At 46.2% G+C, this 71,148-nt stretch overlaps 2 protein-coding genes across 4 annotated transcripts in view; one reads left to right on the forward strand and one right to left on the reverse strand.

Annotated features, from left to right (window-relative positions):
• Positions 1-609: 609 nt before the first annotated feature.
• Fam3b (FAM3 metabolism regulating signaling molecule B) lies at positions 610-34,968 on the reverse strand. 3 transcript variants are annotated; one of them, XM_051191675.1, is made up of 8 exons: positions 34,881-34,968; positions 23,213-23,356; positions 9,853-9,976; positions 6,492-6,550; positions 4,873-4,920; positions 4,235-4,322; positions 3,241-3,373; positions 610-737 (listed from the first exon to the last, which is right to left on the reverse strand). In XM_051191675.1, exons 1-8 carry the CDS (start codon positions 34,930-34,932, stop codon positions 648-650), a joined length of 738 nt encoding a protein of 245 aa, XP_051047632.1. In that variant the 5' UTR covers positions 34,933-34,968; the 3' UTR covers positions 610-647. The 3 variants fall into 3 exon arrangements, with proteins under 3 accessions (XP_051047632.1, XP_051047631.1, XP_051047633.1); XM_051191674.1 differs by having other exon boundaries at positions 4,870-4,920; XM_051191676.1 differs by lacking the exon at positions 34,881-34,968 and adding an exon at positions 28,145-28,254 and having other exon boundaries at positions 4,870-4,920.
• Positions 34,969-50,771: 15,803 nt separating this feature from the next.
• LOC127227568 (interferon-induced GTP-binding protein Mx2) overlaps positions 50,772-71,148 on the forward strand; it is a 28,747-nt gene continuing 8,370 nt past the window's right edge. Inside the window, exons 1-12 of the mRNA XM_051191962.1 lie at positions 50,772-50,873; positions 52,667-52,792; positions 57,943-58,135; positions 58,656-58,793; positions 59,380-59,534; positions 59,760-59,898; positions 60,382-60,580; positions 65,546-65,624; positions 66,588-66,710; positions 67,091-67,232; positions 70,097-70,255; positions 70,784-70,860. Of these exons, the coding sequence (XP_051047919.1) occupies positions 52,694-52,792; positions 57,943-58,135; positions 58,656-58,793; positions 59,380-59,534; positions 59,760-59,898; positions 60,382-60,580; positions 65,546-65,624; positions 66,588-66,710; positions 67,091-67,232; positions 70,097-70,255; positions 70,784-70,860 (1,503 nt within the window). The 5' untranslated portion in view covers positions 50,772-50,873; positions 52,667-52,693. The remainder of the gene's footprint in view (positions 50,874-52,666; positions 52,793-57,942; positions 58,136-58,655; positions 58,794-59,379; positions 59,535-59,759; positions 59,899-60,381; positions 60,581-65,545; positions 65,625-66,587; positions 66,711-67,090; positions 67,233-70,096; positions 70,256-70,783; positions 70,861-71,148) is intronic.

A 71,148-nucleotide genomic window follows, 5' to 3' on the forward strand; every position in this document is an offset into this window, starting at 1 on the left:
TCATTCTTAACCTGTCCACACCTGTCCGGCTGACTATATCCTAGAAAGGGGTCTCTCAGAGTCTCCGCTATATGGCTGTTGAGCAGATTCACAGCCAAAGCACAGTGACAGCCTCCCTCCTTGCCAACCACTGCCTTGCACAGAGGCAGAGCTGATAGCAAATAAATCCATACCCTATGGGGAAGTTTAAGAGCCAAATTTGAGGTGACCAGGGATGATGGATAAGGCCTCATTCATTCCCAGGAGATAAATGTTGGGAACAAGGGTGTTCAGGGTGACAATGGACAAAAGGCACTCTGAAGAGCTGTGGGGACCAACCACACAGCGGCCCGACTCAGACATGAGTGTAACACTGCTCAGTAGCCAACAAGCAGTTTTGCTTCATTCCCCCCTCCATCCAGTTTTCCCCATAATGATTCCCTTCTGCTGCTTTCCTGGCTTGAGAATACCTCCATTGTACAAGTAGCAAAATGATAGATAGCATCAGCCACTAAGAATCACTAACTAACCATGTCTTCTTGGTTTACAACGAACTTCAAATCCCCACGAACACTTCCCCTCAAATCTGGACTTCAAAAAATCAGACTCCTGGGACATCCCAGCTGCATGTATTTGTACAAAACACATTTATTGAGGCCCAGACACTGCTATCTCAGCCCTTTGGGTATGCATCCTTCAATCTGGATCTCTGCAGGCCAGCCCGAGTATCTGTTCTTGGATTGATCCGAGTGGTTGATCTATGTGAGGGGAAGAAAAGAATGTCATTTATCCACTAAGCTAATCAGAAACTATTATATCTATTTCTGTTGTGAGTACAAGTCTCATAGTGGTATTTTCCCCAACCCAGGTTGAGTTTAGAATTTGTCTGCTCCTTCCTTCTTTCATCCATTCTTTCTGCCATTTCTTCTTCACTTACTTCCTGGCTTCCTTCCTTCCATCCCTTTCTCTCCCCTTCCTTCCTTTCCTTTCTTCAGTTTCTTTGGTTGAATGAGGGTCTTATTCTGTAGTCCAGGCTAGCCTGGAACTCACAGTGATCCTCCTGCCTCAACCTTCCAAGTACTGAGATTACAGGTCTGAACTACCACACCCCAGCCTCAGTGTGTCTTTCAGTAGTGTTTAAGTGCAGCTCTAGAACTTTCCCAAAGGATTAGGCTCTTTCTGCAGCCTACAGCGCGCTTGGTGGAGTGGCTAAGAGCCTGGGAGAAGCAGCTAGTTAAATAGGAACTGGGCTCGGGATTCTATTTAACATCGACCCACTCAAACGTGCATCTGTTGAGTGTTGCTGTGTGGACAGCACATCAGTATAGTTGTCACCTGTGGGAACAGGACCACAGAGTCCAGACCCCACACACACAGTTTTCAGAGTGCGTTAGTGCTCGTTACTCAGCAAGTATGTGTTGGCATTGGAGTGGGCATTATGAGTCCATATTTTCAATTCTGTTACAGCCTACTGCCTTTTCTCACACCACATCATCACTGAGATGTCATTCACATACCATGAAACCCACCCGCTGAAGTTGAGTTTCAGCAACTCAACTGTTTTTTTTAGCAGATTTCCAGTGTGTGCAACCGTCACTACAATCAATCAAGCATTGTCATCTCCAGAATGAGGACTCACACACTTCTGCCTGTTTTGCTGTCCTGCTGAGAGAGCTCGACAGTTTTATCTCTGCAATGTGTAGGTGTTTGGTCAGTTCTGCATTGTTGCATACAGCTGTGGATGGGATCCAAATCCATTTTTTCCCTATGTGCTGTTTGATTCTCCCTGTACATTTTATTGAAGAAACTATTCATCCCTGAGGAAACGGTCTTGGCTCACTAGGTGAAATCATCTGGTCAAGTAAGAGAGAACCCTTGCAATCTCTGGAACCCTAGCTCTACTTACCCAGTCTACATCTGTCCTCACAGAATGCCATGCTGTTCTGATGACTGCAGCTTTGGAGTATGTTTTGAAATTAGGAAACCTAAGCCTTCTTCCTGGAGCCTGCTTTGGTGTGTCTTTATCTCTTTTCTACTGGTGAGGATCTGAGGCACAGAGAGGTGAAGTAGCTTGCCCAAGGCCACACAGCCTGAGGAGATGTCTGTCTGTGCTATAGGTCATTGAGGTGAAGGGAATCCTGAGTTCACTCTCAGAGCGAGCCCCAGAATCCAAGGCAAGCAGGGTGCCTCCACACCATCCAGCTGCTGGTATCAAAGGATGGACCAACAGGAAAACTGCAGCCTGTTCAAAACCACATGTCCCCAACAAACCTAGCCTTGAGACCCTGCCCCACATCCCATACCTGTCTCCCCTCAACCCCAGTGGGTCTAGGGAGCTGACAGGCCGAGCCTTCTCTCTTTGAAGATGACCATGAGGCCTCCATTGCCTACAGGTATTCAGACACAGAAGGTTAAAAAGTGCCTTTTCTGCCGGGCTGGCTTGCTGTGTGCAGGCTAACGGAGTCACAGTGAAAATACACTTTGACTGGCCATGACATGGTCAGAGCAGGAGACATCCCAGAAGGCCCAGGGTCTCTGGAGCTAGTAACAGTGGCTTGGGTGTCATCCCCTCCTTCCAAGAGAGATCATGCCAACAGAGGAGGCCCAACCGCTCCTGGTTTCCACTGTTTTCTTTAAACCATGACTTCAGGCAGTGGGAGCAAAGCCTCAAGCTGAATCAGATATGACCTGGTATGCTCCTGGAGATGAATGGAGCGCTGCCCTCTTAGAATCCTAGCTAAGTGGAAAGAGCCTTACCAGAGCTGTGGGCCTTTGTGGTTCAATCTATCTCCTTCTCTTCAGGGCCCCTTATGTCTATTGAAAAGGATCGGGTCGGCAGAGGCATCGACCTCAAACAGCTACGTAGCACTACTCATCAGCTGGGATGTTTACGGGAGACAAGGTGGCAAGTCAGGACTCCTATCACTTCCCTCCTTTGCTCTTTTCTTTGATAAACGGACGCATCAAGTCACAGGTGACTCCCTCATCCAAAGTCTTTCTGTCCGGTGCATATTTGACGTCTACCCTATTGGAAGTGGTTCATATATAAGCACCTCAGGCCACCATCCGTGGTGTGACTGCCATCCCCACAGGAGGGACTAAAGAAGGCCAGCCTCCTACCCAAACAGAGCAGTCACCACCACCTGGAACCAATGAGGAGTCTGGGATGGAACTAACCCAGTGCTCTGCGTGTGTGACCACCGATGGGATGCCTTCGCACACCACAGCCCTGTCTGAGAAGAAATGGGGGAAGCCACTCACTTTTTCTCTCTCAATTTCTGAAGGGAGCTCAAAGCCCTTTGCTGCAACAAACACCCAGCTTGACCTGAACTTCATGTTCTTGATTTCTTTGCTTCCAAGAGCTTCTATAATATCCTTCGCTTGGGCCTGCAGTCTGGGGCAAAAAAGAAAGCGTGAGAAGGCCTCTTGTGGAAGGGGTGTGTGAGTGTAAGAGTGTGTACAAGTGTTGTGTAAGAGTGTATGCATGTGTGAGTGTGTGTGAATGTGTGTGTGAGAGAGAGGAAGAGAGAGGGGGAGAGGGAGAGAGAGAGAGAAAGCGTGTGTGTATCTGGCTGGCTGGCTGTGTCCCATTGCTTGTCCTGAATGGAACTGAAACTGTCCTGACTCCCTACAGACCAGGTTTTCACCTCTAGGACAGAATGTGCTGGTGGACCACGTGATTCCATTAGTGGACATCTGGCCACATCTGGGAGCCTTTTGCACTTCATGTAGAGCCCAGTGACCTCACAGTTGTGAAAGGTGGCAATGTTTCACTATTCTGTCATACCCTCCCACTCAGCCAGCATCACCCCCATCCCGGTGGTCCTTCTGCTTCTACATAGTAAGACTAGAACAAGTAGCTGAAAGATAGAAACAAGTATCAAAAGTTCCTTTTCCATGCTCCAAAAAGGTCAGGTGAGAGAAGCTCACTTCCAATAAATCAGCTCACTTCCTAAGCAAGGAGCTCTACATCTCCGCGCACTCTTTAAACAATTGGGATGAACCTGGAGAGTCAATGACTTCCATAAGTACTCCTAGTGAACAACTGTGTGTGTGTGTGTGTGTGTGTGTGTGTGTGTGTGTGTGTGTGTGTGTGTATGAATAGAATTATATTCTAGTACAGATGCAGGAGTGGTTTCTAACATTTGTCATGGCCATTTCTTCCCCTATTCCTTGGGTTCTGTAGGGCCCAGAGGACTTTGCCCTTCTCCTGGATGACTGCTCTTATCACATGGGAATAAAGGCATACACTCACCTGGAGCTCCCATCATCATGGGTTACCATGAACAGCAGGGATTTTGAAGGGGTGCTCTGAATGAACTTGGCCATTGGCTCAGAGTTATCTGTAGGGTCAACAACAGACAGCAGTTCAGAGTCTCCTCAGTAAATATGGCCTCATCCTATCTGTGGGCTTCCTTCCCCCTCTGCTATCTACCCACCCTGAATCCCCTGCTCCCTAGACTGGTCTCAGGGGCTCAGCCATGCTTGGCTACTTCCCCAGGAGTGATGTCAGGAGATCCATGGGATGCTGCTGTCTAGGAGAAGCCCCGGGGGACATCAACAACTTGCAGCAAGTACTCAAGACATTGCAAACATCAGTCCAAAGATAGAAACAAGGCTAGCCAGTGGAAAGCCCAGAATAAATTAAACCCTGGAGCTTTAGTTAGCCAAACCTTCCACCAACCCTAGATTCTGCAAGTACCCATCAACCACCTCTGCCATTAGAGACAAGAAGTCAGTCCCCAAAGGTGATGTCTGAGCATGATGCTCAGAATTGCAACAGAACCTATACACAATAAACACAGCCCCCCCCAAAACTCTCTGCTTCTGTTTCCCAATGGGGTTTAGATAGTTTTAGTTTTCATTTTAATCAGTTAATACTTTTCTTACCACCTTCATACATGTCAAAGTACTTTGCTGCTATCAACTTTCCAGTCTCATCTGAAATCAGAAGAAATGGCTTTAAGGGAAAGTTCACATGGGACCCTAGCAGCAAATGAATCTGGAATAGGATTAGAGTGATCTCCCCCAGTCTGCAAAGGGGCTGTGTGGTGGGATTATTCTTCCAAATCCTGAGCAGAGCAGTTCCATCTTGTTGTGCCAACGTGCAAACAGGCTGTCCTTCCTCAAGGGCTGCATGCTGTCTTTCCCATGACCACAGTGTTTGCTGAAACCAGAGCCCCAGATAAGAGCAGGGTTGGAGCACACAGAGCCAGGGAACTTGAGCTTGGCTCGAAGTCACCCATGCCTCTTCAACACTAGGTGGCGCTCTGGCCTGGGTTTGCTAAACTGTGGCCTGGGATTGTTCATATATAAAATAAAACCTAGGTAGGCAGAAGATTATAAAGCAGCTGTGGCAAGGCTGTCTGTGAGTTACCCAGGTTCTGGTAAACAACCCTAATAAATTCATTCATGTCACCATGCTAGACCTGTTGGACTCCTTGTCTGACCCATTGCTCCTTCCTTGTTCGGGGTGAACAGAAGTTTCTTTTACTTCTCCTAGGGAAGGCTTGGAGCACTATGCTTCCTTCAAAGGGAGGAGATGCCTTCCCACTTCTCTAGGGTCGCTCACAGGGTCTTAATGCCCTTCTCCTTCCCCTTCTGAACCAGCAGAGACCACCACCCACCCCCACCCCCTGACCTTCCCACTTCACACTAGGTGTCCTGAGGGTTACCTGACTGAAGCTGGTTTGTCCGGCCCCACAGCCATCACTGGCCCTGTAGCCAGCTGGTTCCTATATGATACTCTGTTCTCTAACCTGCTGCGAGTCTTACTACAAGGGCCCTCTAAAAACACCCAGATCCCAGAGGAGGCTGATGCACCTGCACAGGTTCCCACAGCCCACAGCAGCCAGACAGAACTGGTCAGTGTTGTTACCCTTTACCTAGTCCCCAGAATCTAAGAGCAAAGGACCCATGGCCAGGGTCTGTGTGTATCTGAGCTGCACTGTGTCCTCTCTACCTGCCCTTCCTCTATTACAAAGACTCTTTTAGATTCCGTTTTTGGGTTATTTTGTTGTTGTCGTCTGACCACAAATGGTCTGTAGAGTTAAGACTTTTAAATAATTATATTATTTTAGAATTCATTACAGTGTAGACCTAAATATGAGCAAACATATTGAAAAACTATGGCCTTGGCCTAGGGAGGCAGCTCAGTCGATGCTTTAATGCCTTGCAAGCATGAGGAACTGAGCTCAAATTCCAAGAACTCATGAATAGCTGACACAGAACTGTGTCTGTAATACCAGTGCTCGGGTGGAGATGGGAGGTGGAGAATCATGGGTCAGCTAGTCTCTGCTGTGCACAGTGTCAAACAATGACCCAAAGAAGAGATGCCTAGGAAAGGGTGATGTAAGGACTTACATCTGAGGTTGTTCTCTGACCACTACATACACTGCAACACGTGTGTGCCCACACTCATATGAATGTGTATGCATGCATGTGTGTGGGGACACACACACACACATACATTCAAGCTTTGAGGGAATTTCTGAGAAACATTTGCCACTTACAGTTGACAGTAGCGATGTTTATTCCTCTAGCCACATTCCCCGTCTTCTCTCCTAACAGCCTAAAAAGCGGAGTGAGAGTCAGTCAAAGAGCTCCTACATAAGCTGGGTGAGCAGCCCTCCCTCAACAGCAGCCCTCTCCCAGGCCTTCTGTGCTCAGGGAGGATGGCAGCTCCGCAAATGTCTGCTTCCTTCTGACCCAGTCTCTGCCTCCTTTTCCCTCAGGACCAGTAGGCTTTGCCTGCCTCGCAGTGATTCCCTTCACCCACCCACCAAGCACAACCCAGTTTATCTCCTTTATATTGCACCTCTTAATTTTTGCATTTCTTTTCAAGGTATTTTTATTCAATGGGTGTACAGTTTGTGCACATGAGTGCAGTGCTTCGGGGTGGGGAGTGGCGGGGTCAGAAGATGGTATATATATAGGACACCCTAGGACATGCTGGAGCTGGAGTTAAAGGCAGTTGTGAGCTGCTGGGAACTGAAGTCAGATCCTCTAAAAGAACAGTAAGTGCTTCTAACAACTATTGAGCCATCTTTTCAACCCATTTTTGCTTGTCAATTGATGAAAATGAAATGTCAATACCATATACGATTTTAATTCAATTTTGGTGTTGTAAATCAAGGAAGACTATAGTATTTCCTAGAGATGGTAATTGTCATTGGAGGTCATAGGAATAATGTCTGTGTATGTGTTTGGGTTGTGCGAATTATATGTGCATGTAGGTGGTATATCTATCTGCATGTGCCCATGTGTATACACATGTTCATAAGTGTTGTATGCGTGTGGTACATGTAAAAGTTATGTGCATGCATATTTCTGCATGTATACATGCATGCATTGTGTCTCTGTTTGCACATGTCCAGGTGTGCACATGTGTTGTATGTTTACAACTATGTGCATATTCTGGGCCTTTGCTGAGGTTGGCATCATAAAGAGAATCTGGAGCTTGTCTTCCACGTCAAAGCTATAAGGTGGGCAATAGGCACTTTAATATTCTGCCTCTGACATGTTTAACTGAAGGCCTCCAAGGGGCCACACGGCCTAGTGATTTCTCAGTGTTACAAAATAGTTTGTGAGTGCCCAAAAAAGAGGCAAGGAAGGACTTCCATTCCCAATAGTTACCATAACCTCCACAGGAAACAGGAGATGAGGAGAAACACATTTTAAAAAAGATCTGCTGGGAGGTGGTAGTGCTGCATGCCTTTAATTCCAGCAGAGGCAGGTGGATCTCTGTGTGTTCCAGGGCAGCCTAGTCTACATAGTGAGTTCCAGGACAGCCAGGTCTGTTACACAGAGAAACCCTGTCTTGAAAAGAATACATAAATAAATACATAAACAAACATAAAAACAAAAAGATCTGTTGGGATAGGAGAGCCCTGAAATGTAGCCAAGAACTTCCCAAGCCAGCAGCTGACTGATGACAGACGTTGAAGGGTTGAACACTGAAGGAGACCTTGGCCCTTGCAGCAACATTCACAGCTCAGCAGAAGTAGGCCTGGAGAAGATGGCAGCACTTCCGATAATCATGGAGGCCTTAGGAAAATTGAGGGCCACATGAAATCTCTCAGATCATATTAAGTTAGAGTCACAATAAATTGGATAAATAAGACAAAAAACAAACAAACAAACAAACAGAATTTGTAGCCTCTAGCCCAGATTTTGTTGAACTGGGTAACCCAGAAAACGATGACATTTAAAACATGTTTGTGTCACTCTGATATGCCAACAGCTCCAGGTCCTGAGAACAGCAGATGAAAAAAGAAGACAGAGACCCCCCCCACACACACACACCTTGCTGTGCTTCAGCTGGGACTGGGGAATACCCCCGCCCGTTCCTGTGTTGGGAGCTCGGTCCCAGCGTGGTGATGCTGAGATGCTGTAAGAGACTGAAGAAACCCTGGAGGAGGGCCAACTATCCTCAGAGGGACAAATGCTCTTAAAGTATGTTAATTCTCCAAAGAGCAATTAATTGTAAAAGGGCAAACCAGGCTTCTGGGTGCCTTTGGCTTGTTTCTGGCCATGCAATCTCGTTGTCTATTCTAAATATTGTGAAGCCACTTGCTAAGGGGCAGGACAATGCTCTTGGCCCTCTTGAGTTATGAGACAGAATTCTTTTCTACATAAGCCACCCACATTCTGGTATTCATTATGTGATAGAAGACTGGGTTATCTTGCTGCCGTTTTTAAAGAAGTTCTCAGATTCACTGCCTGGCACACTGACAGAAGAAACTTGACACAAGAAAGAAGTCAACAGAAGCAAAAGTCAAAGCAGCCAGCAGAACACAGCAGGTAACAGTGGCACACTCACAGGCTCCAGCCAGCCGGCAAACTGAACTTCAAGATAACAGCACTTAACACATTCAAAAATAGTAGGAAAGACAGAAATATTCAATTGGAAGTTAAAAAAAAAAAAAAAAAGGCAGGCTCCCTTGGGGGGAAGAAAGAGCTTAGAAACTAAAATGACATCATCTAAACCCAGCCCGTCAATGGCTGGGTTTATGGACAGTAGAGGACACTGGCAGTGACATGAAAAACAGTTCTGTCCACAACAAAGCTCAGAGGGAGAAATGTGACAAATGGGAAGGGGACTGTGGGGTATCGGGAACAGAGTAATAAGATTCAATAAAAAGCAGGAAGTGAGCTGACAGAACGCGACTTGCTTGCTGCTCCAGGACCTGCCCCTATGACTTCCTACCACAATGCTCTGTGCCCTCAAACCGTGGGTCAACATAAACCCTTTCCCATGTAAGTTGCTTTTGTGCAAGTATTTCATCATAGCTAAAGGATTTTGAGGTACACTTATTCAAGGAGCCCCAGAATATCTAAATAAGGCAAAGCAGGACACACCAGTGGACAAATGCTGAGGCCAGAGATAAGGAAAAATATCGGAAAAGCACTGAGCACATCAAGACCTGGATCTTAGGTTCCACCTTGCACCCCACTAAAGGAACTATCTCTCTAGAGATGTACAGGCTTCACCTGTGAAGATGAGAATCAGCCAACTACTGAGCAGAAGTGTTCCCCAAACTTCTAGGACCCTCTCCAGAAGAGTTGACTTGTAGAGCCCTAAGCTTCTACTAAGTAACTGTATTTGTAGTTAAAGTACCTTCACAAAGAAAAGTCCAAGCCTGGCTGGCTTCACTGGTGAATTATATGGAAAGAGATCATAAAAATCCAGCCAAGAACACAAACAGCCCCCAGAGACACTTGCCATCCTTCCCCAGGCACACAGTGAGTGTATTTATTCCACCTCCTGATTTTCAGCCTTGTCAGACAGAGGTTAGGGACATATAAGCCTCGAAGGGAGGAAGAGAGGAGGGTCACAGCCAAGCAGACACACATCTCACACACAGCACTTACAGCTCATCCTCAAAGCAGATCTTGGCATACTTGTCTCTGCCACCACCACTGAGCAGCCGGTAGGCATAGGTGTCAGGAGGACACGGAGCCCAATGGTCACATTTTTGCCTTTTTGGAGCTGGGGCTGCAAAGACAAGAACAGGACAATCACATCCTCTCCTCAGGGATGACTGCTGTGTAGCCACCAGTGCCAACAGCTCTGCTTCAGGACCAACTCCCCCCAGTGTGGTGGGGAAACTCTAGAAGCAAAGTTGGCAGCTGTGTTTGGATCCGAGGATGCTTCTCAAGATGCATGGCTGATATAACCTGGTTTTTTTGTCTTTCGGTAACAGCCTGAGGGAATGAGCGTGGATAGCCACTTCAATGGTGTTACGATTGTTGTCCTCATCCTCGTTACTAACTCACAACATCATGAACACGGGTGGACCTTCAGGTCACAGCAGGCTTGAACTACACTTCAGGCCATGAGACCCTAAAAGATGTACAATGCATGTCCAGCTCACAGTAACAGAAGACACACTTCTCTCTGTAAGAGAGGATGCACTCACTCAGGCAGTTCCCAGGTCAGCCCAGGGTTCCATGGTTGCATAGTCCGCATGCAGGTGCAAAGGACCCCTTGAAAAGAAAGACCTCTGCCCACGTAAGCTCTCTTTCCCAGTCCTCCCGCTGTTCCCCTGGGGAAAACAGGACTTTTCCTGTCTCCCTCTTCTCTTCTGTCCTCTCTCTCTCTGTGTCTCTTTACCTCTTTTCTCTTTCCTTCCCCCTCCCTCCCCTTTCTAATAAAACTTCTCACTAAGCTTTGTCGGCTTAGTATGTTTGTCCCTCCACCTCGGTCGCCCTCAACTACCATGGAATCTGACAAGGTCCCCCATGAGCTTTATCATAACACTCTCCAGCATACAGAGAACATTTGCCATACTTGACCTTTGCCAAAACACTGAGAAGCAACTAGAATATTCTCTCATGAAGACCTTGTGTTAGGGAATAAAACAAGACTCAGAAAACTTACGGTTGGAAGAATGTTTCCTTGGGATTCAAAGCTGGCTCAGTAGTTAAAGGGCACTCACTGGCTGCTCTTGCAGAGAACCAGGGTTCAATTCCCAGGACCCTCAGAGCAGATCACAGCCATTTGTAACTACAGTTCCAATGCCCTTTTCTGGCTCCTCAGGCTACTGTGCCCACACAGTGCAGAGACATTTATAAAGGCAAAATACCAACACACACACAAAAAAATTTTTGTTTTATATAAAAATTTAAAAAAAAATATTATTCTTTGCATGCTGGCCAGGCAATGATTTTTCTGAAATGACCTCAAAAGCACAGAAGCACAGGAAACACAGGAGAAAGTAGACAGCTGGGATTACATCAGACAGAGCAAAGAAGCCAGCCAGGCAGTGGTGGCGCACGCCTTTAATCCCAGGACTCGGGAGGCAGAAGAAGGCGATCCTGGGGGGGGCGGGGTGAGTCTGGAAAGGGGCACCCAGAGAAAATACACACACACACACACACACACACACACACACACACACACACACACGGCAAAGAAAGAGACAACCAAAGGAACAGGAAGTAGTTCTGGGCCAGTCATCCAAAGTACATACGGAACCCCAGCCCCAGCAGTTCATCAACAAGTTTTAAAACTGATTTAAAAAACGGACAAAGGGGTGGCCAAGATAAGACCCGAATCCCATTCCTGCATCTTCCTGGGTGTTTCCAAAGGTGATAGCATCAGTGTGTTAATGAGAACCGAGAGCCTGCACTCCTGTGTTCATTGAAGTTTACTTACAGTGTGAATGAAGTGTGACACGTGCATAAAATAAAATGCTATCCAGCCTTAAAAAGGAAGACAATCCTGTCCTTTGGGAAAGCGGGAGGGCATCCTGCCAAATGAAATAAGCCAAGCATAGGAAGGCAAATACCACAAATCCTTACTCACATGTGGAAATCTAAAGAAGTTAAAACTCAAAAGACATAGAGCTGAATAGTGGTCACCAGGGACTGGGCAGGTTTAACGAGTGTGGAAGGGAGAGTGGACCAGCTTTGTTAAGAATACAAGTGAGTTAGATGAGATCTGAGCTTGTTTGATCAAGAGACTTGCCGTGAGACGTAGTTGATAACACGTTGTGTTATATACTTGGAAGTTGCTACAAGAGCCACCTTCAAGTATCCTTACCATGCAAAACAACTTCCAGCCAAAAGCTTTGCTGCTGAGCTCCAGTCCACCACCATCTGCATAGACCCGAAAGACACACTGTACATACAGATTTAACTCCTGAATTTTAAAATTAACCAATCTATTGGAAAGGGTAGTTCAGGCCAGCGGGAGGACTCAGTAGGAAAAGGTAGTTGGTGCTATGCTTGAGGACTTGAGCTTGACTCCTCAGAACCTGCATGTTAATGTAAGGATGGAAAAATTTAGCCCAATTTTCCCTAGACTCTGCCCCCTAGCAGTGAGTAGGCAAAAGGTCATTCTTGACTGTTTTACGACAGGATGGGTTACTGACAGCACCTGTGAATGAATGAAAACAGGAAATGAGCCCTGCCACACTACCCAGGAGCCCCAGCGAATGCGGACTTCCTGGGCAAAGCACGGGCTGAGCTTGGATAGTTCAAATTGATTGGTCCACACTGGATGCAATGACATGATTGGTTTGTAATGTGCGGGCTTTGTTGTAACACTATAAAGGCTGTCTGAACCCTGTACCCAGGGTTCCCAGTCCTGTACCCCACGTGGAATATGGCTGTGGACCCCAGTGCACTGGAATATAAAAGACCTCATGCTTTTGCATCAAGACCAGTTCTCGTGAGTGATTTGGGGGGGCGCCTTTCCTGAGTCGGGGCGTGAGGGTCCACGCCCTCCGCGGGTCTTACATTATTAGAAAGAGAGAACCAACTCTCGTTGTCCTCTGACCTCCACCTGTGCTACAGCAGGCACATACACATGTGTGCATGAGGGTAATAATTCTTTATGAACGATAGCAACCTCAATGGTATGGACAGCTTTATCCCTGGAAGAACCTGCTGGAACAGGTCAAGGTTCAGAGAGCTGCAGTGGTGTCCAAATGGGCTGTTGTGTCCCTGATGGACATGACCCCAGACATCACTTCTTGGGGACCACAGTCCTCTGTCCCCCCCCCAAAAAAAAAAAAGAACAGAGATGGATTCCTCTCCTTCAGGATGGTCTGGGCTCCTCTTTGCCTGCCCTCTGTCTCCTCAGCCCAGTCCGGCCCCACACCAGTATCCCCTGCAATGTCTTTGTATTGTATTTCGTTAACTCTAGCTTACAGTTTTCCTTTTAAAAACATCTCCAGAGAAGCACAGATTGGGTTGGGATGCAGTCATCACAGCGCCTCCATGGTGGTCAGTGCTGATGGAGGCATGAGCATCTGCTAGGCTCATGTGTACGTGAGCACATGAGTTCAGAGACAAGAGAGTCTGCCTACCCTGGGAAAGCACCAGGGTGGAGGTGAGATGTTGGTTAGCAGTACAGCACGCACACAACAAGCCATCCACTGCAAAGAGAAGAGGAATGACAGAGAAACCCTGGGAGCAAGGACAGCACTCTGATCAGTTTCTACTAAGCCCCCTCCTACAGATTCTGATTATTTAGACCCCCCCAAAAAAATCCATAAATTTCCATTCTTGAGGCGGAATCTTTACTATTCTAGCTTTACAACTATTTCCTTCTTGACTTTTCCATGCACACAAAAGGCATCTGCAAAGTTGCAATATGAATTAAACATATTTAAACACCATGCCCTATTAATCTTAAGTTTCAAGTATAATACTTAATGTGGTTCTCGTCAAGACAGCCAATTTAAGTCAATTATTCAACTCAATAGAAAAAGGTGACGCGTACACTTATCTTTCCCACATTTCCAGATAATCTTTAACACTCCACAGCATGTTTAACAATTTAAAAAGGTGTGTGTGTGTGTGTGCATGCACGTGCACGTGCGTGTATGCTGCATATCTATGGGTGTGTTAGTAAACACACCCACACATGCATAAACAGAGGCCAGTGGAGGGTGTGAGGTGTCTACTGCTCTTTGCCTTATTCCTTTAACACAGGGGTCTCTTACAGTACTAAAAGCTTGCTGTCTTGGCAGAACGAGGTGGCCAGTGAGTTTCTGAGATCCACCTGCCTCTGCAATAGTGGGGCTACAAACACAACCAGTTGTCCTCAGCTTTCAATGTGAACTTAGGTCCTCATGTCTGCATAGCAAACGCCCTTATCACTAAGCCATAGTCCCAGATCCTCGTTAACAATCTTTGAAGTTTAATAATAATATTCTTTGGATATTCACCTGAAAATGCATTGAACAGAATATCTATCTATCTATCTCTTTTTGTTTTTTGAGACAGAATTTCTCTGTGTAACAGCTCTGGCTGTCCTGGAACTCATATAGATCAGGCTGGCCTTGAACTCACAGAGATCCACTTGTCTCTGCCTCCTGAGTGCTGGGATTAAAGGTATGCACCACTACTGCCCAGCTAATATCTTTAAATGCAATAAACACACTGTTTAAAAGTGGGTGCTTCCTGGTTTACAACTTTGCAAACATTTACCTCCATAAACTCATTTTAGAGAGATGGTTTGTCAGATGAGCACATGCTTTCCCTTTAGCACAGTGACGGCTCTCTTTCTCAGCAGGTGCGAGAGCTTCCCGCAGACAACAGTACAGCTTGTACACCTGGCCTGTGGATCCTGACAGCATTGTAGCCAGAGCGCTGGTTACAGAGTCTCCTCTGACTGGCTGTGAAGTGGACATCAGCCCATGCATGAACACTGCGTATGCCCACAAATACTCTGTTGTTACCCTGCAGGGGAACCTCTGACCCTAATGGTTGTTCAAAGAGAAGCCTTGTGGACATCATATACTTGTCAGGTCCCAAAGGACAGACACGACAATAACAGTGTGGTGGCCCATTTCAGGAGGCAGCAAAGGAAAACACAAAAGGTAGTTTAAGATGGTTATAAATCCAGCTGCAAAATATAAGCAAGCAAACTGAATGTGACGGCTCTGTGGAGACCTCCCGGAAATGAGGAAGGTGGCGGCAGCCTGATTGTTCCAGGAGCTTGGCTCTGTAAGCCCCAAAACATTCAGGAAGCAGTGAGACACTAAATTAAACATTATACCTCAGAATAACAGGGAGAGGGCAAGAAGACAAACAGTATTTCTTTCCCCTAAATGTAGGAAAAACTTTATAATATAATCAATATGTTTTGCAAATTAACTACGCCTACATGGCTGTCAGAAAACACACTAAATAACAGTTTTAACATACATAGATACATGTGAGTCAAGATCTCTCTGTGTAGCCTGGTTGGTCTGGAACTTGCTATGTAGACCAGGCTGATCTTGAATTCGTGAAGATCTATGGCTCCTCTGCCCCTCTGCTGGGATTAAAGGCATGAGCCACAACACGTTTAAAATAAACCTTTAAAATGTATTTTGTGTTGTAAGCATAGCAGCAAGTGAAATTGGTTCAGATTTATTAAAAATTGTAAAACACTTTGTAAGAGGTCAGTTGGGTGTGTTTCCCTTCCTGCCTCTATTTCATAATCCCACCTCCCTTAGTCTCTGGAACTGGGTGGGGCTCCAAAGCACCAAAAGCCCAAACGATGGGCCCAAGAGACATTCAGGCACCATCCAATCATGTGACCATTTCCCAGGCAGGGTGGCAGGTTCTGAGCTGGCAAAAGATAGCGATGGGAAGGGACCCAGATGCTCACTGCCAAAGGCACATATACCTGTCAGGGCAGCCATGGGCTGGGTTCTGGCTGGTTCCTTGTTCCTTGTTCTTTCTCTGCCTGTCAGTCAAAGGGGTTGGGGCTCTGTGAGACCAGCAACAGAGAATGGCAAAGTGGTGAGGAACAAACAGGCAGAAATTGGCCTGAAGATAGACCACAGCCCTGGAGGTGCTCACTGGAGGCTGACACTCACCGCAGAGCTTGGAAGCATGTACTCACAGAGATTTAAAATGCCTACTCGGGGTGAGGACGCTATGATTTCTCGCTTTCAGATTCATTAATCACTAAAAGCACATTTTTACTGTTTTATAAACAGCTTTTCCTGAGTTAAGCGTATGTTTTAACCATTTCATACATGTATATAATATATTATGATTATTCTCTTTCTAAATTCTTTGAGTATAGTTTAATATTTAAAATTTCCCTGATGGCGGATGGGTCACAATCTTCAGGGGTCAGGTCCCCTGCCTGGGGTGAGAAACTGGAGCAGGACCTCATGCATGGCTAGGGGCCACTCTCTTGCCTGGCTTGTATCTCATTGGTACTGCTTCATATGGACTTGTGCAGGTGAACTTTCTGGAAGGGAAGCCTTTGGTTTTCTTCAGAGTCCCTACAAGCACACGGCAGAATGAACAAAGAAACATGGAGGTGGTTATTTGTTTTCTTGAAGGGCCTGGGAGTGAGTAGGAAACCAGTATGGGTTTTTTGCTGTTGTTGTTTTGTTTTTCATTGGTAGTGTGCTCACAGTATGAGCATGATCTTCCCCTCATTTCCCAAGAGCACAGAATAATACTGCCTGTTCCTCAGTCCAGAATCCACAGCTCCCTCCCACCTGGCACTGTCCCACAGGGTCACCAAGGACCTCACCTAGCCTCAGTGTTTCCTCTGAATCCTCTTCCTTCCCAGGATAGCTCAAGTCCAAAGGGATAAGCAGAGGCTGAGGTCCCTGGCCCACATGAACACTGCTCATACCAACACTAAGTGGCTCTTATTGGATTCAGAGGCAGGGAGTTGGCATGACTGAGGGCTCCGGCCTGCCTCTCAGAAGGAAATGCTATCTCCAGGACTCCAAACAAACCCAAGAAAATTTCACTTTCATCCCACAAGCCCTCTCCGAGGCCAAGTTAATTACAATAAATATAGGTTCTTAGACTCAGCTCTAGGCCCATGGACTTCTTAATTTCCTGGTATGGGGTCCAAAAATTTGTCTTTCCAGTTTTGTAGCCTGGTCTGTTTGTGGGACTCCTGGGAGTGGGACCAGGACCTATCCCTAGTGCGTGGGCTGGCTTTTTGAAGCCCATTTCATATGGTGGGATGCCATACCTTGCTCAGTCTTGATTCAGGGGAGGGACTTGGCCCTGCCTCAACTGAATCACCAGGCTTTGTTGACTCCCAATGGGAGGCCTTAACCTTCCTTTCTGAGTAGTGGAAAGGGGTAGATTGGGGGTTAGTGGGGAGGAAGGGGGAGAAGGGAAGGGAGGGAAGACTGTGGTTGGTATGCAAAATGAATAAAAATAAATTAATTAATTAAAAAAAATTGTCTTTCAGGAAAACACCCAGATCTGGGTGCTCTGGTTTCCCTGGCCCTGGGAATGTGGGTGATGACCCCGAGGGCTTAGAGAGCATACTCGGAAGTCACAAGGTGGTGAGATTTTTTTTTTCAGTGTGTGGCTACACAACAACATCTTTCCTGCCACAGCCATGGCTTCACAGCTTCCCAGGAGACTGCAGTCAGAACTGGCCACTAAAAGTGTTCTGTTGGATGCTAGCCAGCAGTGACCTGACTGTGCCTCTAAGCACAGTGGAAGCCAGAGAGCAATGTTCTCTGGGGCCCATTGGGAGGAACAAGGAGGATATGGTTGGGTGGCCGTCCATAGGCAGCATCACCATGGCCTTTGTTCAGCTTTTGTCTGGGGTCAGAACATGAGGAGGGAGAGATGGGGTGAGGAACTTTAGTGGCAGCAGCCACAGCCAGGAGTCCTAGACTGGACAGCATGGACGGTCTCCTCTGGTGAGAAAAGAAGGAAAGAAGCTGGGAAGTGGCTCTCTCTAGCGTCTCTGAGGTCCTCCAAGACTCCACATCAGTGGAGTGACCAGACAAAGGAGACAGAAAGTGCAGGAAGACCACTCAGTCTGGAGTTGCCTCCCTCTGCATCTGCTGCCCCAAGTGTAAGGCCTAGATACAGACAATTCCACCAAGACTGTGAATATCAGCCTTGTATATCATGCATATCCATGCATATCAGGAAATGGCAACAGCATGAGGAGTTTGCACTTTCTTGTTTCCAGATTCACAAACGACTAAAAGTACCTTTTTATTAATCTAATTAAAAAAAAATGAAATGTTTTCACATGAGTTTCTTAGCACTAAAACCTCCTGTCTTACTCACTCTTGTATTGCTGCAAAGAGACACCATGGCCAATGCAACTCTTATAAAAAGAAAGCGCTGAATTGGGGGCTCACAGTTTCAGAGGTTTAGTCTATTATCATCACAGCAGGGGCGCAGCAGCATGCATAGGCAAGAGCAGGAGCTGTGAGCTGCATCCTGATTCTTAGACAGAAAGCGAGAAGGGGAAGAGAAGAGAGAGAGAGAGATACTGGACCTGGCAAGCCCACTCACTCCCAGTGACACTTCCTTCAACAAGGCGACACCTTCTAATCCTTCTGATCCTTTTGCTTAGTTCTAACCCCGATGACTAAGCACTCAAATATATGATCTTATGGGGCTGTTCTTATCCAACCACACCTTCCTTGGTTATTTTCTCACAAGGCTCAGATTTTAAAGCTTTGAATGGTCACAGGTTTTATGGCTGCTCAGCCCCCATGGTTAGGGGCTCCTAGAAAGCAGTGTGCTGGGATTATCACATAGCAACACTCACAAAAGTACCCAACCCATTTTAGGAGAAAAAAGAATGGTACTTAGATGCTACTTTTGCAAAAAACGTATTGACTCTCTTTGGGCCCACAAGGTATAAAAACCAAAGAGTAGGAGTCTGGCACCTCTGCCTTCATTCTGTGTTTGCCCTTCACTTTGGTTCACCTGTTTACCTCTGCATATGGATACACTGGTCCTTCAAGGAGTGTGTAACTTTTACATCAGTCCCTCAAGGAGTGTTCCCTTCAGGGATAAAGGCACAGAGATTAGTCACTATCACTAAAGGAAGAAACTGGAGAAGATACTAGATTGAAAGACATCCCCTGCTCCTGCACTGGGATAATTAACTGTGTGGAAATGGCCATTTACCAAAAAGCAATGTACATGTTCAGTGCACTCTCATTCAAAACTCCATAGCCAGTCCTCCTCTTCATAGATGTATAAGAAAATCTGACAATTTAAAAGGCAGCACATGATAAAATAATAGTAATAATAAATAGGATGGTGAAAGCAAGCTGAACAAAAAGAATATGGCAGGAGGTATCACCACAACTGAATAAAACTGAGGACCCGGATATTAGTCCATATGTGCACAGCCACCTTTTTTGTTTGTTTGTTTGTTTGTTTGTTTGTTTTGTTCTGTTTTGTTTTTTTTTAACAAAGATGGCAAAAATACACAGAGAAAGAGCATTTTAAGCAAATGGTGCTAGGAAACGTGTATTTAACATGCAAAAAAAAAAAAAAAGAAGAAGAAAAAGAAAAGAAAAGAAAGAAAGAAAGAAAGAAAAAGGAAACTGGACCCTCACCTTTCACTCTGCACATAACTCAACTACAAGTAATCAAGGACCCCACATCAGACCTGATGCTGTGAAACTGCTACATTGAATAAAATTTCCTCTTTGTGTTTCATTATCACTTTTACTATCTCCTTAACTGGAGTGCTGGGGAGAGGCAACCAAGCCTAGCTCATGTGGCCGCCAGAACACAAGCTTCTAATTATAATAGCCTAGAATCAGAAGAACATCTTATACAATTCACCCTCACCATGATGGCTTCCAGATTGCTAAAGCTAGGGGTGTGAAGCAGGACGCTCACTGCTTCTCAGTGCAAAAATATTACTCATGAGCACCTCTGTCCTTGACTAGCCAAAATCCCTCCTGCATCTAAAGTAGGTGTAAGTAGAAATGCTCCTGGCCATTCTTTGACACCACAAGTAGCTGCAGTATAACATACTCATGGAAGTCTGGTGCTGGCTTCAAGTGAAAAGTTTAAAGGGTAACCCAAAGGCTCAGTAACCAAATGACTAACCATTTAAAACAGTTCTTTCAAATTAAACTAAAAGTAAAACGAATTGTAATGAATATTTTTAAATTTCACAAGAAGGGCTAAATGAAGACAGACAGAACCCCTAGACTGAGTAGGAATTCCCAGTTTTCAAGCTATCTCCTGATGGTGACTGGGGCTCTAAAGAAATCTCAGTGAGGCACATCTCTGGGGCCTCTGGTCAGGTTGAAAGAAGTTGGTCCCAGTCTACCTGAAATGTATCAGAAGCAGGAGGAGCCAACATTTAACAACACCCCCAGTGACCTCAGAAAGTTTTACTTATAGTGAATATGCACTCTCTGTGTCCTATAGATCCCAGCAGGCCTTCTCCAGACTCTGTCCTATGGGTCTTCCTCACATTCATTCATCCAGTTCTTGTCTGAAGTACCTCTCAGCAATCCTGACTGTCTGGCACATGGTCATATAGTCTCAAGCTTGGCTTAAGTGGAGGCTGGTCAATGAACACCACGTTCATCTGCTATCAAGTCCTTCCAGAGATGGTGTTTCTTTCCAGCCAGAGTACAGAACTGTGATTTTGCGGCCTTCTCTTCAGTGGTTTGCGTCTGTAGTATTCAGTTCTGGCCCCACTAGATGAGGTCATTCCGTTTGGGCGCGCCTTACACGGAGGCTCTGAGTCACTTGCCTGATTGATTGGTGAGAACTCACAGAATCCATGAAGATCCCAAGACCCCAACTCCATCCTTGACCCCTTTCCTGCCTGCACAAGAGGAAAATTAAGGGGCCCTCGAGGGGCTCCAAGAGCTACATATGGGGTGAGGCCATTTTCTGAAATCTGCCTACCAGGAATGTCGGGAACACTAGCACTGGACCATATATCAGCTTTGCCTGTGCTAATACCATCATGATTTATCTCCCAAAAATTCGTACCCAGAAGACCCCCATGTAGCCAGGTTTCTCTCTGTAGGGTAGGCTCCACAGCAGGAACAAACCAGCACATAGCTGTGGTGACTACAGCCATAACATTTGGGTTTCCAGTACAACCAATGGGTGGCAGAAGCTGAAAACACTCTGCTAAGGAGCCAGGCCACATCTGCAGGATAGGCTTGAAAGCACACATAAAAGGGGAAGGAAATGAAGGAGACAAGAAGCTTCTGAGGTCCCTCCATGCCCTCTGCCAATAGGTAGTTCTCCATCCACAGGTGTGGCTCATCTACACCATGGGCATGGGAAACAGGTGAGGCACAGGCAAAGGCCATACAAAAATTGTACTGAAAACCAAAACACCCAGTCAGAGACAAATCCAACGAAGGCCCTTTTACCTTCCTGTTGTTGTTTAAAAATACGTAATTAATCTTCCCTCTAAGTACCATCCAAGGCCTGACTCTGCTTAACTTCTGCAACCAGACAAAACCAGATATATTCAGAGCGGTACAGCCCTAGACAAAAACAAATTAATTGAAAAGAAACGGCACCTACAATTATTTTTAATTATCTAATTTTATGCAAGTTAATTTTCAGACTTTATTTCTATGTTTAAAAAAATGCATTGGCTTCCAGATGTAGCAGCACACATCTGTAATTTTATCACCCTAGGAGGGGGCAGGAAGATCTCCAGTTCAAGATCTCTTTGAGACTGGTCACCTTGGAGAGGGCTTGTCTCAAAACAAAACGAAAGCCAAAGAGCATCTACATCCAGTGAAATTTTAAAGGGGGGCACTTGGCTGCCCTGTGTCCCACTGGGTACCCAGAATCATTTTGGACAGCATTCATCCTACTTAAAGCTTCTTTGTTCTTGAATGCTGTGGTGGTTTGAGAGAAAATGGCTCCCAAAGGGAGTGGGACTATTGGGAGGTGTGGCCTTGTTGGAGGAAGTGTGGGTCAACTTCCTGTTGCCTATGAAGGACTCTTAGCTGTTTCATCATCTCCTCTGCATGGATGCCATCATACTTCTAGTCACAATGATAATGGACTGAACCTCTGAAACTATGCATAAGCCACCCCAATTCAATGTTTTCTTTGTAAGTGCTGTCACAGTCATAGTATCTCTTCACAGCGATAAAAACCCTAAGGCAAGTGCTGTGGCTCCACTTTCTTCCCCAGCTGACTATCACAGTCAGAAGCAAAAGAAGAACCTTGAGGATGCACTCAGAGGGGACAGTTTTAATAACTGCCCGCCAAGTTCATGAATGGATTCTAACAACACCCATTTCCTTCCAAGGTAACACACTCCTTTATGGCATGAGTGTTGCAAATAAAACAGACATTGGGGAAACAGAGAGCAAGCACCATGACTCTCTGTCACCAGCAGAATGGAATGCAGTCTGCCAGCAGGTACTGTGTCTGCACTCCCAGGCTCTGGCATTCTGTCCCAGATCATTAATAGACAAATCGTCTATGCTCTGCAGCACAGCTGTCCACAGCCCTCGGTAATGTGCCTGGTTCAGTCTCTTGATGGGAGATGCTACTCTGCTACCCCCTGACCATCTTTTCCCAACCATAATTTGTTCCTTGGCTCCACCTTGTTCCAGCCTCTTTACCCTCAGCTGTGACTTGTGCACAGCCCTGTCTTCCAGTAGAAATTTGTCTTAGAAGTCCACTATTGTGTGTGTGTGTGTGTGTGTGTGTGTGTGTGTGTGTGTGTGTGTGGTATGCACATATGTGAGCCCATATCTGTGTGGGTACATGTGTACATGTGATATGTGTTGGAAACCAGCAGTCTGCTGACCCCGCCCCCTAACGACGGGCAGGACACGAATGGCCATGTCATTGCTACATCACTTATTACAGGGCTGAGTAGGGGACTCAGCATGTGCAAGTTTCCCTTTTAAAGCAAGTGCATTCCCACCCCCTTTTGCTCTCCTGCTTTCAGTTGGCCACCAGCCCTTCTTCTCTCCCCCCTCTCCTCCTCTCTCCTCTTCTGTTCCCAGTGCCTCTATGTCTCTTCCCTTCCCCCTCACCCCTTTTTCTAAATAAATTCCTCATTTAAGCTCTATCTGCCTTGGTAACCATCGCCTGCTATGGAACCTGCTATGCTCTCCCATGTGGTCCCTGCCCTTGGGACCTCACTCACTTGGGACCCTCACTCGGTACCTCCTCCACCCTTCTCCAGCTTTTATTAGCGTAACTGTAACTAAAGAACAACAATATGGAAAGCTGAGGATAATGCCTGATAGCTTCTGCCTTTATCACTCTTCTCCCTTCTTCATTGCGGCAGGCGCCCAGTCGAACTCCGAAGACAGAAATATGGATAGTCTCCATAGCCAGCTTGCTCTTGAGATGCCCTGTCCCTGCCTCCCAAGGCTTGAATTACAGACAGGTGCCACACCCACCCAGCATTTACATGGTTTCTGTGAATCCAAACTCTGGCCCATACTTGTTTGTCAAATACTTTAACTGCTGAGCTGTCTCTCTACCCATGCCCTACCCCTATTTCTTCAGTACTCACCTTTGAGGACAGGTCTCTCTCCAATGCTTCGGATACTGTAGAGGGTGTTGGACAGGGGCACGTCAGGTATGAGCTCCGCAAGCAGGTACCCAGAATACCAGGCGCACAGGGAAGAGAAAATAAACACTAGTACCTTGAAAACACCTGGAGAAAGAAAACAGGAGTTCTTAGAGGTGACAACTTATCCCCATGGACACCTGGGGCATTCCCTTTCCTCCACATATCCGGTGCCAGACTCCTGGGAAGGCAGTTTGAGTGGGTGAAAGTGCTCACATAAGGGCCCCATGGGCTCTACAGTAGAAGACAGGCAATAAAGACCGATGACAAGGAGTGTTTTCTAGAGCAAGCAGCTATACTGATGTTGCCCTGGGTCTGACCCTCATCATAGGTCCATAAAAGTGTGTGGTGACTAGTACAGTGTGGCTCTGAGTAGCTGACACCACTCAGGGCCTTTGCACAACAGGCTCAGTCCGGAGCTTGCTCCTGGGGCTGGAATAGAATCTCCAGAGGGTGTCCTTAGTTTTTGTTTGTTTGTTTGTTTTGTTTTGTTTTTTTAATCATGGCATTTCTCTGTTAAGAGTTGCATCAAGGGACTCCCGAGCATGTGCAACAGATGGCAGCTGACTCTCACACTGAAATTTCCTTACCTGTCTTATAGCCTCAGAGGGATCTACAGAAGTACCCAAGTATCCTGATGGTAGGAGGTCCCCCATGGACCTTTATATGCTGGATTGCTATCAAAATCACCTGGCCATGAGGAGCTACAGATAGATATAGGGTTGTAATATCTTAGGAAGACATGACCCTCCTCCGTACCACAAGCCTGCAGCCATGGAAATGGAAAGAGAAAGGTGGAGATGGAGAGAGGAACAGTGAGGGAAAGACAGAGCTAGGCAGGGAAGGATTGTGGAAGCTGGAAGAGACCACAATCTGTAGCTTGTTGGTCATAAGTACAGAAGTATTCCAGACTTGCCAGACTACTCTCTCCCTGCTCAGAACCCCAAAGAGACGTTCTCTCACTGTGTGTTCTACAGGAGAGGACAGTAGTTACGACAGCTCTGAGGCCCATGAAGAGGAGACATGTTATGATCTGAGTGAGAAATGTCTCACGTGTGTGTTACCTGAAATTACACTGGGTCCCCACTAGTGGGAAGTTTGGGAAGGTTATGCAAACTTCAGAGGGGAACTTTGCTGAAGGAAGCAAGTCACTAGGGGTAGGCTTTGAAATTTTATAGTTTACCTCACTTCCTCTATCTATCTATCTATCATCTATCTATCTATCTATCTATCTATCTATCTATCTATCTATCTATCTATCTATCTCCCTGTCTATCTCTCTTTGTGTCTGTTTGTCTGTCTCTCTTGCTTCCTGACTACCAGCTGGGATGTCTCTGCTGCTAGGCCCTTCCACAAGGTGAACTCTATCTACTCTGTAACTGTTGGCAACATGTTCTAGAAACTTCTCTTGGGTGGATTATGTGCTAGAACAGCTGCAGAACATGCACAAAGGCAGGGACAGTCCTTTGCATACTGGTAATGTCTGGACAATTTCATCCTACTGGCTTGTACGAGGAAAATCTTCAAATGAAATGGTATTTAGAGGGTCTTCCAGATTCTGCACATGAGAGACTTTGAGCAGGAGCTGATGTGTTACTTTTGGAAGAGATAAAGACCAAATTAGCAGGATAAATGTGTGGTTCCAATGAGGAAGAAAATGGAGAATGTACAGAATGCTGGGCACCCTCCCAGGAGAGACTCTATTTCATTTACTTCATTGACAGGACCACCTGTGGGCAAGCAACAAGCTCCAGCTTTGACTCTCATCAGGACTCTGCGCTTTGGGTAGAAGGCACAGCCTCTGGCTTCCAGGATGGAGACAGTCTGGCTTCTTGCAGTGACATGAGACTGACTGGAAGAGGGCAAAATTCAGAGCCAAGACCATTTCTAGGGAAGGCAGAAAGAGCTTGGAGCATTTGGGGGACAATTCTATCCTCAAAGGATGGAAATGAACCCAACTGGGGGGGGGTTAGATACAAAGACCTACACCAGTAGATACTCATATCTTCGGTTGCCATGACAAAATAAAAAGAGTGTTAATGGAAACACTTCCTCATGATAGTGGGAGTTGAGAGCCAAGGTCATGGTATCACAGGGCCAGCTCCTCCTGACCCTCCTCTCCTTAGCTTGTAGATGGTATCTTCCCCCTGTGTCCTCAGTGGTCATCACTCTGAGTGTGTCTGTGTCCCGATCACCTTTTCTTGAAAAGACATAGTCCTGTTAGATTGGGCTCTATCCTATGGGCTCATTTGAACTCATTTGGACACTCTTCAAACCCAGTCCCATTCTTAGGTCGTGATGAATAGAACCTCAGCACAGGAGTTTGGGCACAATCCAGCCCCTACCATAACGCCAGGAAGCCATGGCACAGCCTCTCCATGCATGAGATACCTGCAGCAGTTCCTGGGACACAGGACACAGGTAGTCTGTTAAATCCCAGCACTAAAAGCAGCACACACAGGGAAGACATTTCTGGAAGGTAGGAGCCCACAGACTCTGGGGAAATAGTTCCCAGCACCCTGGGTTGGTGACAGCCCTTATGGGAAGAGATTTAGCAGCTTCCGAAGCAAGAGGAGAAAGAACAGAGTCCAGGAGCTTGTCTGTGGTTCTGTAACCAGGACCCAGCCTTTCCTCAAATAGTGATAAAGCTATCAACTTAGGTAAGCACCTTTGGTTCATTTGCTACACAGAAAGCCTGGTGCCAGCCCTTGGCACCAGGATTGTATAGTTGGTATCAAAGTACTTTGTTCTCAGAGATGTGTGTTCTGTGCAAGTATACGTACCTTTGTGTGTGTGTACATGTATGTGCGTGCACAAATGTGTTCCAGCCTCATCCTTACTATTAGATGGTCAGTGCCTCTGAAGCCTGGCTATTTAACTGAAGAGTCAGCAAGAAAATAATAAGACCAGCACTGGCTGTTCTTAGGGCTCACTTCTCTTTTATTCTCAGGGGCTGTCAATCACTACTACCCCAAGAACTGAACTTCGGTGGGTGTCCCAAGCACAGTGAGGCTGAGAAGCACCCATATTTCCGTGCCGAAGTTCTGTCTGTCAGGACCACAGGTTGTGAAGACAGAGTCTTTAAAGAGACAGGTCAGTTAAAATGAAGTCATCTGGAAGGACCCTGACCCAACATGACTGTGTCTTTTCAAGAATTGGAGATATGACACAGACACACTTGGAGAGGGAGACCATTGGTCTTGCTAATGGGTTTCCTCCAATCTGAGTGAGGACAAGGAAGCTGTTTGTCCCCTGCCAACATGCATTTAAATCCCTGGCCACACCCATGCCCTTTAGACCTGGAAAGCCAACAAGGCTGGAGCTGAAGAATCATCTTTCAGGGTTCAGCTGGCTTTGGTGCCCACTGCCTGACCTGTCCTGTCTATTGAGGCTTTTAGGTAAAAAGTGCTGCCACGACTCATCTTGCCAACACCCCGGCGGAGGGAGAAGACACCCACCAGCAGGCCCCACAGAGACAGTATCATGGCAGCTTCCCAGGCCCAGCGAGAACTCAGAAATCTGAGTCTAGACAGATAAGCCAATGACAAGGACTACCACAACAACACTGCCAAATCCTTAGCTCACCAAGGCAGAAGTAACACAGCCCCTCCTCTCACGATCACACTTGCTGGAGGAGTAAAACCGAGAAATTTTCTGAACTCTTCGGATAAAAGGACCACATAGCTCTTGTGTGAGTCACAAGAGCTGTATTGAAAGTGGCTGTCAGAAAAAGCGATTGGTAACTTCCAGCGATTGGTAACTTCCAGCTTCCCCCTATACGAAGCCTGGAAAATGATATTCTGATCATGCCGTGCGGCGATAATGAAACCATCCTTCCAAAGGAACTAGGATAAAAGCCAATGCCATGCACAGGGATGTGCTCCATTCACATTCACTTGTCAGGGTCAGGGGTGTGTTCTGAGAAACGTCATTGCGTGAAGATCGCAGAGACCAATCACGCACAGTAAGAGGTCCGTGCCGCTGCGACAGCACAGCTACGCGCTGACCTTGTTCATATAGATGCACACATGAACATGTACCTCCACCCACCTGCCCTACAGGGCACCCGAGTCACTGATGCAGAAGCAGAAAAGAAAAGCCTGATAGGCAAATCAAGGGCATTTCCCCTTTCTTAGCCTGCCATGTTTGCACAGCACCTGCTGTGACTGCCCTGGTACTTTCCCTGGGGGAGCTGGCTTCGTCACAGTGTGACTGGGAAGAGAAATGACAGAAAAGGCAGGCTCTCAGAGACTGGAGGACCGAGGATAACAGTGAGCTTTCTCCCCACTTTACCATCTTCCCAAGTCTCTTAACCAGTGTCAAATATTCTTAGAAAAGTAGAAACTGGCTTGTGAGAGGGTGTTCCTGGGTGCGGTCAAGATCGTCTGTAATCAGGGTTCCCACTTCTCGCTCCCCCCAAGTAAAGCCCCAAAAGCTTCACTGTCCCTACACCTTCTGTAGAGATTCCTAAGCCAGTCAGCTTGAAGGGTGGCCTTTCCTAACCCCAGCCAGCAGATAACCCCTTCCCAGCTGTTCAGATCCTAGGGCCTCCTACTCAGGTAGGCTGATCGGCATGGACTAAGCCACTTTGGTCACCCCCTGCTTGTACTCTCTGGATCTACTCTGTAGGTAGAAGGGTACACAGAAGCTCCACCTGCTGGGTAATAAGAAAATGATAGAGGGAGCCCACTCAGAAATCTCAGCTCCCACAAGGTGCCCCTCTGGAATTTTTGTTCCCACCAGGATCCCAGTTCTCACAAGAGGTGGCCCTAGCCAGAGCCTTCACCCTTCTGCCTCAGCTTGGCAGTTAGGAAGGGGTAGGGGTACCACCACTTCCCCCTAGGCAGAAGCAAGTCTAGCTGCACTGGCACTCACCTGCAGCAACTGGACGCATCTTCCAGGAACTGCTCTCTTCCTATCTAGCCCTTGGCTGCAATTCCCAGGGACCTGTGGAGGTTGGCCTACCTGACTGGCCTGCCTGTAGATGGGACCGCCCTTCAGGCAGGCAGACAAGGGTGTGTCAGTCCCAGTAAAGGGGAGGACTCATGGACCAGGCAGGTTCAAGGGGCAGCTGGCAGGCTGGCAGGTGTGGGCGGTGCGGGCACAGTTGTCAAAACCCTGGAGCTCCAGGATCACCTGAGAAGCAAGAGGCTCTCCTTACCCTGCTCACCTGGTGCCACAGATAACCAGAGGCCAGAGCCGATATAATCAGAGAGAGCACAGCAGATTTACAGATAAGGTGTCCCTTAACAATACCACCTTGACCTTAATTTAATATTTCACAACAGGAAATGGCTGCAAAGTATAGATTGGCTCAAGCCTTGTGAACACAGAATCCCAGAGTGAGGCCCCCTGATCTGAATTGCAAGACTCTATACTGTGTCCAAAGCAGTCACGCTGCCCACTTGCTGTTGGTGTGGCCCACCCCTTGCCTTCTTTCCTTTGCTGATGGGATGACTATTTGGGGGAAATGAGGTAAGAGAGAAGGTCCCCTGGGACATGTATATACAAAGACATGGGGCCCAGAAACGGTGTTCAGTGGATGGATGAAGGCTTCCTAGATTTCATCATCCCATGGCCTAGGGCCCTGAACTGAGTAAAACAGGGGAAGTGTGCTGAGCACCAGCGCTCATCTGCCTCTTATTCCCGACTGCAGATGCAACTGACCTCACTCTCCTGCTACTGAGACTCCCCACCGTGATGGACTGAGAGCCAGAACAAACCCCTTCCCTACTTTGTTCTTGTTACAGTGGCATTTCTGATACTTTCTGTGTTGTCTCATCCAAGGAGACAGAACACAGCCTATTTACATCTGCTGCAGTCCTCTCCAATCAGAGGGACCAGAGGACAGGAACCCTCAGCCAGACTTCTTCCTGAGGACTCAAGTGTTGTCTCAGTGCTGGGCTGAGTATAATACCTGCACACTACAGAAAACACATTGCTCCGTAGCACAACGCCAGCCTCCACCTCTGTTCAACCGTGCCTTAAAATTACAAACTTGCAGCTCTATCATTACCTCGATTTTATCTACCAAGATCTCACCTTCATCTTCCCCTCACTTGAATTCAGAGGTGGGGCTTTTATCTGTAGGATGTTTTCATGTATTGCAATTATGGCTAAAAGAACACATAAAGATTGCCTTCTTAGCCTCTTATTTTATTACTATGTGTATGTGTGTGTTCCTGCATGCATCTATGTGCAGCATATATGTGTATGAGCCCTCAGAAGTCAGAAACAGGCATTGAATCCCCTGGAACTGGAGTTATAGATGGCTGTGAGCTGCCATGTGGGTACTGGGAAGTAACCAGCATCATCTGTGAGAGAAACCAGTGCCCTTACCTACTAAGCCATCTCTCTAGAACCCTCGGCCTTTACAACAGCTAAGCTTATATTACTGATCTCCAGAAACTGTCATCTTTCAGAGTTAAAACTATGCTTAAGAAAAACCATCTCTCGTACTCTTGCATTCAGTTGGGTTCCTTCTCTCTTCTCCCTCCTCTCCCTTGCTATCCTCCTCCTCCCCTTATTTTCTCTGCCACCGAGGGGTATGTGATCCAAAACTGAGTCTTTTCTCCATTAAGTTGGTTCACTCAGTGTTTTATCACAGTGATGAATAGCTGACAAGCACAGTACTTAGACCTATTATTACCTGTATAAGATTCCTTTGTCCTCTAAGGCTTTGAGAAAGCCAGAGACCTGGCTGAGTTGGAGGTGATTTCAATCATTCTCATTTAACCAGCCGTGAGAAAGACAAAAGGCTCTCCTTGTCCTTGGATTTGTACTCCAGAAATACACAGAGTGGTAGAAGGGCTGACTCCATGGAACTCTTCCAAAATGGGGGAGAGTCCGTTCATTTCTGGGGTCATGGAGGGGGACACAGACCAAAAAGAGGAGCCCAGTTAGAGGCAGAAATGTTTGTCTAGTTCTAACCAGTGGGTTAAAAAGTTTCTTAGCACCAGACACCGCTTCAACCCCAGAGACAGAGACATGGCATGTGGTGTTTTAAGACAAATGTCTCCTCTTAGTCTCTGGCATTTGCACAGTTGGTTCCTGGTTGATGGTGCTGTTTGCAGAGCCTTAGGAGGCATAGCCCTAATAGAGGAAGTATGTCCTTGGTGGCAGGCTTTGAGAGTACCATTTCCAGTTTGCTTTATCAGCTCTGTGCTTGCAGTTCAAGATGGAAGCTCTCGGCTTCTGCTCCAGCCACCATGCCTGCTGCCTCTGCTCTGCCATCATGGGCTCTAACCCTCTCAAGCCAGCCCAAATAAACCCTTCCTTCTATGACATACTTTGGGCCTAGTATTTTATCATAGCATCAAAGAAGTAACTAAAAAAAACTGTGAGGTAGAAGAGAGGGAGGGAGGGACAGGGAACTGGGATCGACATGTAAAATAATAAATTTAAAAAAAATGCTTTGACTCCAAAATTTAAGTTGAAGGACAAGTTACTGGGGAAAAGGATTTCTATTTTTGTTTCCACAGAAAATGAAAAGATGTGGATTCCTTCCAGACTAATGTGGTTTGATCATGCCAGACTGCCTGAAACAGAGTACGAGGTGATCCCACATTCAAAACAGCTGGACAAAGCAGCCTTACAGACTACAGCCAGGATTTCTGAATCTTCTTCGAATCCCCCATGACAGCGCCCCTTACCAGCAGGAAGTAGTTTGGAAAGAACAACGCCCAAATTCCCAAATATTGTGTATAAATGTTTGTTTTCATTTAATTGGACTTTGTTATATAAAATAAATTTTAAAAAAAAGGAAAAAAAAACTGTGAGGTAGAGTCCAAATGTTTGGGATATTCCAGTTCTTGCATTGCAACTGGGGACATTTATATCCTACAGTTCCAAACAGATATGGGTGTCTATGTCATCACATCCACAGCCAGTGTGATGGGCAAGAAGGCGGCAAATTCAAGCTGAACTGTGTCAGGATTCAAACTGGTCATGGAAGGTGTCTGTGTGTGTGGTAACTAGTCTATGGGAAGGAAGGAACCCCCATACTCAGGAACTTGAAAAACACAAAAGCTAAAGCTGCACTCTAGGAGAAAGCTGAGCAGCAGCACACTAACCTAGAGACTGCAGGAGGCTTTGACCACATGAGCACCATAAACTAACGCTGTAGAGCATAGGGTCTCCTACCCTGGAGCACTAACCCTTGGCTACTTCTTCCTTCTCCATTTAGGCAGCTGAAGTGCACTGAATTTCTTGGTAGACCAAGACTATTTATCAGGAAGCAAGTCTCCAAATTATTGGTCCCTCATAAGAGTGTCCCAGGGCCCTTTAACACATCTCATGTGTTCTCTCTAAAGATAAGTCCAAGTCAGGGTTCAACATTAGGTCCTCAGTAGACAAGGAAAGTTCCATAAGCTTCTATTGACCCTGCTTGAGATGCTGAGTAATTGCCATTATTTCTCTCTCTACTCTTCCTTAACCACTTCCTGTGAGCTGGGAGCCTTCACTGCTGAATGCAGGGTATGTGAAGTACAGAAAACACCCAGCATCTGTCAGCACATGGGTTCATTTCCTCTGCTACTGGCTCTTATTTTAAAAAATTTAAGTGTGTGTGTGTGTGTGTGTGTGTGTGTGTGTGTGTGTGTGTGTGTGTACAGGCATATGTGTGCCATGGTGCATATACAGAGAGAGGTTAGAGGACAATCTTTATTATTTGGTTTCTTGCTTCCCTCCTTGAGACAGGTTTCCTTTACAGTAATGTAAGCCAGGCTAATAAGCCTCAAACTTCTGGAGATTCTCCGGTCTCTGCCTGAGACCCAATATAGGTTTGTGAGGCAAGCACTGTTACCCACTGAGCCAACTCCCCAACCCTAGGTCACTCTCTATAAAGAAACTCATGTGTGCTTCGGTATCTGAAATCAAGAAGGATAAGTGATAAGTCGGATGAACCGGACTTAGATGCCGGCAGTGTTCATCTAGTTGGCCTTAAGATGGCTGCTGGGCACCTAATCCTGGATTCTGGTTACAGAGGACCCCTTGAGAAGGGGCATGTGGTAGAGAGGAAACCTGAAACGAGGCTGAGTGATGAAGAGACGCCCCACAGACAGTCTCTATCTTCAGTTGGTCAGATTGTCCTCCCGCTATCAGAAAACTGAATTTCAGTGTAGATTTATAAAAATATGTCAGAGATGTCATCACCACGACAGACACTTGAGAGGGACAAGACGTGAAAGATTTATCCTGAGCCACAGTGTCAGAGATTTCAGTTCATGCTGCTGATGTTTGTTTGGGGGCCTGTGGTAAGACAGAGAAGGTTCACCATTAAGGATGCTATGCGGGAGCAAAGCTGGTCATCTCCTAGCAGCCACAAACCAGAGAAAGAAACCAGAAGCCAATAACAAAATTTTACCATCTTTAAGGTACACTCCCCAGCGACTCAGTTGCTCAAAACGGGCCACACCTTTTCCAAGTTCCACCACCTCCCAAGGTCCATTCAGATTCTAAACCCATCGGTGGTGCTGATTTAGTTCAGAGCTCTCATGCCCTAGTTGTTTCTGGAAACCTCTGAAGAAAGATGCAGAGGTGTCTGTCTCCCCTCCATTAAAATTGCAAAAGGTCATTCTCACCGCCACAAGGGCCATAGGTGACAACTGCAGGACACCGTGGTGGTTAAAATGAGATGTGCTCCCCACCCCGGTGGGCTCATGTGTTTGGTCACCAGTTGAGGGCACTGTATTAGCTAGGGTTTCCACAACCCCATGACCAAAAGTAACTCGAGGAGGAAAGGGTTTATTACACCTTACTTGTAAGACCATCTCTGAGGGAAGAGAGGACAGGGACTCTGGGCAGGAACCTGGAGGCAGGAGCTGATGCAGAAGCCGTGGATGGAGGAGTGTTGCTTACTGGCTTTCTCCTCATGGCTTGGCCAGCTTGATTTCTATACCGTCCAGAACCACCTGTCCAGGGTTGGCACTGGGCCCTTCCACATCGGTCATTAATTAGGAAAATGCCCCACAGAGTTGCCTAAAGGAATTTTATGGAGGCATTTTCTCAGCTGAGGATCCCTCCTCCCTGATGACCCTAACTGTATCAAATAGACATAAAACAAGCCAGCACAGGTATTATTTGGGGGAGGCTATGGAACCCTGAGTGTTTGTAGCCACACTCTGCCTCTTCTTGCTCTCTGTTTCCTGTGTGTGAATAAAAATGTCACCAGCCAGCTTCCTGGGCCTACTGGCATGCCATCCCTTTCCTGCCATTCTACACTCAGCCCCCTGGAACCATAAAGTAAAATAAATGCTTTCTTCCTCAAGTTGATTTGAGTCATGGCATTTTATCACAGAAGCAGGAAAGTGACCCACACACTCCGCCTGGAGTATTCCAACAAGAAACATATTTCTCAAAGGTAATCCTTATAGACAGAAAAAAAGAGGGGGGGTGGTCTTCAGGAGACAGAAAATGCTTTTTGAAACCTACAGGATTCCTAAGCTGCACAGTGACTGAGTCTGACACACTGGTAGTCTAGTTGGCATAGGGCTGCAGGAACCTCTACATGTAAAAAATACAAATGGAGAGGCACAATCTCAGTGGACCTAGACTGTGTTATTGGATCAAGGAAGGATTCCAATCTTTCCTTGAGATGAAGGTTGAACTCATTTAGAGGGGCTGGGGTGAGCACACACACTCGAGCACGTGCACACACACGCGCGCGCGCGCACACACACACACACACACACAGAGCTGTAACTTCCTGGGAGCTCTGTGGGGGGGGGATGTGCGCACGCTTGCACACGTGCGTGGTTTAGCTGGAAGCAGGGTGGGCTGTTTTTGATACCCTGGGATATTGTTTCTGCAGGTGGAGCTGAAGCATCAGGTTGGAACCAAGCAATTCTTGGCTGTACCTAGTACAGCCTGACACAATTCCTCTGCACCTGAGGCTATTAACTACACACTCCAGAACCTCATCGTCAGGCCAGGCACCTTCAGGTCCATTTCCTAACCTTTCTCCCAATAGACATTGGTGCGCAGCCAACAGAGGCTGCTCTGCCTAGGGTCAGACCCCAGAACACCAAACACATCTCCCTTCTGAGCTATGAGAGAATTGAAACCATTGTAACAGGAGAACAGTGGCTGAGGACTCCCCACAGGCCCTGCGCTCTACCATCTCAGCAATGACACCCCAGTCCCAGACGTCACAGTCCACTTGTGACTATTCCTTTTGCTGTGACCCGCTTCACTCTTAGGTCATGGGGTTGCCCAACTGCTGTCACCACAGTGGCCTCGAATGAGAACCTCATAGGCCACCCAGGGCTTTCTAGGAAAGGCACTTGGATATTGCCTGGAGGTGCTCTGTGGAAGGTTCTGGAATCCTCTCCTGGGAGGTGGCCTTCCCTGGTGTCCCAGATAAGGTCCCTAGTCTGCCCTTGGGTTCCCAACATGAGCACAGACAAGAACCAAGGCCTCAGCACCTACCTAACCTGGGTCTGGGGCGCCCAGGAGTGAAAACGGATACGGAGAACCATGCACTGTGAATAAGCGGGGAGAGTCTGGCTGCATGAGAAAGTCCTAGCTGGGTTCAACAATGCCCCCGGGGGAGGCTGGCACAGTCCTCCCGTGACTCCCACCCGCCTCCTCCACTGGGAGCCTGGGCCCTCACCATGTCGGTGTCTCCAGCCTCTACTGGCCGGGGGCAGGTGCACGCTTGCCATGTGCCCAGGCGAGCAGGTTCCGCTGTGCTGAGCCCAGTGTTCCGGTAGCTCCACAGCGCCCCCTGTCCTTCCCCCATGCTCTGCAAACTTGCACAATCTTCCCCCTTGAGGTCTCCAGGACTGTGGGGAATCCTCCGTGAGGGATCCTTCAACCTGCAAGGACATATCCCGGTGGCTGCCAGGCTTTCAGGTTACTCTGGCCTGTGAGACTTCACCCATTAGGGAACCCCACAGGGAAGCCCCCTAGGATAGGAAACGCCATAATAAAGCCACCTCCTGTGACTTGCATGTGTTAGTCCGCTGGGGCCCGGAAGGAAATCCCTGCCCACTTCCAAGTGTACTGCTCAAGCCAGGCTCCATGACTCTTCTGATGTCCTGGGGCTCCTTATATTTAGTAGTCTAGGCTGAAGCCCTTTTAAATCAATGTCCATATGCTTATATTTCAGGGAAATGCAATCAGCATCTTGTCTTCTCGCCCAAGCAGGACAGTACTTCCATATCCTTGTCGCAAAGCAGGGCTTAAGGGCAGCTTTCTGGCCAGATATGTGGCCTCCTGGAAGCTGGGTTTCTCTGCATGTCACCCGAAGAGCTAGTTCACTTGGAATAAATTCCTCATCCCAGCATGAGATGGAAGTTAGGAGTTCTAGATCATCTGCTACATGAGTTCAGGGCCAGCCTGGACTACTTGTAATGGTTTCTAAAAAAATTTCCTAAAGTTCCTCAAGTGTCACCAGTGACACAGATATGGTAGGAAAGATACAGGTTGGATCTTAGGCCATCTCTATGTCCCACATACTAGGGACAGAGACAGAACCAGGATGTATGCCTCCACCTGAGCAGAACACTGGGTTTTTAGGCGGTTCCACACTAGGATTAGTATTAGCAAAACTATGCACTGCAAGATTGTAGGGAAGATTAAAAGTCCTCTGACACCAGCCCTCAACTCAGATTGGTGTGTATGTGTGTGTGTGTGTGTGTGTGTGTGTGTGTGTGTGTGTGTGCATATGTGTGTGTGCTGCCATCCAATGTCTTCCTCTATTGCTCTTCATCTTACTTTTTAAGACAAGGTCTCTCACTGAACACAGAGCTCACCATTGCTTGCCAGCAAACCTCTGATTGTCTCCCCCCCCACCGCCAGCACTGATTTCACAAAGTGGCTATGAATAGGTTCTGGGGAATCCTAACTCAGGTCCTCATGGTTGCACAACAAAGGCTTTACTGATTCATTTCCCAGACTCCCGGCTCACGACTTCCTGCTACCAGAGTCCATCCATGCCGGTGGGTCTGCACATGGGACCGCAGGATGAAGCCAAAGTTCAGGATCCAGGAGAGTACCGTACTGCTCGTTGTGTGAGAACTCAACTCAGGGTGACTGTAAAGTATGGGAGGAATGAGGGCCCTGCTCAGTCAGCAAGGTGGGTGCTGACACCCTGCATACTAATGGGCCACTCTTTGCTGAGGCTCTTCCCTGTGCGCATGCAACTGCCAAGCAGCAATCTGATCTCTGGGCACTTGATGATCAGTGCGACTGCCTTGTTGTCTCTTAAAAAATTTCTTCCAGGTAGCAAAAAATACCCCAGGTTGAGCCCTCCTGATATTAACCATAGGAGTGGAAATGGAAGGGCCTCCCTCCTTCTACAACAGGCAAGGGAGAGGCCTGAGATCAGCTCTGCCTGGCACTCCTGGAACAGCAGGCCATCCTCCAGCACACCGCCCTAAGAGCCGCTTTAACCAGACCCCTGGGGATTCATGTGCTTTTCTCTTTACTAAGTGTCTGTTCTCTGCTTGCATTTGAATGGAGTGTGTGTTGTGTCAGGGGAAAGGACCCTAGAAAGGCTATGTGCATTGTCTAGACCAGAGGACTCTTTAGGGGCTTGATTCAAGGAAGCTGAGCCTGGTGGTGCAGGCATCAAGGTGGCCAGGTGCGTGGGGGGGGGGGTTATGGAGACCTAAGGTGGGTATAGCTGGAGAGGTTGAGTTAGGACAGGGAAGCCTGTTTGAGGGGACACCTTGGTGATTGTCCTCATAGGGAACTAACTAGGGTAACAAGCTCACCGTGGACCTTGCGATTGATTTTCACGCCAGCTGCGTAGGATAAGTGAAGCAAGGAAATAACTGACTGGCCACAGCTCTCAGGCAAGGTGTCTCCTGACACAGGGCAGGTGAAGACATAGGCCAGGCCTAGTGACTGCCTGTCACCTTGTTTTCTAGAGTTTACATCAGTGGAGTTGCCTCTATGGTAACCATCAAGGAGAAACTGATAGAGCAGGCAGTGAAAATACTGTGGAAATAGGCTACGACAATATTACAACAATGTTACATGGGCATGGTGGGGCTGGAGTATACCTTACATCTCAGAACTCTTCTATTTTCTGCCTCCCATTCCTCCATAGCACAGCATACCGTGACAAATATTCATTGTCCCCCTGACTGGTCTCCAATTCCCCGAGGTTTGGGTCTTTGGCATAGAATCCTCAAGACCCAGTCCAGGCTTGCATCACAGGGCACTCCACAAATATTTGTGGTGTGACTAAATGAGTTAGCAAACAGACTAAGAATCCGGTTTCTTTTAACAATAACCGAATGAACCACCTCTTTTTTTTTCTCCCCCTTCCTCTGACAGTTGGTTCAGTGCCAACTTACCTGCTTTTCAAAGAGCAACTCTGGATTTCCCTAGTAAGAATGGGAGGAGGGCCTTGGTGACCCTGTAGCTAGGGCTCCATTCTATTAGCTGAATTCATTCTCTTTCAAAAAAGAACTGGCTTGTTCCAGTCAGTGACCTCATGGCACCACCCTCTGCTCTTGAAGACGATGCTGAGAACAACCACCACCACCACCACAAAAATCTTGTAAATAAAATAAGCAGATGCTTCACAAATCACCAGGGGTTTTAACTGATAATTTTAATATAACAAATGCTCAACTGTGGATACTCCGCCTATAGAAGCATCCAAGAAGGCACTGAGCTGAGTGCCTCTGAGTCGGGGATGTACACGCTGAGTGTGCTGAAGCCTTATGGGAAAGGACAGTAAAAGAAAGGGTAGAGCTAACTTATCCCCTGAGCAGGTCTCCGATGCTACACAAACAACCTAAACACAGATTGGACATTGCAGTGTTGCTGGGTAGTGTCTGAGGGCTCTGTTCTCCACCACCTGTAACTGATGCAAGTCTTTTCCCAGCATGACTTAGAACTGGTTCTGGCTAGATGGCAGTGGTAGCCTAATGACTTCCCTCTACACCCCCTGCATCTCACCCACGTCAGGCCGGGCGCCTCTTATGGCATGGGTGGGGCAGTTTGGCAGCCCACAACAGCTGGGCCAGGACAATCTCTTTCATCCCAGATGCTCAGACCCTGGCTTGCTGGTGACGACAGAGTAGTCACTCCCAGTCCTGCACACAGCACTAGACTCCGTGGTACCTGAAGACAGAAAGGTGGCAGGTGTACAGTGGCAGATGGAGTCGGCTCAGCCTGAGATGCTTGACTTTGAGTCTTCTCCTGTGGACTGAGGCTGCTAAGGCAAGTGCTTTTGTCAAGGTGAGGGCAAGGGGAAAGCCAATTCAAGAATTCAAAAGACAGGTTATCAAAACGAGCTGTATAAGAGTGGGAGCCTTTGAGTTTCTAGGGAAGCAGAGGAAATTAATAACCAATACAGAGCAGGTATGGAGAGGTCAGAAAGACTCTTGTTCCAACCTGCTGTGTAAGAGCAGAAGGCCATCCATCAAGTCAGACCATGAAGCAGACTCTAGGAGAGATCCTAGAGTCCTGAAGGAAATAAATATTCATCCAAGTACCCAGACCTCAGACCATGTCAACCAGCCTATGCTACACCAAGAAGAAAACCTTGCTATACACACACACTGCTGCTGTGGTCAAAATCGGACTAAGAAGGCATTTCTTCTTGACTGGACCAAAAACCTGTATAAACTCCTTGGCATCAAAGGAATTAAACAGGAAAATTAGGAAATATTTAGAAAATAGTGTGGCATGACATGTCAGAAAATATTAAATCTATGTTCACAGCAATGCAAAATCGTAGAGAGCTCCCTTCCCATTAATAGGAATAAAAATAGGAATTAAATAGGAATAATAGGAATAGGATTAATAATTAATAATAGGAATAAAAAATAAGGACTGGAAAGAAAACACTGCTCTTCCAAAGGACATTGAGTTCTGTTCCCAGCACTCACATCAGGAAGCTTATAACTCTAACTTGAGCTTGGGGGGAATCTTCTGGCTCCCATGGGTAAAGGGTACACACTCCTCTCATCTGGTGAATTGGCTTTTCTGGTAAACCAACTGGCATATACTCAGCCAACTTGGTAGCAGTGATGTCTCCTGTCTGACAGTGTCAGTTATATCAGGTCCAGTTGCTACCCTCGGAGTAGTAAACTGTCATTGTGTAGCAGGCCCAGTGAGCTCAGTGTTTAAGAGGTCAATGGTCCTAACTTTGTGCACAAACAAAATTGGATTATTTGGGGAACTGGGTTCCCCATTATGGGTTTTAGTTTATTGGGCTTCAACGGTTGCCTGGAATAGAAAGGGCTATGATGGGAGATGTCATTCTGTAAATATGTTTCTCTTATTGGTTAATGAATAAAGCACTGTTGGCCAATAGGAAAGCAAGATAGGTGGGACTAGGAGATAAGGAAGATTTGGGGATAGGTAGTAGGAGATTCAAAATGTAGGACTAAGGGAGCAGAACTCCGGACCCTTTCTCTGGTAAGAGAAGACCATGTGAAAATACTTAAATTGATAAAAATGAGTTAATATTTAAGACAGAGCTAGCCAATAAGAAACACTACTACTGGCCAACAGCTTTATATCTAATATAAGTGTCTCTGTCTGTTATGTGGGGCTGGCGCAGCAATGGGACCAGGCTGGCGGGAAAACAACTCATAACAGGGCTGTGTTTCTGTGAACCTGTAGAAGTGGCCAGGAGTTAAATCACAATAGGCTTTTGATACACAGAACATACTTATATCCTCATGTCTGTTCCTAGGGGGGCAGAGTGAGCTGTGTTAGTGGAGAACTAGTCACATCTGGGTATTGATTGGGGCATGGGGACCTCCCAAGTCCATTATTATGTGATTTGTAGGACAGCATCCTGGCGGTGGGGATAATATTTGTCCTAGTTTAGTGTCTATAGATGTAATAGATGCCATTACATTATATAAAGCAACTTGAGAGCATAGGGTTTATTTGGTTTACAGGTCCTGGTCACAGTCATTGAGGGAAGGCAGGGCAGGAAGTCTACACAGGAAGAACACAGAAGCAGGAGCTGAGGCAGTGGCAATGGAGGATCGCTGCTTAATGGCTTGCTTTTTATGGCTTGCTCAGCTTGCCCAAAGGTTCTGATCAAGATCTTTGTGGTCCTACTAATTACTTACCCATCACTGCCACCACTGACCCATTTTGACCCATAGGTTTTCAAAACTCTATGAAATTTATCCCTGCCCCCTGGCTGATATCGGGCTTTGGTTTTTTCCTTCTTCCAGCATGGAATTTCTGGAGAAGAATCCAATTTCTTGGAGTCCATTGTCTCACTGTCTGGTGTCCCGAGGGAAGGGTACCAGTGTCTCTTTAGAGTGCTGTGACAAAAGCTACTTGGAGAGAAAGGGGCTGTTTGGCTCCTATGTTATCAGAGTCTACCACTGAAGAGAGCCAAGACAGGAACACAAGCAGGAAACCAAAGCAGAGAGCAAGCAGGAATTCTGCTCACTGGCTCATGCTCAGCCTGCTCTCTTATTCAGCCCAGGTTCACTTGCCTAGGGACGTGCTACTCAAGGTGGGCTGGGCACTATATCAATCACTAATCAAGAAAATCTCTCACTTGGCAGTGATGGTGCATGGCTTTGATCTCAGCATTCGGGAGGCAGGGGCAGGTAGAACTAAGAGCTGGAGGCTAGCCTGATCTCCAGAGTGAGTTCCAGGGTTACATGGAGAAACCCTGACTCAAAAACCCTAAGAGAAAGGAGGAGGACATCTCTTGCAGACACGGCCACAGACCAATCTGAGCAAGAAAAACATTTTTTTTTTTTTTTTTTTTTTTTTTTTGCTTTTGGATTTTCCCATAGAGGATTTTTCTGTGTGGTTCTGACTATCCTGAACTCACTCTGTAGACCAGGCTGACCTCAAACTCAGAGCTCCACCTGCCTCTGCCTGCCAAGTGCTAGGATTAAAGGTCTGTGTGTTGCTCACAGCAGCAAAACAATTCTTCCTCAGTGACTTCAGGTTATGGCACTTCTCTGGGGTTTACTTTGTCTGCTCTGAAGACTGATCATACAGCCACCTTCAGGATGGTACTCCCACTATATCATGAGACTCATCAGGGTTTGAGCACCCACAGGACATTCAGGTTACAACAGGGATCCCTCTTTCTTCTTCACTGCTTCTCCCTGAAGAAAACTACTGTTTCAGGAGCCATGGGGCTACAGTCAGTGAGGAGGAAGCAGCCTTCGCTGAGTGGAGAAAACACTTGACAACACTCTGACCCCTTGTTCTCAATATCCTCAATATCTCACACTCTGAGAAAGGGTGTGTCAAAATCCCACTCACGGTCTCAGGCCCGTCAGGGATCTGGGGAAGACTCAAGGGTTTGTTCCTGACAAGCTCTATGGTGAGGCTGCTATTCTGGCATAAAGAGCATCTGTGGCTTATGGTCTTTGAAAATGTGACATTCTGATGAGCGGATGCATGGAAGGGTTTTGTCACTGAACACTTGGGTCTAAATTCTTGCATCACACCTCACTGTATAGGACACTTGTCTGGGATTGCAGAGTCACTACAGGAAGCATGATCCCACAAAGAATGCCCTGAAATCAAGTTCAGGGCAAACACTCCCTTGCCAGGATATCTGGGCAGGTCCTGGAGTTGAAGGGTAGCCAATTATCTAGCCTGTGCCTGAGATTCACTTGCTAAAATATATTATTAATCAAGGCTTCAGAATGGTGCCTTGCGCTTAGCATCATATGAGCCTTAGTTATAAGAGATAAGGTATATTAGCCATCTTTGTGGTGCCTGTATGTATTACCCTGTGTTCCTGCCTGGAGGAGGTGTGTGGACACTGAGGATAAAGCTGCTAAGGAAGAGAGAGACACATAGAGAGTGTGGTGGTGGTGGGGTAACCCAGTGAATACTGGACACTCCAAGCGTTCTTAAAGACCACAAACAAAAAGGGGAGCATGACAAAAGCCGTCTTTATCAAGATCCAAGGAATAAACAGACTTTCTTCCTTAATTCTCCAAACATTTGATAACCACACCTTAGACTAAATTTCTCATTATTTAGACTTGAGGTCAAAAGTAACCACACCTCAGAGCAAATCTCTTGTTATTTAGATAAGACATCCACGACCAGGACCACATATCCTACAGTAGTCACGCCTTAAAAGTTTAGCTATTATGACTTTAACCTTGGAAGAGTAAGGATAGTTTTTTAACTCTCTGACCTTAAGTCAAGGAGAAGCAGAGCCATCTCTGTGGGCCCCAACAATAAGGTGCAGACCCAAGCCACATAAAGATTTAAGGAATGTGTCATTCTGGATAGCTGGCTAGTGTTCTTTTGAAATTCTGGACAGAAAAAAACAGATAGATAGGAACAATTTCCATAAGCACTGGCCCCTGGAGTTCCAGAGGTTCACTAGTTGAGCATCTAAACCCAAAGGCCTATAAGACCAGTGGTCTAGGGCTTTCAGTTATGGAAGCCTATTGCTGCAGGTAACAATGGTAGTGGTTCACTATGGGATCTCATGGTGAGTATTTATCATTGTGTGGACAAAACAGATATTATTCTCTGGGCCTAGGGGCACACAGGCAGCTCCTGAGCCCTAGCATGGAAATTTGCAGCTCATTTAGCCTTGGTAGTTCCTAAAATCTTCTAGTGCAGGCACTTGCAGTCCCTTTAGTCTGGGTTAGTCTTGTATCTTAGGCTCTTTAAAGCCTCTTGTCCTCTACAGTCACTGCTGTGTTCAGTGCACAAGAACCAGTTTCCTGGCTAACATAAAAAAAAGTGCCAGGAAAGCTGCTTACATAGCTAGAAAGGAGGTGAGGGATACCCTTAGTGATTTGAAATACCTACTCACCACTGTACTCACCACAGCAAGCATCATTTGCTGGCCTTTCACGAAGACCAAACACGAACCCCCAGTAAGGGCCAATCAGATCCTGCATTTCACCAACTACAAACTTTCTGTTGAGTCCTGGGGAAGCTCTCCTCCTGACTTGAATTAAAATAGCTGCAGGGGAAGTAGTGCCATCTAGAGTTGACCAAAGTTATGTTTTCTGCAGTGGCTATGACTGGAGGAAGGTCTCCTGGGGCAGGAGCTGGGGTCCAGCAGCAGAGGCTACAAAACTCTTTGTAGCTGGAGTGCAGTTTCCTTAAGGCATCTGTGAGGTGTTCAAAGCAACCAGGCTGACACAAGGACATTCTGGACTTTCACCAAAAGGGCGGCTCCCTTCTAAGAAGCAGCTTTCACAGAAAAAAAAAAAAATTTGCTGTCCATCAGAGAGTTATCTTTCCAAGAGTTTATTCCACTTAAAGGAAAAGTAAACACTAATGGGTGCTTACAGTGAGGGCCTGTACTCAGCCCTCACTATATTATAATTCTCATCAATATTAAACCCTAACAATATCCCCCATAGACGAATCAGTTCATGAACATGTCTCAGTTAGATAGTTCAACATGTGTTTCATAGAGGTACTCACAAACGCTAAGATGGCTTTGAAGTCTCCATGGATGATGAGACCATGTGAACCATGGTTCAACCTCAACCAAAACATCACCTGTGGCTATGACTTCACCTCTGAGCCAAGAACTCCTCTGTCTTTCTGTGGATGATATGCCTTGCTCCATAAATTGATGAGATGATAAAGAGTTGGGATAGGTAGTTCCCTACCCACCCTAGTTCAAGGCTGGCTCTGTCAGCCACAGCCACCTCCCTCCTGCTGGCCCTGGCTCTTTGGAGACATGTTCTGATGAGGGAGCTGAGATCACATGCCACATACAAAGCTCAGTCCTGGAGAGATGCTCACCCAACCTGAGGTTGCCCACCCAGTGTCAACTCTGTCTAGGAAATGAGAAGGCCTTGCCACCTAAGAAAGACCAAAAGAACACATCATCTTCAGCCCTGGATCTGACTGCAGGAGCCCACCCACATATCACTCTTGTTATGCAGTTGACTGAGAGTCCTCGCATTTTGCTTCATAGGCCTGAACTCTCCTCAGAGTCCCTGCCATGCTATCATTCTGTGGCATTAATAACTACTCTAATAAATCTCTTAACACAAAAGACTATCTACCTCAGTGTCTCTCCTGAACCCTGAATCTGAAGGGTTTTTTTTTTTTTTACAATAATTTGGAGAAAAAAAAAAGACAGAAAAATTAATACAAGTCTGCCTTGTGTATTGTGATTTGAAATAAGAATATCTCCCCATAGTCTCTGAACTTTGAATACTCAGTCCCCAGTTGGTTGTACTGTTTGTGTAGGCTTAAAAGGTATGACCTTGTTGAAGGAAGCTTGCCACTGAAGACAGGATTTGAGAGTTTAAAGACTCAGACCATTTGAGTTCATTTTCTCCACTTCCTGTTTGTGGTTTAAGATGTGAGCCCTCAGCTCTCATCTCACAGCTGGAATTGCCATGCCTTCCAGCTGTCATGCTTGCCCCAATCATGATGGTGATGGGTTATTGTCCTTCGGGAATTGTAAACACAAATAAACCCTTTCTTCTATGCATTGCACTGGTCATGATATTTTATTACAGTAATAGAAAGGTAACTGATATGTCTGTCAATAAGTAAAGGAACCTGTGAATCTGGGACAATATTCTGGTGTGAACACCTTGCCTCATGGAATCTGTCTACTGTGTTGCTCCACACGCCATGTTTGTGGCTCACAAACAGTTTCTGCCCAGTTAACTATAGCCCCCTTCCCAACACACAGGAACTGTGCCACAGCCCCAATGACAAATCTTTGCTGTGTGTCAAATGTCACTACTTCCTTGCTCAGACGTGACAGTGGCCATCACAATCTCTGAACCTCACTTTAATACCCCCACACACTTTATACTGAAGAATGGGACTAAATGGGACATTGGGTTATTCTCAACTCCTAAGAGGCACCTGTATGGTTTCCCACACTTACATTATCACCCAAAGAACATTCTTCCAGGAGATACCACCTATTCATTTGTCCTCTGCATGCGGAGCACCAAATCACAAGTAATCCAAAGTAGTCAGCAGTCTACTCTCAACCTTCCAACAGCAAAACAGAACTGTGACCCATCCAGCACACCAGCTTCAGTCCTCCCCTACCCATCTGCAGAGCCTTGAAGGGTGTTAGACAAGTTCTTGCCTAAGGAGATCAGCTTAATTACAGAAGTCATGGGTCCCTTGAAGGCTGTACACAGGAGCTTCCTCACCTCTAAAGATCTGATGATCTGTTGGAGATTTTCCTAAACTCCATGGCTTGAGATCATGTTGTTGAGACATCGCTCTACAGTAGAAAGATGAGACATGGCCACTAGAGGGAGGCAAAGGATGCTCCCAGGTGTGGAGGGTGAGCCCTGCCCCGAAGCTGACACCTGTCCCTCCTGATGAGATTTCCCTAGACCTCTGGATAATTCTGTAACAGAAACCTCTCCTTCACTAGGCCTATCTAGATGGTCCTGCCCCTCCTTGGTAACCCTGTTATGTCCTGGAGAGCCCTCTGGTGCCAGGACTGAGTTCTGCATACAGCTCTCCTATCTCTCACCATGGAGCAAAGGTTTAAGTAGGGTCTCTTTGAAGGCCCAAAGCAGCACTGGAACCTACTGTCTAGGCCTTGATTCCTCCCCATGACTATAGCATAGACTGACAAGTGGAACTAATTTCTGAAAAACTAAAGTCTTTATCCAGCACATTGTTGTAGAATAGCTGAAAGTGAATGAACCCCATTGGCATGATATTCTCAGAGCAGAGTATAAGAACCAGGCACAGGTTATGTCATTATCCTTAACAGTTTACAATAAGCCAGCATGTTTTATAAGAATAAGACTTTACATTCCATTTTCCATCCTGTTATAATACAGCAGGAGGTGGGACCATGGTGGATCCCATGGCAGGTGAGGGACAAACACAAGAAGCAGATAGAACTTGAGTGGGAAGTTCCATTGGGGGATAGGGGAAGGGAGGGAGAAGAGAGAAAGAGAGAGGAGAGAAAGAGAGAGAAGAGAGAGACAGAGAGAGAGAGAGAGAGAGGCAGGAAGAGTCCTGTCTGCCCCTTTGGAGGAACAGCAGGAAAGAGAGCAGAAGTGGGTGGCATTTTCCTCTTAAAAGGACCTGTGCACCTCATGCAGACTACTTAGTGGCATAGCAGCCATAGGACCTTGGGCTGGCCTGAGTACATCCTGCCAGGTGACAGGGGACAGGCCTGGATCCTAACACATCCTTGTTAGGTTTAACATCAAAAAGTAACAATTCTTGAAATGAAGCTCTTCTAGTATCAAAATGAAACTTTTAACATAGATACAGTTCGTAGAGAGACTGACAACTTTACTGATCCTTTTATAGTGCACCATCACGAGTTAGACAAATATTACTGTGAACCTGAGTTGACCTTGGGGTTTTATAAACCTTGATTATCAAATACATATTATTTATCAAACATATGTTGTTATTTACCCAAAATTTTTAGCAGCCTGATGTTCAGCAGTTAGCAAAGACATAGGTAGTTAGACGTAACATACTTTATGGATCACAATTCTCCAGCAACCCTTTTTTCTTTCATTTTTAATGATTCTTACAATGTGTTATGGAAAGGCCCAGAAATTGGAATATTAAAATATAGGAACTGACAGTCACCAGCCTTGTGGGCAGTTAGGGATTAACTTTTAATAATAGGGTTCCTTGTTTTATGCCCTGGCAGCTCTGTCTGTGATCAAAGGTTAGCGGTGTGTGTGTGTGTGTGTGTGTGTGTGTGTGTGTGTGTGTGTGTGTGTGTTTTCCCAGTGGCCCCCTGTAGTTAAGGGCTAGCTGTCAGAGACACTCCCCCTTACTCCCCCAAACCCCCCCTGCCACTTACAATGAACACCTGCTGTGAACTAAGTTAACTTTTGGGTTGCATTGTTCCATATTCTGCCCTGCTTTGGGAAAACCAGGCAATTGCCTGGGAAGTTCAGAGTTTCAGTAAACACAATTAGAAGTGCTCTGGGAGAAACAATAAGCTACTACAAACACTAACTTAGCCAAAGACCTTGTTCATGGAAATTGTAAAAGGAAAGAAAGAAAAAACTGCTGGTATTATAATCACAAGTTCAAGATTTTAAACTCCCTTTGGTTGTCCTATAAGTAAAGACTTAAAAGCATTTCATACAGTCTTTGGAACAGAGGGAAGGGACCCAGCTTTCCCAAGCTGTATTTATGCTGAAAATCAAGATCAAGGGAGCTTTTGCCTTTCTGTCCTCTCTGAGCTCACCTGAAGAGTGTTCATGCAGCCAGGCATTGGTGCCACATGCCTTTAGTCCCAGCACTTGGGAGGCAGAGGCAGGTGGATTTCTGTGAGTTCGAGGCCAGCCTGGTCTACAGAGCAAGTTCCAGGACAGGCTCCAAAGCTACACAGAGAAATCCTGTCTTGAAAGATTAAGAAAAAGGGGGGGGGGGTTTCCTGCTTTTAACACAAAGTCATTTCCTAAGCTTCTACTATGACACAAAGGCCATGAGTCTACTGCCTTGTCTACACTGTGGATTTTAGTACAGATTACAAACAGTGATACTATTAATAGTTCTAAAACTTTTATTTTTTGTTTGTTTTTCGAGACAGGGGTTCTGTGTGTAACTCTACCTGTCCTGGAACTTTCTCTATAGATCAGGTTGGCCTGATCACAGAGATCCACCCGCCTTGCCTCCAGAGTGCTGGGATTAAAGGTGTGTGCCACCACTGCCTGGGTAAAACGTTTCTCTTTTTTGGAAATTTAAAAAATAAAATCTTGTAAGCTTCAGAGAACTGGCTTGAATCTACCTCTCACAGGTCAGATGGATTCCAGATAAGTACTCATAAGTCCCCCCTCCCCATTTCTAAGGGTGGAATCTCCCTAATCTTGGGACTCCCTCCTTCAACTGCCAGGACTGTGGGCCTGGAAATTTAAAATGTATACCCTGAATAAAAATTTATCCCTAAACTCCTTAAGTGTACCTTCTGTCCCAGAAGATAACAAATCAACTACAGATTTCCCCAGTAACTTGCCTGCTAGAGGTGTTGCTTCAGAATGTGCACCCTAGAGGCTTCAAGGTGGCCAACCTCAACCGGTTCAGCCTCACAGACTATTCCAGTTGGACCTGCACTTTGCTAGCCTCAGAAGGTCCCACAGAGCCCGGACAGTGAGTGAAACAGCCTGGTCTTCCTGGCCTTAGCCAACATTCCAGTTTTCTTGGGTCCCCAACCATGACACCCCAATGTCAGCATGAAGTAATTATAGAAACGATTACATCATCTCCCTTATCATTTATTTATATCAAAAAAGGCTGGGTGTTAGGTACCAAATCCGGGACAAATGGCTACTTGAAGTGCCCATTAACATATCAAAGTGGATGCTGGCCACTGGGTTCTCCCAGCATCCTCCAATCACTGCCTATTACAGGGCCCTCCTAATTGGCATACCCTGAATTCTCAGCCCAAGTATTGGGCTGAGTTATCCTTCTCCCAGCTCCTTTGACTCCTGTATAACCATTTCGGCTATGCCAGTGTTTTGGTCCAGTCCACCCCTCTTGGTCTTCAGCTCCTCTGCCCTGTTTTCTCCGACCCCTCCTCACTTGGCTCAGGATCATGTCCTCTGGACTCTTCCAGACAGATGTCCCTGTCTCTGAGTAGGCTCTCCGTTTTATCTACAACAAACTCTTTCCCCCTCCACACCTAGGGATGAATGCTCCTACTTTTTACAACTGAATTTAAGTTTCATTTCTCTGAGAAGGACACACAGGGGTCTTTTCCAACAAAGGGCAGTTTATCTAGGAGGCCCTTCCACTCAGGGTCAAGGGGGAAACACAGGAATAGTCTAAGTCGGCCTCACAGAATCTCAAGGACAAACCCAGCAGCCCCTTCTGAGTCGCATCCAAGCTTGTACAGATGTGTTCAAAAATGATAAAACTAAACTTCAGTCTATTAGAAATACACAAGTGCAATGGCTGCTTGTGTTAGCATTTAGGCATCATGCTGGCCGGTCACCAGGCAGGATATGTGAGCTTGCCAGTACTCAGGCAGTACTCTGACCTGCTCAGGGTCCTGACAACACCACCAGCTACGTGGCTACCGATAGGTCTCTCTCTCTCTCTCTCTCTCTCTCTCTCTCTCTCCTCTTCAGTTCCTGGTGCCTCTGTCTCTTCCCTTCCCCCTCACTCCACTTTCTAAATAAACTCCTCATTCAAGCTCTATCTGCCTGGCAGGTTATTCCCTCACCTGCTATGGAACCTGCTATGCTCTCCTACGTGGTCCCTTCCCTTGGGACCCCCCCACTAGGGAACCACACACACACACACACACACACACACACACACACACACACACACACTTCTCCAGCTTTATTCCTATAACTGTAAAAAAAAAAAAACCCACTGGGCACCAGTAAAACGGTGAACAGTGTGCAGGCTCCCCCCCCCCGCACCCCCCCCCCCCGCACAGAGTGAAAGGGGACTAGCAGCCTTAGGCAGGCCCTTGTTCTAAAGCCATCCACAGACCCCAGTCCAGTTCAGTTCTTTCCCCTATGTCCAGGCTCCCTCTCAGTTGCCACATGCCCTTCCTAGGTCACCTCCTCCCAGCACGGCCCTCTGGTTACACAGCTGCCCCTCCTCCAGGCATCTTGCTTCCCCTAAGGCACCTCCCACTGATCCCAGATTCCCTCCAGCTTTCTCCTGTGCCTGAGCTCTGAACCAGTCGGCATCTATTGACTGAATTGATTTTCCGAGAACTAGAGAAACGAAACTGAAACTAGGCCTGAGCTGACTGTGAAATGCAAGGGGGGGGGGAATGGGAGGGGGGAAGCTGTATGAAGGGGGCATTAGAAGGAAGAAAGCAAAACAAAGCAGAGCACAGGATGACTTACATCATCTGAAGTCACTGCTGCCCCCATCACCATGCATTCTACAACCACAGAAACATTGTACACCAGGAACCATGCTTGGACTCGATGCTAGCCACAGACCCTGCCCTCAGCCTGGAAACAGAGGTTAAGACCCTGTGACAGAGCTCTGCCCCTTAGGGAACACAAAGGGAGCCTAGTGTCTATCCTGCCAGTTCCCAGGGCAGGCAATTCAGGGAAAGAGATGCAGCAAGCAAGACCCTGGGTTCTGAGGAGAGGCACTTGCCTCTCTGAGCTGGGGATGTTCTCTGCAGAGCACGAGTCTGCTTTGAAACACAGGAGAAAGGTGCAGCAGGGCCCAGGGCCTATGCCACTTCTCCATGAAGGCCAGCATCTGTCACCCTCAGCGGTCTTGCAGGAGTACTGTGCTCAGCCTTCAGGACTTGTCACAAGTTGCCCAGAAGGACTGGCAGGGATCCTCAATGACTCTTGGGTTGGTTTGTCTCTGCTCCTTATGGTGCTGCTGGAGTGACTCAGTGCAAAGGGAAGGCTTGTCTAGGCTGTGTTCAGCTAAGATGAGGTCAGACTATTGTAGCAGAAAGGGCGGCACAGAGCAGGGCTGGCCCTGAGGGAAGCAGGCATCATCTGAGCTGGTGTTTACATAACAGGTTTTGAGCCCTAAATAAGCAATTTCCAAAACTTAGGAACTAGCCAAAGGACCTTGAGGGTGAGTTTCATTTCTGAGCTCTGTTTGTGTAGAGTTGGGGTGGGCAGCAAGCTCTGGTCATTTCACTAAGTTTCAGTTCTCCCTAGGAAGGGGAGGAGCCAGCCAGCACTGTTTAAAAGGTTGGAGCTTAGCAGCTGTGCACTCTATCACTTCACAGAGAGTCCCAGTGGTGAGTACAGAACAGGATTCTGTGCAGGGCTAGAGGATGCTTCTGGGTTCCCTATAGATCCTGGAAGGAGGGCACTGTGGGACATTTCTCAGGGCTTTTAAAATAAGAGGGTCGGCGATAGCATAGACAGAACTACTGGGCTAGACATTGTGGGTCCCCTCCATTCTTCTGGTTCCAGGGGGTAGTCTGAAACAGCCCCACAAATCCCAGTATCTCTGCTAGGAGGCAGCAGGAGAGGGTGGGGTCCTGGGCTACGGCCTAGATGAGAGATTTCAGATCCCCTACAGCATGGGCCAGGAGCCCATGGGAAAGCAGATGGAAGTCTCCCGTTAAGGGTGGGAGGAAGCCAGGTGACTCAGGGGGAGTCTTTGAAATACAGGCAGGAGAGCCTTCTGGAAGGGCTGACAGAGAATCCATGGAGAGAAATGTACCTGCTCAGGGTCTTCCCAATCCCCAGACAGGAGATGTCCTGGGTGGTCTGAAGCCCTACCTCTGCTCAGAGTACAGGATATCCCACAGACCTTCCATTTCAGTCTCAACCGCAGGGGGACACAGAGGGCAGGGACCTGGGAGACGAAAGGGCTCTGTGTCTCTCCGTAGACACTTTAACATCCAGACAGGCCTGGGGAAGGCTCCCATTCTTTATCATCTCAGGTTTCCTGGACAGGCAGGGTAGGGCATGGTTAGGAGTTCTGACAGTGAAGGGGGCTAGATCTTATTCCCATGCTGCCACTGTTTCCATCAGGACAGAAACCCAGGGGAGCCCTGCCATTGGGATCTTTGCCCATACTAAATGGTATATGGCACACAAGGGCCATTGGCAAATGCCCAGTGCCTACTGTAGAGTAGGAGTGTAGTCAGCCACCCCAAGAATAGCACAAATGGGCATAGATGTGCCCGGGTAGGAACGCTTAGAGCCCACCACACCTGGTTAACTTGTGTGTGACTGACCCTGGCCTTCCTTCACTTGAGGTGGGTGCCTGCATAAAATGTGGTGGGGCTTCCCTGATAGTCTCTGTGCAAATGAATCTGTAGTGTGAAAGAGTTAGGACAGGGGGAGACAGGAGGCAAGGGTGTCCTGTAGCTCCCTGAAAATGAGGGTTGGTCTAGTGCTGGGAACAGCTTGTGCTTAACTGGACCAAGATGTAGATGGGCAGATGCGCTCACCTCAGGTTGACTGTGCAACTGGCTTCCCAGAGCACTGAATGAACAGAGGAGGGTGATCCTTGAGGTTGCTCTGCTCCTGAGATCCACTAAGTCTCAAGGGTCATTCAGAAAAATTTCAGGTGTTTGTGATTTGCAGAGATCCCAGAAAAGAATCAGATTCCCTAAGTACTGTTTTGACTGGTCACTAGGAATCTTTGGTCATGGGACACAAGGTATGGGATCAGTGATATTCCTTGATCATACAGCAAAACTAACAAAGACAACCATGGACTAATAGATGAGGCTCAAACTGAGAGTAAAGGGTCATTCACTCTGTAGCCTGGGACCCCTTGTAATATGAGGCCTTTCCAAAGCAGGAGAAGGAGAGCTGTGTCTGGAAAAAAAAAATGTTCAGATTAACAGACTCTATGAGTGCCTTTAGAATTACTATCCTACATGATCTCCCTTCCACATCAGAAATAAATACCTGCCTTTCTAAGAGAGATGATGGGGTTATGTTGTTGGGAAGCACAGAACCCCGGGGCTGGTAGGAAAGGAACGGAGGTTGTAATACTGTTATCTCTGATGTGAAACTTAGCCAAGGTCTGGAAAATTGGTTTCTAACTTACAATCCTCATTTCCAACAGAGCGCCCAAAAGGAGAAGGAAATAAAGATGGTTCTTAGCACAGAAGAAATCAGAAGCCCTACTTCAGTCACCTCACCCAGTGACCCATTGCCCAATGGAGAGACTGGCCTAGGAGAGAAAAACCAGGTATGACCAGTGTCCACCTGAGGACTGCTGCTTTATGTCACACCCTCTGAAGGTGGTGGCTTCCTTGACCTTCCTGGGGCAGGATGCTGGTGTGTGTCTACTGTTTACTTTGCTTGGGCCAAGGTAAGACAAATGGCCCTCTCTTGTCCTTCACAGGATGTTGCCTTGGTCTGGGAAAGGTGGTATTATTAGGAACCGGTGCTATGCTGTTCCCTGTGCATACCATGAATCTCCAGCTACAATGTTAGGACTTAGTGAGACTGAATCTTGGGAGAAGCCATTTGGTATCTGTTTTCACTGAATTGGGATCCAGCTTTACTGGGAAACAAATGTGTTCTCTGGGCTTCTATCAGCATGGCCCAGCCTGGCCCAATCAGCTGTCTGACCTTGGGAGGGTCTTCCTTTCCCCCCTCCAGCAGTGGTTTTCCCATCTCCATGGTGGGATTGTGAGCATAGGCTATTGAGAAAATCATGTGGCTAGGGTATACAGAACTGTGTCCTCATTCCCTCTTTGAGACATTGGACCAGCTGGTTGCTGGTTTCGGGTTATGTGCACTAAGTAAAGCTCAACACTTTTTAAAGTCAGTATTAACAACACTGCCAAAGGTCACAGACAATGAGAAGGGCCACTGTCTCTCCATCTCCCTAAAGCTCTGTTTGTATTTCCTTCTTGCCAGACTATAACCCTCAGAGTGAGGGGCAGAAGGAATTCGCACCCAGCGCATCAGTCAGTTTTCTGTTTCTGTGACCAAGTTCCCAAAAGAATCAGCTTATAAAGAGGAAAGGTTATTTGCCTCACCGTTTCAGAAATCACATCCCATGCCCACTAGCTGCCATTGTTCTAGGCCTGTGATGCATGGCAGGATGGAACAAAGCTAATGTTTAATGACTGGGGGGTGGGGGGAGTGGAGGGGTAGAGCAAGGACTGGGGTACAAGTTCATTTCAAGGTCATCCTGGCAATGATCTATATCCTCCCAGTAGTCCCCAGCTCTTCCAATCCTACACAACATTCCAAGAATAGCTGGGGACCACACCTTCACCAGGAGGTCTTTGGGGGCATGTTTCAGATCTAAACTCCACATATACTCACACCTACATACTTTGGAAGCAGCTGTCTTTTTTCTGTCCAGGTGACAGGCTATCTGTGGTTCCTCATTACAACTCCTAGGCCAAGAGGGACTGAGTTTCTGATTTTGGTGCTTTTAGACCCACAGTAGCAGAACAGCCTCCTCTGTGAGACCTAGTGCTCTAGCCATGTGAATAACAGACATAGATATGCTCTGGAGGAACTCCTGGGCCTTTTAGGAGTGCAATTGTTGTTAGTAACAAAGCCCCAGAGGACCTGCTGCTGGAGTTCTGGGAGCAAGACCTGGGTTTGGGGTGCTGTTGCTAAAACCATTTCTCTGGGAGAGACAACAACATATGCCCCTCCTTCTAAGGTCCTAAGAACAAACCAAGGTGCAGTTCCACCAGCATTCATCAGGGAACCAATGAGTTTATTAGGCTTCCTTGCAGAGCAATGGGGGAGGGGTTAGAGCAGGAATGTGGTGGCCCTAAAGCAACCACACTGGAAGGTCTTCATCCAGCTGAGACAGCGGCTGCGCCCTGACTGTGTAGAGTTCCCCTCCCTTCACTACTCTCAACCTATATCCTCTAGCCCTTCCATAGGCCCAAGGCCATGTGCAATTAGAGCAGAATTGCACACAACTGGGAAGAGTTGTCAGGATACAAAGCTGCAAAGGAAATGGCTGTGTGTCTGTGTAGAAAGCTTAAGCACAGGCAGCAACACAAGGGTCAGCTTGGGGAGAGGCAGGCAAATGATACTGAAAAGCAAGACTATGGTTGCCAAGCACCTGGGGCAGAGGGCCGTGCTGGAGTGAGAGAGTGTTGGGAGAGAGGTGAGGTGTGGGTGGAGAATTCTGGTCCTAGAAATGATTGTTTCCTTCATGGGGTGCTCCTTCTATTATTATTAACCGTTGTAAGTGGATGTAAAAGGGCACAAAAACAAAATGTTGCCAGGACTCAGACTCACTGCTGAACACCATAGACATAGTGAGGTCTCAGACCCAGTCTCCCAAAAGCTGTCCTGGGTGTGCTCAGTGGGGTCAGACCACATCTGGTTAGGGAGTCTGTGTCAGTGTGGTCTGAGTTAGGCTGAAGCCTATATTAACCCTTTGTCAGGTATATACTTTGCAAACATTTGCTTCCTGGCTGACACTGTATTTTTTCCTTTTTGGGAGACCAGGTCTTTAGCTTTGATGACTTTATGAATTCTTGTCTGGATTGTGCCTTTTGGGTCATTTCTAATAAGCCAGGACTTAACTCACATTTGGAGATTGTTTTTGTTATTGTTTTCAAGAACATCTCTCTATATATGTATTTTTTTTTCCTTTTCCATCTAGGTCTGCAATGGATAAAGAGTTCACTTTTATGGTGAGGGGTAGCAATGTAGGTCTTTTCAATTAAATGCAGATAGTGACATGTTCCAATATGGCTTGGTGAAAAGCCAGTCCTTTGCCAAAGATTGCCTTTGTATCTTGTCAACACCAGCTTCATGTGTTGACCCGTAGAGTTGTATGTTGTCTACTAATGCTCTGTTCCATTCTGTGACATACACACCCTCTCAGCCACAACTTTTTCACCATCTAAGGACAAGAGGCTCCCACCCTCACACTTTGTAACTGTTTTAGAGCCATTTTACCTGTTGGAACAGAATTTAAGACATTTATAATTAATGGCTGCTGTTAGATGAGAATGCCTGTTGTTATTTTTTTTTTTAAGTGTGTGAAGCATTTGTTCTTCCTCCCTCTTTTCCCTATAGTCTTCCACATTTAGGATTAAACATCTATATTTTAGGCCTGCATATCATATCTTCTGCTGGCTACGTTAGTATCTGTAGTGTCTGCCTTTAATAAACTTAGTAAGCCTATCTATGAGGGACAGAATAACCACTTCCTGTGTGGTGTAAGAACTCTTTCTCTGATGTTGGCCTCCATCCCATCTGTCATGGTCTTCCTTACAATGTATTGCCACTGTTTGTACTCAGGTGTCACTTAAGGATGGTGAAGTCATAAGAAATCTGTACCAGTAACCACTTGTGTTACCTAATCCAATATGGATTTAGGCCTCCTCTCCTGTCACTTTCCCTCTGTACTCAGAATTCCTTTTACAATTGCTGCAGTGTGGATAAGTTTGTTCAGGTTTCGTATCTGGAAAGTCTGTATTTTGCCATCATTTTCTGTGTTTCTAATAATCATCTCCTGGTTTTCATGAGAACAGCTTGGGAGAGTTTCAGAGTAGGGCTCCTTAACTGTCACATTTCAACCAGGGTGAACTTAACTCTCCAGTGTGACCTTGACTCTCCAAGTCTTAGTTTTCCATCTAAATTATAGGATCTAGTGATAAAAGAGCACTTGTCTAATTTCTTTACTGTAAGGGATGGGAAAGATATGTACAAAGTGCTCAATGACTTATCCAACACTTAGCACTAAGCCAAACTCTCACCTTCCTTCCTAATGGAGTTGTAATTTAATTAACACTCCTTAAAAAGAAACTAATGAACCTCCCTGGCTTCGTGTAGCTTCTAAGGTAAAGGGCACATTGCTGACCAAAGACACACTAATTCCCAGCCATTCAATGTTCACTGACAATTCTCCCTCATGACATAGCTTTATTCTTCCCTCATAAAAAAAAAAAAAAAAAAAAAAAAAAAAAAAACCTTTTTTTTTTTTCTGGATATAGAAGACTAGGTTCATGGTGTTTTTTATCAGCAATACAAACATTTTTTCAAAATAGAGATGTAAACAGTTATCAAGATGGTTTGGCAAATGGCCACTCCACTGTCTTCACATTTCCATTCTTTCTGATACAAAATTAGCTGTCACTCTTGTATTTGCCCCTTTTATATGTGAAGTGTCATTTTTCTGACTACTTTTAGTGCCTTCTTTTTATAACATTTGATTCAAATGGGCCCTGATGTAGTTTCTTCTGTATATACTGCACCTAAAGTTTGTTGACTTTCTTCAACCTTTGGGTTATGATTGACATTAAGGAAGCAGGCCCTGGCCCTCAGTAGGTAGTAAGGGAAGAGTGGCCCAGGGTGACGAACTGCAAGCTGCCCACACGTCACAGTGAAAGCAGAGGCTGTGGTTAAAAGGGAGACTAAGGGTTAAAGGGGTGGTATCCAAAGACCGAGGAAGATGAGCGGGAGGGCTTGGAGTTAGCTATGAGATAAACAGGAGAAAGAGCAGAACTGTTGTCCAGTAACACAGGCCAGCCCTTGAGGACATATACATGTAGGGCATGATTGACTTTCTTATAGTCTGGCTTCTAATGAGGCCAACTGTAACAGAGAAAATTGTATATAAGGATGGCTTTTAACAAGAAACTTGTACTTGGGAGACCATCTCAGACCACTCCACAATAAGTAGCCAAATTTATGATAGCCAAGAAAGACTGCAGTTACATCTTGATGGCTACGATAGAGTTCTCTGCAGTAGTACAGTTTGCAAGTGGATCAGTTTAGTATAATCAATAGCACCTCGAGACACCTGCAGTGTGTGTGTGTGTGTGTGTGTGTGTGTGTGTGTGTGTGTGTGTGTCTTGGAGGCAATAACACTAGGGGGTTGTCAGTAGCAAAGCTGTAGTCAGAAGCTTCAATTACTCCTAACTGAACAGGCAAGCATAAACAGTACATGAGCATCTCTTGGTTGGGCCAGAGAGTGTGTGGCCTGCCATTGGCTCAACCAGTAAGAGTCCAGAGAATTAACATTCAATCTCCACAGAGATTCCTTCAGCCTTTGTCCAGTTTTTGCCATGCCCCTATAAAAACTGAACACGGGAAATGGCTTTACTTCCTCCTTAGAAACCTGTGTCACTCTTCTCTAGTGACAGTGAACTGGGGTCACCTCCAAAGGTCCAGCTCTGATAACCAGGAGTGTGCAGTACCTTAGGTTCTTGGGCCATGCACAACAACATGGATCCTGTCAATTTCATCATCAGTACAGAAGAATCAATGTTTCTTATTTCCTCAAATATATTTTTGCACATTTTTTTAATCTTGGCGATTCTAATAACTCCCTGAACTCAGCAGCCTGGGCTGGAGCATTTCCACGGAGTATGGCATTACTCTTGCTTTGCCCTCATCTAGGATTCTGTGAACAACCTCTGCAGACAGTATGAGGAGAAGGTGCGGCCCTGCATTGACCTCATCGACTCCCTGCGGGCCCTGGGTGTGGAGCAGGACCTGGCCCTACCCGCCATCGCTGTCATCGGGGACCAGAGCTCAGGGAAGAGCTCTGTGCTGGAAGCACTGTCAGGAGTGGCCCTCCCCAGAGGCAGTGGTGAGAGCTCGGTGCTTATTGCCTTGCTAGACTGTGGGATGTGGGACTCAAAAGGCAGAAACAGATCCGCTCCCAGTGGACTAAGTGGGTCAGGTCCCTAGTCCCTTCCTTTGAAGTGACCTTTAGAGAAGAGACTGGTGTCCAGGTTAGTGTTGCTGCTTAAACTCCACAGTTGAGGTGGTCATTTAGTGCTCACGGAGAGGTTACAGTCAATGTGGCCCAGGAACTCGGGTGGAATTCTTTGAGGCAGGAGTTGGAAGGAGATCATAACAGGGGGCATGATGAAGTAGCCTGAGGGACACAGTGACCAGGACGCTAGTGGAAAATGTCTGGTACATTAAACGTTCCACCAATGTCCCCAGAGAGCTGAGAGTACCACAGGAAGGAAGCAGTCTACTGTGGTTGGTGGCTTTTACCCCAATGGATAAACATGAGTGCGTGAAGGTGGGATAATCTAAGACCCTATGCTGGACTGTGCTCAGATAGCACTAGGCTGGCTTACATGGGCCTCATCTCCTAGGTATTGTCACCAGATGCCCTCTGGTGCTGAAATTAAAGAGGCTGGAGCAGGGAGAGCAGTGGAGGGGCAAAGTCAACTACAATGAAATCGAACTGGAGCTCTCTGATCCCTCAGAGGTGGAAGATGCCATCAACAAAGGTCAGTGTCCTGTTGCACTGTATTTTCCGACTGCCTGTCAGCAATTGCCTGGGGTCAGAGGGAAAGTGCTGAGTCATTCTGTCAAGACCTGTTCCAGCACACACAATGACACCCCTTCAAACCAGGACCCCCGGAAAGAAGGAGCTTTATATTCCTCCTCAGTGGCTGTGGCACAATTCCTCATAGAGTGCCTTACAGGAGGACATATTTCACTCCTGGATTCAGAGGGGCTTTGTCTATGGTCACCTTTTCCTGTGATCCTGGGAGGAACATTATCGTGACAGGAACAAGTGTCGATAGAAAGGAAACAGAGTGCCCTAGGAAAGGCCCACAAATAAGATATATGGACTTACCTTCAATTGAACTACTTCCTCTAGCATGGTTCCACCTCCCAAAATGTCTTGAAGCTCAAAATATGACCAGTTGGGGACCAACCCAACTTTTCAATACAGGAACCTGTGGGGTCACTACATAGGCAAGGCATGCTTTCCCAGAGTTCCCTGGAATATGATCTCTTCTATCTGCCCTCCATTCTCCCTATCCCACCCCACCAAGCTTGACCACAATTCCCTTTTCCTCTTTGCAGCCCAGAACTGCATTGCTGGGATAGGGCTAGGGATCAGTGATGAGCTCATTAGCCTGGATGTCAGCTCCCCGAATGTCCCAGACCTGACCCTGATTGACCTGCCTGGGATCACCAGGGTGGCTGTAGGCAACCAACCTGCAGACATTGGACACCAGGTGAGACTCTAGATTCCACTCTGACCCACTCTGGGATACAAAGGGCACTGCAGTATGTCCATGGCTGTGTCTAAGAGGGACCTTGTAGAGGTGGGAATGAGACTGGATGGCCAGGATTCACTACAGAGCCATGCAATCCATGGAAGCCAGGGCCTGAAGCAAGTCATAACCAATCACGCTCAATTCTGTCTCCATAACTAGGAGTTGCCATCTCATTTCTTACAGATCAAGAAACTCATCAAGAAATACATCCAGAAACAGGAGACCATCAACCTGGTGGTGGTCCCCAGTAATGTGGACATCGCCACCACGGAGGCACTGAGCATGGCTCGGGAGGTGGACCCTGAAGGGGACAGGACCATAGGTGAGGAGAATGGGAGATAACAGTGGTGTGTGGGTGCCAGTGGGGACAGATCCCCTGCATCCAAATGGACCAAGCTCACTGCACATCCAGGATCCCACTGAGTTGGGATCCAGTGACCCGTTCATCTCATCTCCCTGGTAGATGAGGGGTCAGAGGTGGGCAAGCATGGGGAGGAAATCATATTTGCTGAGACTCAGTGGCTTAGGAGCCATGGTATGGTTCACACAGAGAGTAAGCATGCACAGCTGTTGCCTCTCCTCTGAGTGGTGGCTATGGAGAGGTGCCAGGAAGGAGCCTGCAGCTGATCGAGGAGCTTTGCTGTTTTCACAAGGCCTTCTGCACATATCTCTGTGGGTGGACTTCTATCCTTGCATGGGTTCTGTCTACCTCAGCCAAGGATGGGATCCTCGTGGCAAGTGAGAGCTACATTTCCTGCTATCTTGGGGCAGAATATGTCTTCTGATTTCAGTGTCTATCCTACAGGGATCTTGACCAAGCCTGATCTGGTGGACAGAGGTACTGAAGACAAGGTTGTTGACGTGGTGCAGAACCTGGTGTACCACCTGAAGAAGGGCTACATGGTAGTCAAGTGCAGAGGTCAACAGGACGTTCAGGAACAGCTGAGCCTGACTGAGGCTCTTGAGAAGGAGCAAGCCTTCTTCAAGGAGCACCCACACTTCAGGTACCTCTGCCAAACTCTCCCATGCAGTGGAAACTGCTGGTCAAGAACAGACCTGGCATGGTGTTGTATGTGCAACAGCCTTAGGATTATTGTCCCTTCAGAACCACCTCAGAATGTTCCTGAAAAAAAAAAAAAAAGCAATATGCACAAAGTGGTCCTTAAAGAGTAATGAGTAGAGAAGAAGAGGAGGGGAAAAGTAGAAGACCCAGAGCCCCATCATGCCTTTAGCATGTCATGAAAGTGGCACTCAGCCATGCTACACATCACATTAGCCATCTGGACATAGACAACTGTTTAGTACCTGCAAATGTGTTGCAGCATAACAAAGGTCAGACAACAATAGACAGAGTGATAAAATCTGAGCTTCCAAACACACCTGCTGACGAGGGCTTAAGTCCCACAAAGATTGTTAGAACCCCCTACTGCAGGAGCATTCTCTTTGAAAAGGATGTCCTAATCTTAGTGTGAACTGCTTGATTTGTTTCCATTTAGTATGATGTTGGCTATAGACTTTTATGGTATATAGCTCTTATTAGGTTTCCTAGATCCCTAGTGTCTCCATGGCTTTTGTCATTAAGGGATAATGGATTTTGTCAGAGGCTTCTTTTGTGTCTAATGAGATGATCATGTGATTTGTCTTTGAGGATGTTGTGTGATGATAATATGAAATGATTTACATATGTTGAACCCATCCCTACATCTTTGGAATGAAATAAACTTGGTTGTGATGAATGATATTGTTTGTATGCACATCAGTTTGGTTTGCCAATATTTTATTGAGAAATTTTGCATATTTCTTCCCCGTAGAGATTGGTATGTTGTTTTGTTTTGTCTTTATCTGGTTTTGCTATTAAGGTAATACTGGCTCCATAGAGAAGAGTTTGGAAACTGTCCATTTTCTCTTTTGGGAAGAATTTGAGCAGTGCTGGTGTGAATTTCTTGAAGGTCTGGTAGAATTCTTCAGTGAATCTGTCTGGTCCTGAGCCTTTTTTATTGGGAGAATTTTTATTACTATTTCAATCTGATTCCAGGTTTTGGATCTGTCTAAACTGTTTATTTCATCTTGGTTTAATTTTGCTATGTTGTATTCATCTAAGATTTCATCCATGTCTTTTAGGCTTTTCAGTTTCTTGGAACATAGGCTTTTAAAGTATGTCTTTTTGAGTGTCTGGATGTCTGCATTCCACTTGGATCTATTGCAATCTCTCTCTTAATTTGGCCAAGGATTTGTCAATCTTGTTTATCTCTTGTGAAGACCCAAGTGCTCATTTTATTGATTCGTTGTATTTTGTTTTCAATTCTATTTTTTATTATCTCATTTAATCTGTGATTTGGGAGTGTTGTTTGCTCTTTATTTGCCAAGGGTTTCAAGCGCATCACTAAGTTATTGATTTGTGATATCTCAAAAAAATACTTTAGAGATTTATTTGTTATGTATACAGGGTTCTGCCTACATGCATGCCTCCGCACCAGAAGAAGAAGGCACCAAATTTCATGACAGATGGTTGTGAGCCACCAGGTGGTTGATGGGGATTGAACTCAGAACCTCTGGAAGAGCAGCTAATGTTACTTTGTTTTATTTTGTTTTTCGAGACAGGGTTTCTCTGTAGCTTTGGAGCCAGTCCTGGAACTAGCTCTGTAGACCAGGCTGGCCTTGAACTCACAGAGATCTGCCTGTCTCTGCCTCCTGAGTGCTGGGACTAAAGGCATGGCACCACCAACGCCTGGCTGCAGCGAATGCTCTTAACCACTGAGCTATAAACAGAGTTTCTGTCCTACCTGGTCCCTCAGCACTTTAGTCCCAAATAAAGACACAGAGATTTATATTCATTATAAACTGTTTGGTTGATGGCTCTGGCTTCTTATTGGCTAGCTATCTCTTAATTATTAACCCATTTCTATTAAACTATGTATTGCCATGAGGCTGTGGCTTACCCATAATGCCCCAGCATGATACTTCTTTGGCGGCTACATCGCGGCTCTCTCTCTCTCTCTCTCTCTCTCTCTCTCTCTCTCTCTCTCTCTGTGTGTGTGTGTGTGTGTGTGTGTGTGTGTGTGTGTGTGTTCTCTTCTTCCCAGCATTTCTAGTCTGGTAGCTTCACCTATATTTCCTGCCTTGCTACTGGCAGGCAGGAACTAATCAATAAGGGAATCATATATTCACAGCATAACAGAAGGACGTTCCCCATCACTGAGCCATCTCTCCATTCCCAGATATCTCATAATTTTTGGTGCACTTGTGCTATAAACATTTTTCTTAGGACTGCTTTCACTGGGTCCTGTAGATTTTTTTTGTATGTTGTGTTTTCATTTCCCTTCAATTCTTAGATTTTCTTTCTTTTTCCTTTTCTCTGTTTCTCTCTGTCTGCCTTTCTCTCTCTCTCTCTCTCTCTCTCTCTCTCTCTCTCTCTCTCTCTCTCTCTCTTTGTTTTTTGAGACAAATTTTCTCTGTATAGCCCTGGATGTTCTGAATCTCTATAGACCAGGCTGACCTGCCTCTGCCTCCCAAGTGCTGGGATTAAAGCGATGTGCTTCTACCTCGCAGCAAATTCTTGGAATTTTTAATTTCCATATTTCTTCTGGATAACAATCACCATTCAGTAGTGTGTTGTTTGGTGACCTTAAGTCTGTGTATTGCCTGTGATTTTTATTGCTGTTGATATGTTGCTTAATCTTGTTACGGTCAGATAGAATTCAGGGTGTTATTTAAATTGTCCTTTGTTTATTAAGACTTTATTTGTATTCTAAGTGTTGACACGTTTTGGAGAGATCTCCATGGGCTTCTTTTTTTTTTTTTTTTTTTTTTTTTTCCAAGTGGAAGACACGTTTTATTGATTTTTTCTTTTTCTTTTTTCTCCATGGGCTTCTGAGAAGAATGTGTAGATGTGTATTCTTTACTGTTTGGGTAGAATGTTCTATAGATGCTTGTTACAGCTACTTTATTTCTTTTTTCTTTTCAATTTTGTCTGCCTGTCTGTCTGTCTGATTGAGATAAGGTCTCTCTATTAATCTCTGGCTGTCCTGGAACGCAGTGTGGGATTAAAGGTATGGATCACTAGGCCTAACTCCATTTGATTTCTGATATCATTCAACTGTCATGTTTCTCAGCTTAAATCTTGTCCACATGGTCTATCTATTGATGCAAGCTGTATATTGATGTCACCCATTATCAGTGTGTTATTCAGTCTGTATTTTTACACAGATGAGTGATACCATTTTAAAATCAATCTGGTTTTATACAGATTGATTAATGCCATTTTAAAATGAAATTGGGGGCCCTGTGTTTAGTGCCTACATGTTTAAGATTGTATTATCCTTTTGATAGATTGTTCCTTTGGTAAGTACAAAGTATCCCTCTTTTTCTCTTTTCACCAGTTTTATGATGAAGTCTACTTTATCAGAAATTAGCTATCCTGCTTGTTTCCTAGATTAATTTGTTTTTCCACCCTTATCTTGAGGTCATGTCTATGATTGGTAGTAAACTCTGTTTTCTGAAGGTAGCAAAAAGATGAATTCTATTTTCACATCCAATCTGCTATCCTGACTTTATTGGGGGTCTGAGACAATATTCAGAGTTATTATTGGCAGATACATGCTAATTACTGTCATTAGTTTTTGTTTTGTTTTGTTTGTTTTTGATTTTGTATTTTGAGAGAGGGTCTCAATATGCAGTTCTGGCTGTCCTAGAATTCACTATGTAGATTATGTTGGCCTCAAACTCACAAGGCATCCCTGAACCACCATTCCTGGATTTGTCATTTATTTTGTGGTATTCTTTGACCTCTTTTGAGAGACTATATAGTATTGCCTATTTATTCCCTCTGATTTCTTGGCTATGTTAATCCTCTCTTCATAGCTCTGTATTTCTCCCAGGACACTCTGTTAAGCTGAATTAGTAGTCATAAATTCCCTAAATCTGTTTTTATCATGGAAGATTTTATTTCTCCATCAATTTTAATAGGTAGTTTTGCTGGGTATAATAGTCTGAGTCAACAGTTATGATCTTTCAGGACTTGGAATACATCTTTCCAGACCCTTCTGTCTTGAAAAGTTTCCATTTCCTGCTTGCCTTTAATCCCAGCACTTGGGAGGCAGAGGAAGGTGGCTCTCTCTATGGGCTGGAAGCCAGCCAGGGCTATGTAGAGAGGACCTGGCTCAAAACAAAATTTCCATTGTTTCTATTCTACCACAGTTTAAATAAACAGACCAGTGTGAAAACTGGAACCCCAATAAGAGTAAGCTATCACTTATAGGCAGGAAGAGTTCTAACTCCCTGATGACTTGTATCCTAAGGCTTAAAAGTGTACTGTTTGAACACAGATTTTGACAGCATGGGAATAGTGTAGCTTCATGCCTTTGAGAGCCCATGGCTTAAATCCTTTCTTGGACCAGAGTGTGTCTCCCCACTTTACTTGTTCATCACACATATTCAAAAACATGTCAGTGACTTTGTATAAAGACCAGGCTCTATATGTAGTGTATGTATTCTTGTATATTATGTATATGTGTGTATGTATTCATCAGTCTAACCTATATAGAAGGATGTGTTTACTTATATGTAATTTACGTGTGTGTGTGTTTACTCACATGCCACACATGGAAGGATGTGTTGTACACTTGTGTGCGCCACACATAGAAGGTGTGTGCATATGTGTTGACATGTATCACACATAGAAGGGGATATTGTGCTATGATAACATATCTGTAGTTGTGTACATGGTTGTTGGAGAACAGAGTTTACTCTGATTATTAACGTGCTGAGGGAGGTCATTGCAGCCCATTGTGGAACTATCCTAGCTGGCTCCCCTGTATCATTGTACAAAACCATCTCTGAGTACTCCATGAGTACCAGTCTCAAGGCACCCATTCATTGATACTACCCAAACTGGCCCTGGCCTCCCCACAACAGGCTGTGGACTTGTGTTTGGACAAAGTCTAATGGGATCTTCTCTCCTATCCCCTCAGCGTTCTTCTGGAGGATGGGAAAGCCACAGTGCCCCTTCTGGCAGAGAGACTGACCACGGAGCTCATCTCACACATCTGTGTAAGCTGGGATGGTTGTGTCTCCATCAAGCTGAGCTGGGATTGGGACAGTCCTGGGCACACAAGCTGGCCAAGATCTCTTTGCAGTGACATGTTGTGTTTGGGAGTCAGTGACTCCTGCATCAGAAGGCTTTGTGCTGGTGTCCGCTGCTGTCACCCTTGGGGTCTGGGTGGCATGGCTGTGAGCCCCTCATTCTGGAGCTGACCTCAAGAGCCTGAGTTCAGATAGGCTCTTCAGATAGAAGCCATGTTCCCTTCCTCTGACCTGAAGGAGTCTGCATCTGAAACTTCTCCACCTGGGGAGTTGAGAATACACAGCACATGTGGATTTAGTGTGGAGACCTGCTTGAGGACTGCTGTGGAAAGATATTCAGTGGTGATCTTCTTCCTCTGGGCTCTTCTTCCTGTTCAAGGTCTTCCTGCAGCCTTGGGATGCAGGTGGAGATCAGGGTGTCTGCAGGGCACCATGATGTTGATGCTCTCTGGGCTTGCTTGACGCAGACAGAGGCAAGCCTGTTCTTGCTGAGCTCTGGGCCTTGAGCTGCCTGGAGACAGCAAAGCTATAGAAACCCTCCTTGAAATCCTTGGCAGACTTTGACATGTTGAAATCGACACAAAGGTTTAGGAGACTTGTGTTGTTCTAACTTCCCTGTTTCAGAAGCTACTAGAAGGTTCTTTGTGGCATTTCCCTGAAGAGAGCTCATGTCTCTGATACAGAAAGAGGTGACACTGGGCGGCTCATTTAGGAGGCAGCCATGTGCAACGGACGGGGCTATGTATCAGATAGAGGTGTGGGTAAACCTGTGTGGGAAGGAATGCTTCTCATGTGCTGCTCTGCACCAGGCAAGTTGCAGGACTTCAGAATGTTACTCTTGTGTCACGGCGACTCTGCAGAGCAGGCTTCGGGCCTCCTTTGCATTCCCAGTCTGTATTTCTATATCCCACTCTCTTCTTTCCATTTCAGAAATCTCTGCCTTTGTTAGAAAATCAAATAAAGAACTGTTATCAGCATGCCACCGAGGAGCTGCAGAAGTACGGCACAGACATACCAGAAGATGACAGTGAGAAAATGTTCTTCCTGATAGACGTGAGTATTCCCCATAGTAATGACTACATCACTGTCTACGCAGGAATTGCTGTCTGGTGCTCTTCAGATATCAAGCCTCCAAGGCTGATGGAGATGCATTTAGTCTTAAAAAAGGAGTCAGGACAGAGACTACAGTTGAGTGCAGGGTGGGGCTTGTGGGGGGGCATTTTCATTTTATCCACACTGACAGAAGAGTTCTCCCCAGGGATCCTAAAGGAAAAGGAAGAATGGAAGTATTTCCTGCTACATTAAGGCCCTTCTTCTGCTGAGCCCATGAAGAGGAGGTGGCTTGCCCACCTTCAAGGCACACATGTCCCTTTACTACCTTGACCCCATGCTTAGAAGATCTCTGCTTATACCAATGTTATTCTTCTTGACAGAAAATCAACACTTTTAACCAGGACATCACTGCCATAGTACAAGGGGAGGAGAATGTCGGGGAGGGAGAATGTCGCCTGTTCACCAAGATCCGAAACAAGTTCTTCTTGTGGAGTATGGAGATTGCAGATAATTTCCAAAACGGTGAGTATCTTGTTCAGTCTGGGTTGCTATCCTTAACAATCTTACACTCCGTTGTTATTTAGAGACAATAGGAGATTATCACTCACAGTTCTTGGTGCTAGGAGTGTCCCAGGTCGATGCATCAGAAGATGAGGTGTCTGGTCTCTGCTTCTTTCAGATAGCTCAGTTTATCTGAGAGTGAGTCTCCGCAGCCCCTATTGTTTATATATGCTGCTTGGGCCTGGTGAATCTAGTCAGTTTAAGGGACTTTCTGAAGTCACTAAGTTGTTGATTTCCTGAACTTAAGGAGCTTCCCCAGATGATGAAGCTTTTCACCTCCCTTAGGAACATCCTGTTTTTTTTTTTTTTTTTTTTTTGTTTTTTTTAACCTCCTTCCTAGTATCCTACAACTTCAGGAGTGCCCTTCCAAAATGGAAAGTTTTGATCTTGGAGGAAACTGCTGCCTATCCAGGACCTTAATCCTGGGACATCTTAATAATATATTTCATTATGACAACGAGAAGATAATACAAGCGCATACAGCACCCCGCCTCAGCTTCATAGCTTCAAAATCTGAAGTGGGGAGAAAGTTCTATAAATCTGTTCGTTGATCACATGTCTGTACTGAGAAAGCTGCCATGGCTGAGGGGAATTCCAAGGGACTTTGGCTTATTTGAAGGGGGGCTTGATGAAAACATATAATTGGTTTGAACCAACCAGAGGTTCTGACAAACTGCTTCCCCTGGCTGTGAGTGACAGATGTACAGAGTGGAGTGTTCTATCTCCTTCGGGCTACATGCAGAATCTGTTAGTCCCTAGTGGAGGGTGTGTCAGGTGGTCAGGGTGGGTAGCATTGTGCTTTTGTAGAGAACTTTTGTAGAGATCTGCCTGCCTCTGCTTCCCTAGTGCTGGGATTAAAGGTGTGTGCCATCACTTCCCCCCAAGGCTCTGACTTCCTCCATGTACCTACCGTGCCCACCTTTTCTGCCATACTCACCACTACTAAGTTCAGACGGCTGAGGCTAGAACACGATAGGCCCTGCACTGTGTCCTCACACCAGGGAAGAATCACTGTCCCATTTCAGAACTTCAGAAGTGTCTGCCACTATATCTGATGGAGGAGAGACTAGAGACTAGAATATGAAGAAGCTTTACAACTTGAAGGTACAAGAATAGGATCCAGTTAGGACAGTAAAAGACGTTTTTCCAAAAAGAAGATATACAAATGACTAATAAAACACAGATACATGGGCAGTGGCCATCAGAAATGCAAATGAAAACACCGGGATAATTCTGTCCCAGCCCCTAGGAAAATTGGAATCAGAAAGGCAGACACTGGCAGGTGCTGGGGAAGAGACAGGGGAAAGGAAACCCTGGTGTAGTGGTGGGGAGTGGGAAATGGAACAGTTGTTGTGGGTTATAGCAGTGAACCCACAGAGAGGCCAACACACGATGCCCATGTCCAGTCCCAAGGGGCTGCTATGAGGGAGCAGTCAAACATAGAAGTCTTCTTTACCCTGAACCTGGGGTCTTCTCCCCATGCCTTCACAAGTCCTTTACTTTGGGTATTTAAATGTCTTTGTCCGTCATTGTAAGGACACAGTGGATTAGAGACCACCCTAAGAGATTTCTTTCTGCTTAGTAATTTCTTTTAAAAACTTCATTGGAAACTAGTCCTGTCCTGAGGTGCTGGGTAGTTAGACCACAGCACAAGGATTTTGAGGGAGGTGATTCAGCTCCTAGCATCACTCAATGGAGTATTCTAACTCACAGAAAGGCACAGAAGGAATTGAGATACACGGTACAGGACGGATAAGCCTTGATGACAGGATACTGAGTGAAAACCACCAGTCACAGTGGCCTTCGGCATGCGATTCCATTTTAGAAACACCCAGAATACATACATGGTGTAAACAGAAGGTAGAGCAGGAGGTTGGGGAGAGGGCAGAAAGGGAGGCATCAACTGCTCATGAGAGTAGTTCCTGAGGGTGACAGAAACATCCCAGAGTCAAGTATTAAACCGTGGAGCTTGGCTCATAACTCTGAATATACTTAAAGTCTTGCTTAATGAGTAAAGTTTTATTTTATTTTATTCTTTGGAGGACTGGAGTGATGGCTCAGGGGTTAAGAGCACTGACTGTTCTTCCAGAGGATCTAGGTTTGATCCCCAGCACTCACATGATGACTCATTACCGTTCGTAACTCCAATCCCAGGGGATCTGATGTTCTCTCTGAACCTCTGGAGGCGCAGTATGTGAATTTGTACATAGGCATACATGCAGGCAAAACACCCATATACATAAAACTGATAAAAAAAAAATAAAAATGGCTAGTTCATCACAGGGGAAGCTGTGGCTATCTGAGTCTGCTGCCCGTTTCTAGCCCAGAAGGAATAAGTGTTTTGTCTCATGAACAGGGAGATCAGGTCACACTGGGGCCACTTAGGTGCCCACTTGCTCTGTCATCTCTTGCTGAGGGGCAGCTCCACCCAGCTCTTGACTCTGCCTATAGGACACAGGGCCAATGAGCCATATGCTCTGTCTCCTATTCTTTGATCAAATCCAGCTGGAACCAGGTGATTCAGCTCCTAGCATCACTCAGTGGAGTAAACCCACCCATTCAAGGTCTTTTTGAGACTGTGTCCTCCTCTGGTTTCCACCTGTTGGATTAGGCCGTGGTCTCTGGCTCTGAACATGCCTTTTACCTCAACTGAGTGAAGTGGCCTTGAGATTGTATTCTCCCCTGTAACCCCAAATATTTTTCAATATGCAGATATTTACTTGCTGCATTTTACCTCAGTAAATCCAGTAAGACCAAAATGGATTTGTTTAAGAAAATTTGCAAGATGGCTTTATAAAACAACTAACAGATACCTCCTACTGTAGGTTATGATGCGTTATATAAAGAAGTCTGGAAATTTGAAAAGCAGTATCGAGGCCGAGAGCTGCCAGGGTTTGTGAACTACAAAACATTTGAGAACATCATAAGACGCCAAATCAAAGTCTTGGAAGAACCAGCTGTAGAAATGCTGCACAAGGTCACTGGTGAGTGCTGAACAGGGTCATTAGAAATACTGTTTCTCTCAGCCATTTTATCTCTGGACAGGGGACAAAGACTCTGGGACAGGGGACAAAGGCAATGCTGTACCCCTCCCCCCACCTCTCCTATTCCCCCACCCCTCCCTGGCAGCTGTCCTCTAGAGCTGGTTCTAAGTGGGTGGTAGGTTTTCTGTGCTTTAGATGTCACTGTGGTATCCAGTCCATTCTGACCCTGTGGGCACAGGGATTTGCTGTCAGAGGGCAGTCACCTAACCTCATAGGCCCTTAGCCCGATCCTGTAAGCAACACAGCCAGAATCCTTAGCCTGCAGCTGTATTTATATTAAAGAGAGTTCTCTAGAAATGTAGGCTTACCTTCTTCTTCATTTGGGTAGGGAGGAAAGGAAGGGGGTAGGGAGAAGGAGGGCATCCATTCCCTCACCCCTGCTCCCCCCCACACCGTTTTGCATCTACACAGAGTGAACACATCTTAACCACTTACTAAGTTAAACTGTTTTTTTCTCTCTTCAATCAGAAATGGTACGAGCTGCCTTTACCAGTGTTTCTGAAAAAAATTTTGAAGAGTTTTTTAACCTTCACAGAACTACCAAGGTAAAAACCAAGTGTGTTATTATTTTTAAAGCATAACGGATATGACAAGTAGAAAGCAAGTATTTGGGGCTGAGACTATTTCTCCTTTCCTGTGCTTGTTTGGAAAAGTCTTAAGTTGCTGCTTGAATCTTGTTGATGAGGCTGCCGGTGCTGTCTGGCTAAAATGGGGGCAGGGAGAGGAGGGAGAAGGAAGGCAGGGATAGAAGGGAGTACTGTCAGGGAGGTTCACAGGCCCATTTATAGGAAGACACCCCTGACAGTGAGTGAAAAGTGTCAGATGTAGGACTC

This window comes from Phodopus roborovskii, unplaced genomic scaffold (genome assembly GCF_943737965.1).
Source record: "Phodopus roborovskii unplaced genomic scaffold, PHOROB, whole genome shotgun sequence".
NCBI lineage: Eukaryota > Metazoa > Chordata > Mammalia > Rodentia > Cricetidae > Phodopus > Phodopus roborovskii.

Coding starts and splice junctions, on each gene's coding strand:
- Fam3b (XM_051191674.1), bottom strand. CDS start 34,932: ATGGCAAGCGTGCACCTGCCCCCGGCCAGTAGAGGCTGGAGACACCGA. Junction 4,323..4,869: donor CTTTGACATGTATGAAGGTG/GTAAGAAAAGTA, acceptor TTGACCCTACAG/ATAACTCTGAGCCAATGGCC. Junction 738..3,240: donor CAGAAATTGAGAGAGAAAAA/GTGAGTGGCTTC, acceptor CCCCTCACATAG/ATCAACCACTCGGATCAATC.